The following is a 72,089-nucleotide window of genomic DNA, read 5'->3' as shown; positions in this document are numbered from 1 at the left end:
AATATGCCAGCTCAATCACTGGCGTGCGCACACACACACACACACACACGCACGCACCGCAAAATGGGATGAATTCCTCCTTTCTCTGCTTTTTGTTCTATTCAGGCCCCCTGCCCCCAATAGATTATATCATACCCACCCATATTTCGGTGAGGGCAATCTACCTTCTGAGTTCACTGAATCAAATGTTAATCTCTTCTGGAAACACTCTCACAAGCACACCCAGAAATAATGTTTAATCTGGGCACCCTGTGGCCAGTTGAGTTGACACAAAATTAGTCATAATACCTCCTGACTGCAAAATAATTGTAATACCATCAAAATCTCTACTTGACCTCTTAAATACCTTAGACCATTTAATGAGAAGTACTATAAGCAGTTAGTTATAAGGCTATGTCTATATTAGTTTTTGCTACCTGAGGACAGGCATTTCATTTCTATATCTCAGGCAGCTGGTATAGTGCTTATACACAGATACCATTTATTCAGTGGATGATAACATAATTCTAAGTATTTCATTTTGAAAACATATTGTTCAGATGTTTAGAGCATTTTTAAAGGCAGCATTTAATGGAGCATATGCTCTATGCCCTAAAAGGCATTATACTCATTTAGAGATGGGGAAATTAAAGCTCCATATGGGGCCTATCCAAGTTTGCATGCCTTGGAAGTAGCTGAGGTGAGGTTCACATGGAAGTATATGGAACTCCAGAGCCAGCTCTTGGCATAGCATCACTGCCTCTAAGCTAGATCAAGTACAAAGGGGGATTTCTAGCTCTCATCCTTGCCCAGGCAACATTTCCTCATGTGAATCCATATCAGTTCTCCTGGGTCTGGGCAGCAACTTGACCATTCTTGGCGATGAGATATTTTGGTCTAGTGACTGTCCTGAGGACATAGTCAACTAAAAAACATGCTCACAAATAAGAAGTATCTCCCTCATTGTGCTTTATTTACAAAAGATTTGGAGTTAAAATGAGACAGAGGAAGGCAGGCAGGAAATCAAGAAATCTAAAGAATGAAAAGTAGAAACATTTGTTAGAAACTGAATTCCATCTTTTTATTAGTGTATTTTAAAATATATATTATATTGAATATATTAAGTAAGTTATATTAACAATGATATATTAATTATATTAAACTAAATACATTATATTAAATATAGTAAACACATATAATGTAATATAATAATGTGTAATAAAATATTGAATTATAATACATAAAGAGAAAACAATCTCTGTATCCTCAGTCTGGTCACTTCTGCATAGAAGGGGTCAAAGATTGAGTCTCTCTAGGAGTAATTAAAAAATAGTTACTGGAATATAAATACTGGAATACTGATTGAAATAATCAAGGAAGAGAATAAAAGCCATTTATGTCCTTTCCATTATATAGGGTCTTAATCACAACTAGACTTAGCAACATTAGGATATTCTCCATTGTTAAGACGAACCAATGGGATATAGAAACTTGGTTTTTATTGTTTCAAAAATAGCGCTAATTTGACCAAGTCTTCCTAGTTTAATCTGAGTCATTCTAAAGAAGCAGAAGAGCAAGACACTAGCAGGATTTTGTTATTATGCATTTATGTTGTTAATGATTTATATATGTTTGAATACCTTGTTTTGATGGTACAAAGAGATTGGGGCAATTCGTTAGATATAAAATAGTAAAATAAAATAGGAAAAAAAGATAATAACATAGGGACATAGAAAATAAAGTTAGAAAATGCAAAGAACATATCAGGGAAAGTGTGGAAGGAGAAGCATGCTAGAATTTCCTAGATTGTTACTGAAGTTAGGACTAGAGGTTTAGCTTTCTGAGCTTTCTGGAAGCCAAAGAAGAAAAAAGAAAAGAGATTAGTTTTGAATTTTATGCTGTTCAGGAAAAACATTTCTTTAGGAGTTATTAGTATGACAACCATATCTGAGTCTTGTTCGTGCACATTCTTGAAGTTTTCTCAGTGAATGCTTATGATGGACAGTCTGCAGCCAGTGTGTTCATGTGCCCCCCAGAGGTTTTTCTCTCTTCTATGAAGATTTTCCTAAACCAAATGTTCACACTTCTGGGTACCATGGAACACAGCACAAAGGAGTCATGGCCATTATGTCCCATTTGGGTTCATATCGACAGAAACTTTTATCCTGCGATAAGAGAACCAAGGTTGTCTTGTGTCTTCATGTTGTTCTTTTACTCCTGGGATTGTAGATAATTATGAGCTATGGTCTGCCCACACCCTGTTGCAGGGATGAAGTCCTGCCTATTGATTTCCATCTTTAAACGTATGACTTTGTGAATTGAGAGTACTTCTTTCTGTTCCTTTGAGGGAACACTTTACAACTGAAATCTCTTTAAAGCTAGAAAACATAGGAAAAAGAAGCAATCTGATCCTAAAATATACAACATTTTCCTGGGGAGAAGGAAGAAGAGAGGGAAGTACGTCCCAAAGCAAAACTCTATTTTCCTAGACACGTACCAGAGAAAGATTCTTTTTTATAGGTGGGCAATTTGATTATAGGAGTTCCAGGGCATCAGGAAGCATACCCCTCCCCCCAAATCCTTTTAATTCTAAAATATTTCCTCTCATCAGTAGCTGAGGGTTCAATTATTTTCAATTAATTGATATATTATTGGTCTAAAGCATTAATGCCTTAGTAGGAAAATATTCTGTTCAACCAGAGACTTTGCTCAAAAATATCTTGGGTATAATGAGAGACTAATGACATATTAAATATATTTTGGTTGGGAAGAATTGGAAAATGATTTAGAATCCAGTTTATTGCATAATAGTTAAACCCCTAATTATAGGAAAGCTCAGCCAGGGGTCTGATTAGTATGTGATTCAATGTCAGATGTATGAATGGTGAAAATTGCTGTGTTTACTTCATATCTCTTGTAAGATCTAACTTATAAACATGTTTGGGAATTTTGGACCATCCCTAAGCATTTTTAGAGGTCTTGATAAGAAAACATTTATTTTTTATTTTTAACTAGAGGTAGAAGACAATTAAGGAAACCAATGATAGAGTATATAACCTTAAGTTATATATAAGTTAAGTATATTGTTGACCTTAAGTCAAAAGTTACTTTAAAAAATACAGATAATATATAATGTAATATACATCTTTTCTTAAAGATTACAACAAAAACAAAACCTTAAAATAGTGTGTTATGTTACATTACTTTCATTTGATCTAAAAATGACTTATTTTACCTCTCTGGTTAGGAATACCTAAGAAGTATAGTGAGTTACACATAGTAGATTCTCTTTTATGTATTCAAAATGAGGTAGGCCTACATAATTCTTTTCTGTCTCCTTTAATGGTAAGCTAAGTCATATGAAAAATCCATCCCACATGGAACATGGCTGATTAATGACAGTTCACACACACACACACACACACACACACACCCCACCCATTTCACCCAAAGATATAATCATTCGCAGGCTACCTGTGTAAGACTGAAAATTATGACCTTATGTGTGAATTATAAATGTAAATTAAACAGTGTTTTTCCACCATAAGTAATATAATAGTCTGGCTGTTGTTAATTTTGATAACTTTACTGAATGTGAATAAAACAAGATTTTAGAAGTGGAAATAGTGTGCAATTTTGAGAGAATCTAAGAAACACAATTTCTTTTTCCCTTTAGCAGGCCCACAGCCAAGCCATTGAGAGACAAACCAATGGGAAACAAATTAGCTCATGTACCTCATGTGCTCCTGGAGCTTTCCCACAGTACCCCTTGGCCAGTGCTTGGACAAGGTAATTTACCATATCTCTGAGTGTCCTACTCCCAAGGGGACATTCATCGTGCCTTCCTAGAAGCAGGTTGAGGTCTGGAGTTTCATGTTTATGGTCATCAAATATATTTTATCTAGCAGAATGAGAGGCACAGTTGTGTTTTCAGTAAACTCATCCATTACCTTGACTTCAGAGCTATTGAATTTATACTACCTGATGAAAATAACCAATTTCAAATGACAGACAAACCTGAAATATGGTTATACCATCAGAGGTCTCCCTGTGACAGGAAATAAAAATCAAATCATCTGGGCATTGTCAAGTAAAATGAGAGTTAGTAAAAAAGAAATATATAATTTTAGAGTCATCAAATGATGAAATACTGGAAGGGATATCTCTTTATTGAGGTTTGTTTTAATACCAACCGTACTGTCGTTTCAAAATCTGTGAATCTCATTAGGATGACAGTAGCCTGAAGGGCTTTTATAGAAGATTTTAAAGGCTGGTATAGGGTTTGAAGAACTTATATATAACTGTGAATATTTGAGGGAAATAGTTGATCAAAAACCTCTAAAATGTGAACCCCAAAGACCGAAATTAATAAAAGTAGTTAAGAGATTTGGTTGTGAACAAAGTGGGGAAAAATTAACTAGATAAAAAAAATATTTATTGATAAAATACCTCTTAAAGGTATGATAACATATTTTAAATCACGCTTTGTCTAAACTTCCTAAAACTGGAAATATCTAAGAATAAGAGAAATTTCCTAAAATATTAATTATAGACCACAGCACTCTTTTTAGTATTAGAACCTTTCTTTTCCCCAATCTATTCTCTAATTAGATTAGAGAATTCTCTAATTAGATATTCTCTAATTAGAGATATTCTCTAATTAGAAACCATGGCTGCCACTCTCTACTTAGAAATCTACTCTTTTTTCTTCTAATCCATTATATGTAGTTGAACTAAATATACCAAAACACATATTTACAGAAAATGATCACATTATAAGGAAAAAAGTGGAGTGGAATGTTGTGGAATGTTGTGTTTTTTTTTTTTTTTTTTCTGATACAAACCACTACTTCATGATAGGTGCAATCACTTCTTGTATTTATTTCCCTGCCTTTTCTTTCATTTTGAATTATTTTTTCTTGTGTTTTTGATGAAATTAAATTTTAATTATTGGATTGTTCATCATACATGTTTGTTCTGATCATGCTCATTATGATCTCATATAAGAGAAATTACAATGGACTTTGAAGGGTGCTAATGGGAGCTTCTGGAATAACCACTAAGGGTATTAGTGGAGGTGGAAAAAATCAGAAAGTTAAGACAGGCTCTAGATTTATGATTTATTTATGTATTTTAGAGATTCTGATCCATGGGAAGAAAGGGCAGTGAAATATAAACCTTGGTCTTGATGGAGAGAGACAAAGAGAGAGAGAGAGAGAGGGAGGGAAAGACGCAGTGGGTGAAGGTTCAAGCACCAATTAGAGATTTAAATTTAAAATTTAAATTTGAAGTAAAATATATTCATATAATTTAAAATTTAAATTTGAAGTAAAATATATTCATATAATTTTTGAGCAACATCTAACAATTTGGTAAATTTAAGTCAAATATTTGCATTAAAGAATCTGTAATGATATGCTGAATATCTGTTCTCTTCCAAGTCAAGTAAATCAAATTGGACATTAAAGGACCACCAAATAAGGAATGACACGAATGTCTATTTTTAGATGTAGGTTATTTAGAGTAGATTATTTAGAGTATTTAGAGTAGGTTATTACCACTGAATTTGTATCTTGCCATCAAGAAGACATTCTAGCAATATTGTCTCCAGCCTTGGTGTAATTGTATTAGTTGTCATTTAGTCACATTTTTGTTTTTCCTCACATGTGATTTTGTTTCAGAAAATGTCTTCCAATATAAAACATACCAAGTTACTCTTTGGATGGCAATGACAAAAAACTTGAATGGAGTGTAGCACAGTTTCGTGTAGCACCTCATCCCTGAAGTGACAATCTCGGTTTAGGTCTTCAGTCTTTCTTGCCTGGTTCATTGCAATCACTGGGCTCTTTTCCATCCAGGCATCCTCCCTCCACCTTCACTGGCTGCCATATTGATTTTTCAAAATGTAAATATGATTATGTCACTCTTGTTGAGAAAGTTTTAAAGAGATGGCTTATAACCTACAAGATAATAGAACAACTGAGATTGGCATGCTGGGCCCTTCAGGGCTCAGCTTCATCTCCCTCCACTCTCTTGGTCCTCTCCACATTGGCTTTGCTCCAAACATATCATGTCAAGCTGATTCCTTGACTGGGGCAGCTCTTTATCCTTGCTGTTCACTGAAAGCTTACTCTCCCTTCAAGTTCAAATGTTAACTTTTCCAGTTCACTGAGTAATACCATTAGGCACTCCCTTTTCTCTCTCTGGCACCTAATATGTAAACCTTTTAGACATCAGTTATTACTGTTTTGAACTTCTTGCTAATACAGCACTTTCATATACAGGCCCTTTAATAATTGCCTGCTGAAAAAAGGGCTGGTTGATAAGACAAATAGCTTCTCCATAAACATCAAGGCCATGGGATGTTTTATTGCTGTGTTCCAGCAGGCTACTGAAAACTTTTGAGATCACACACATAATATACTTGATTTCCTCATATGACCAGAAATTCTATGACCAGATCTTGTCCCACAATGGAAAGTCCTCTGAAGACCAGGTTATCTGTGGATGGTTCACTCTAGTTTGAAAACATTTTAAAACTTAAAGGAACTCCTTTATTATATGCCCAAGAGAAATCAAGCCCAGAGAGGTAAAGACAATTTCCTGGAATAACAGCTAAAATGAATGATGGGACAGAACTAAAACAAACTATCCAGATACCCAGTCAGATAATCCTTATAATAATATAGGAAGATCTTCAGCAGGCCAAGAAGTAAACCAAAATAACCCCCCAAATCCATGAATAGTACTATGTTAATAACTATATGTTATTAAATACCTACCATCACTATGTTCAAGACATCATACTAGGTGTTATGGGTACTAAAACAAATAGCCCATGGATTCTGCTCTTCAAGTATTCATGCTTCAGCTCTTACCTGTCTCCTTTCTCTCCCCTTACCATTTACTCTTCCTCTCTACCTAAGGAGACTCTCTCAGAGGCGCTTCAACTAAATCCTCTGAGTGAGTTAAGAGATGGAGGAAAAAAAACATGGGATGGGGCATTGTAGTTTAGACTCTACCTCCAAGCTTTGAGGCCCTGGTAGTGACTTCACCTTTCTGAGCATCAGTTCATAAATATAAATAGTCACAGTGATTTCTACTCTGTCTCTGCATAAGCCATTTTAAGAAGCAAATGATGGCTATGCTGTATTTCGAAGCCATTGGCTTTAGAGCCTTGATGGTTGGTTTGAATCTCTGCTCTATTACTTCTTAGGTGTGGGAATGTGTCTTCTCATGTTCAAAATGTGGTTATATTATCTGCCTTATCTTGTTAGGGTTAGCAATACTGTTTTAAATAAGTTTATTTACCTATTTTGTGACAGGGAGAGAGAGAGAGAGAGAGCAAGAGAGAGAGCATGAGCAAGTGGGGGAGGGGCAGAGAGAGAAGGAGAGAGAGAATCCCAGGCAGGCTCCACACTGTCAGCAGAGAGCCTGATGTGGGGCTGGAACTCACAAACCCTAAGACCATGACCTGAGCCAAAGTCAGATGCTTAACCTTCTGAGCCACCCAGGCATCCCTAGGGTTAGCAATGTTGTAAGTACAGATAAAGGTCTGACCTTTAAGACATTATCAATTAATGTAAGTCTTATTCTCGTTATTGTTTTCAGATATGTTTAAGGGTACTTCATCTGTCTGAAAATTCTGTAGACACTTAAGAAATTATTTCCCCCAGACACATGCAGACTAAAGCGTGCCGTTTATGAGATGACTGGCATACTAGTGGTGTTAGAATTTTTTCCATAATTGCACACCTTTGCTACAAAGATCAGCAAAGATGCTGGATACACAGCAATGGCCGGGAGCCTGAGGCTATGTGAAATGAGGGCTACTCTGGAGTAAATTGTCATGTTCAAAAAATAAAGAATGAGTCAGACCATGCCTAATTCCACAGGAAAGAGATTAGTTGCAGCAGAAAACATGTGGAGTTAATTTGGTTAGAAAGGAAATATTAACATCTTGAATTCCACAAAGACTCCTTCCCTTGGAGTTTGTTGGATGATTTACAGAGCTCGTTTATAGATCTTCATAAATGCAGTGGGTACATAATAAAAGGGCAAATCAAGGATGACTATTGTTACAGTGACTGTTTGTGTTTTTATGTACATTCAAAACCTTATCCCACATATGTAGCCTTTACTGATACAGAGCCTAGGGATTTTTGAGGGAATTAAAACAAGAAGTGATATTTACATAAAGTTCTTTCGAGTTCCATTTTGGCTAAATTTTGAAATCTGATTTTAGAATAATGTATACTTGGAATGAGTCAGAATAGTATGTTTCTACAATATGGAAGTCAGCTGCAGCTGGAATAAATGGATCTTACGCTAATTTAGGGTCCCAAATGACAGCTAATTTTTTGTCATTCAGAGCTTGAAATTTGCTTTTTGTAATAGTTCCTGAAATTACAATGAATTTTCATAGTTTTGGAGATCCTTGCTTTCATCATTTTTATTTTCTTTCATGGTTGACATAGGAAGAATGGAATATGTTTCTATCCAATTCTATCTGTAGGCTCATCCCCTAAGCCTCTGTTTTACTCTGCTTTTTACTTTTTGTTTTGGGACTTTTCTTTCTTTCAAACCTTAGACCGAAGTTGTCCTTCTTCAGGTACATCATCAGCATTTTTTAAAAAGAAACTTCTGCAGGTGATTGTAAAAGGATGCTTAAAGATACAATACTGGAACATAAATAAATTAGGACCTTAGAGATAACCAAATCAGGACCAATATGCGATAATTTAGTTCATCACTAAAACTAGTTACACACAAAAATAATTATATTTTTTTAATAATAATAAAAATAATTTTTCTTACATTTTCCAAATATTTTTCTACATTATCTGAATACCTTAGCATTCTTTTATGTAGGTCCAGGGAATTAGATTTTCTACTGGATTTCTTTGTTTTCAGGAATACAGTTTTCACTTGTAGAATGCTTCTTTGCAAACAGTTTGAAATTAATTTTGTTATAATCAAGAAATGTATCTTTTTAAAACTTTAAAAATATAGACTGATGTTATTTTTTTTCTTAAGTTCCTGAAGTTTAAGATCTAAAACTCTCAGAAAAGTGTATTTCATTTGTATTATGCAATGGTGTATGTGTGTGTGTATATATAATATATATGTATATATTTATATATATAATATGCAACTATATATTCATACTATACACATACACAAAGGTATATAAATGATTTGGAAATACTCACAATTAAAAATAAATGGTTTTAAAATTATATTTATGTCAATCACAATAATTTTGCTTTACTATGAATTCTCAAATTAAACCTTAAACAATGGTTACTTTTTATTAATGATTACGAATCAGGCAATACACAGTGTCCTTCGCACATATTCATTCTTCATAAAAACCTTATGAAGGTCTTATGAATTATCCTTATTAAAACCAAGCTCAGGGACAAAGTAATTCAAGGTCATAAAGCTTCTGAAAGGCAGAACAAGGATTACATTAACTCTTGACCTTAATCCTGACACTGTTTGTTGTTGTTGTTGTTTGTTTTGTTTTTACATGAACTGTCTTATCTTAATCAAAGGGAAGCAATTGAAAACACTTTTAGAAACTCAAAAACAGGAGCAATGTGCCCATATGGTTTATATCAATAGTACATAATGAACAGTAAATATAGCGATTCCTCATTTTAAGCAAAGATACTATTTCATGAAACAGAAATATCGGATTGGGATTAATACTTCTACAAATGGAATCACTGTTGGTATTTCTCAGATGGCCATTAGGATCTAGGTGGAAAAATGAAACCGCGTTAGGTTAATTGATACAGGAAAAGTGGTCAAGAAGCTGCAAATGAGGCCACCCAGAAATTAACGACAGCAGGAAGCTGTTGTCACCCTCATTCTGGAAGGGCACTAAGAACAGGTGGCCTTACCAGCTTCCAGAAATCATGGCTGGTTCATGGCTGCTGCAGTCATGATGGATGGGCTGTGGTCAGGAGCTGGAGCCTCAGAGGAACCAATGACAGCCAGAGACACCACAAGAGCAGAGAGAAGGGGAATATCCTGGTTTCTCCTTCATCTGCCATTCCCATCATTGGTTCCAGCTTCCCATTGCAGACCCCACTGGAAGAGTGCAAGGGCTGCCCCCTAAAATGGAGTTTCCTGTAAAATGCAGCAAAACAGAAGGGAGAATATGGATATTAGAGAAGACAGTTCAACTATCCTCCCTCCTTCTCAGCCCACCACCCTCTAACGGGATGGTTTTGGATAAATAGAACTATTACAAAACTGTTTCCTTATGTAGAAAAAAACACAACACATTACTCCTTATTTCTGCCTCACAGGATGATTTGAGAGAAGTAAATGAGATGGTGAGTTTGAATTCTTCACCTATATGAGGCCCCAAATAAATGCAAATTTTACTACGTTTGTATGCAAAAAACATAAAAATTCTTGCTCTATTGATAAATTAGCTGTAGCAACCATTTCCAATGCAATTATACACACACACACACACACACACCTGAGGTGCCTTTCCAATCCATGTGTTTGGGAAAACTTTTATTGATTTTATAGCAATTGTATAAAGATATAATTATCTCTGATTAATGCTGGAATTTAAGGTTTTGTATACATTAAGTTTTTAATTAAACAAGAAAGTAATTGAACATGGAAGCAATTAGACTGAGGTGGTTCTCATGCCTTAGCAGCCTATATAAACAAACCAAAACCTAAGCCAGCGTCAATGCACTTGAGTCCGAGACCCTGAAACTTACAAAGGGCAATTACAATCAGTGAAATAGGTTTTCCTAAACAGGACGAATGCTTCAGCTTTAGCCAATCAAATTGCTTCCTTGCTTTGCTTCAGCTTCTATATTAAAAAAACTTGTCTTTGTCTCCTATCAGCAGAATGCTCCTAACTACCTTTGGTTTGTGCTGCTGTATTCGAATCAATGTATGCTGAAATAAACTCTCAAAAATTTAAATGTGCCTCACTTTCTCTTTTACCATAAAAATATATATATATATATAACTATATATATAACTATACATATATGCATATTTTACTTTGAGACCTAACATGATATGAGGGTTCTATTTGATATAATATACTAATTTAATATTAATATTTAGGGAGAAAACTTAAAAAAAAATTTAATGTTTATTTATTTTTTGAGAGAGAGAGAGCATGAGCAGGGGCAGGGCAGAGAGAGTGGAGACATAGAATCCGAAGCAGGCTCCAGGCTCTGAGCTGTCAACACAGAACCTGACAGAGCTCAAACTCATGAACTGTGAGACCATGACCTGAGCTGAAGTCAGACACTTAACCAACTGAGCCACCCAAGCACCCTACGGGGAGAATTTTTTTAATGACATGTAAATTTTGATACCCCAACTTGATTAAGTCAAACCATCTTTGATAACATATTAATACTGCAGAAACACTTTTTGGATAATTTGTACTGGCACTATGCAGGCAATACTCAAAAATGCATAAAAGGTTGTGTTCCTTAAGTTGATAATGTCAATTTTAGTACTTAATGAGAATTTGAAAGTCTTTTTTACATAGAATCGCAAGACCTTCTAGTAATAGCAAATTTTATCCACAATGAATTATAAATACCGGTTGTACTTGAGTTAAAATCAAATGTCATAAAGTAACTTTTCTCTTTCAAACATAGTCAAATATATTTAAATGACACAACACTTTCAAAGTAAAGAAACAGCTCACAGTGCCCTTGTAATGCCTGACCGAACACCAAACCCTGACTCTTACCAAAGAGCCAAAATGTCAGTTTTGCAGCTTACTCCAGTAGAAGCTAAAGTGGTACTTTTTCACCAGAATTGTCCTGGCCGGAAGAATGTGCCTGGGGAGAGAATCCCAGAGATGGGCAAGCCAGGTAAGCAAACAACAAAAACAACTACAGCAACAACAACCACAACAACCAAGTAAAAAGAAAATACAAATTCAAGAATACTATGGTATCAGAGTAATTTATTTCTGATAGTTCTGGAGACTCGGAATCTGAGATCAAGGTGCTAGTCTGGGTAGGTTCTGATGCAAGCCCTCCTTGGGTTATAGACCTCTTGAATCCTCACATGGTGGAAGGAGTATGAGCGAGCTCTCTGGGGTCCTTTTTATAAGGGCACTAATCTCATTCACTAGGGCTCCACACTCACGGACTAATCACCTCCCAAAAGCCCCGTCTTCTATACCAACATATCGTAAGTTAAGATTTCAACACATGCATTTTGAGACGACACACATCCAGTCAATGACACAGCTGTCGTACTTGTTAACCAGCTAGAGGTGACTAATACTGATTTTAGTACCGAGAAGTGGATGTTGCTCTAACAAATGTCCAAAAATATGAAAGTGTTTTTGGAACTGGGTAATGAGTAGATGCTGGAGGAGTTTTGAAGTGTATTCTAGAAAAGGCCTGGATGATTGTGAACAGAATGTTTGTAGAAATACGGATCTTAAACACCATTCTTGGGAAGTCTTGAAAAAGTGAAGCACAGGTTATTAGAAATCTCAGGAAAGGTGATCCTTGTTCTAAATTGGCAAGAAGCTTGGCTGATTTGTGATCAAGTGCTTTGTGGACAGTAGAACTTGCAAGTCATGAAATTCGATGTTTAGCAGAGGAGTTTTTTTTTTTTTTTTTTTTCAACGTTTTTTATTTATTTTTTTGGGACAGAGAGAGACAGAGCATGAACGGGGGAGGGGCAGAGAGAGAGGGAGACACAGAATCGGAAACAGGCTCCAGGCTCCGAGCCATCAGCCCAGAGCCTGACGCGGGGCTCGAACTCACGGACCGCGAGATCGTGACCTGGCTGAAGTCGGACGCTTAACCGACTGCGCCACCCAGGCGCCCCTAGCAGAGGAGATTTTTAAGCAAAATATTGAAGGTGCAGCTTTGGTCTTCCTGATCATTTATAGTAAAATGTAAGAGAAGACACATGACTTGTGGAGGAAAAAAAATTGTGAGGCAAAAAGGAGCCAGAACTTGGAGATTTGGAAAATTCTCAACCTATAAATATTCCAAAAAATGAGAAGGCTTGTTCTGAGGGGAACACTAAGGGTGTGGCGGAAGAAACATTTGATAAAGAGATTATGTGTGTGACTCATGGACTTAATCAGCCATCTCTGCAGAAGCCAGAACTAGAGATGGGATTACACCAGTATAGTAACTGCCAGTTGGGGTTGAAGTGGACAGAAAATAAGAGACAAAGTGAAGGAAAGCTGTTAGACTTTGTAAATCCTACAGGATGGGAGCAAAGTGTTAGTTGATTGTGAACGTGCACTATTCTTCAAAAAAGGGAAGAATGGCTCCACAGGAAATCTGGAGATTGTCAATACTGCTCTCTAGATTTCAGAGGGTTGGATCATCACCTCAGTATCAACATGCCCTATGGCCTTTAATTGCAGCCTTGGGGGTGGGAGCATTCTGCAAATCCTTAGAAGTGGGGCTTCCCACAGAGCTTTGAGGGCCTGGCCCCCTAGAGACTCAGTACGGAACCACTGCTCTCTGGGGTTTCTGAAGATGGGGCCACTGTCTCAATGGTTTGAGAGAGCAAAGCATTGAGCCAAAGAGGGTTGTTCTTAAGCCTTAGGATCTTGTAGAATTTACCTTTCAAGGTTTTGTACTTACTTGGGACCTATCACCTCTTTCTTCTTTCCAATTTTTCCCTTTTGAAATGGGAAATGCCTATCCTTTGCCTGCCCCACCAGCATATTTTGGAGACACATAGCTCATCTGGTTTTACAGGTTCTCAGCTGGAAGAAAATTTTGCCTTATGATGAATCCTATGCTGAGTCTCACTCATACTTGATTTAAGTGATATTTAGAAAACAATTTGGACTTTAGACTTCAGAATTGATACTGGAATCAGTCAAGTTGTTGGGAGCTGTTAGGGTGGAATGAACATATTTTCCATGTGAGAAAGACATGAATTTTGGGGGACAGGGATAAAATGCTATGCCATAGTCCCCAAATTCATATGTTGAAGCCTCAATTTCCAGTGGGACTATATTGGGAGATTGGGCTTTCAAAAGGTAATTAAGGATAAACTTGGACATAAAGGTGGAGCCCTAATCCAAAAGGATTGTTGGTTTACGAGAAGAGGAAGAGACAGAGATCTCTTTTTCTGCCTTGAGAGGACACTGTGAGAAGGCAGCCATCTGCAAGTCAGGAAGAGAGCTCCTATCAGACTTTGAATCAGCCAGAACAATGATCTCAGACTTCCAAGCTCCAGAACTTTGACAACATAAATTTCTGTTGTTTAAGCCACCCAATCTAAGGTACTTGTTATAGCAAACTGAGCTAATACAACCTCCCCATGGTGCCAACCTGTTTTGGAACATGACACGAACAGGAGAAAAATTACATTGTTTTAAGCTAGTAAAAATTGGAATTGTTTGCTGAAGCAGTCAAACTGCTCTGACTAATTATGGTAACAGAAGAAAATATGTGGAAAGATAATAATAAAAAGACACATAGTCGCTTCCAGGAAGCTAGAATAAAACAATTATTTACTGTATGAGGCAAGATATTTAACATAGGATTTAAACATGCAGAATATTATCACTCAGTGTCTGACAAAGAAGATAGTAATTATGTTACTTCCTTGAGCTCTGTGAGACTTTCTTTCTTTCTTTCTTTCTCTTTCTTTCTTTCTTTCTTTCTTTCTCTCTTTCTTTCTTTCTTTCTCTCTTTCATTCTTTCTCCCTCCCTTCCTTCCTTTCTTTCTCTTTCTTTGTTGCTTTGTTGCTTGCTTTTTCTTTCTTTCTTTCTTTCTTTCTTTCTTTCTTTCTTTCTTTCTTTCTTTTTCTTTCTTTCCTTCTTTCTTTCTTTCTTCCCGTCTTCCTTTTTAATAAATTCTTCATCAGAATGTCCTAATCATATGAAAGCCTGAATCAGATTTAGCAATTATGGGTATAGCAAAGTACCAGCTTGTTTTTTGTTTTTTATTTTTTTAATAGATGTCAAAATAAGAAATTAAAAATAAACTCTGAACAGAAGGATATATCCCTCACAAACACATTTCTGGTTTGGGGAATGATACAAAAGTGGAAGAGTAACAATTAGCTGAAACACAGCACACAAATTATTAAATCTGAGGTCTTGGCCAATAAAGAAAGTCAATTTAAATCATGGCCACAGTCTTGAATTGGAAAGTTTCCTTTATTTCCCAAATAAAAGAGTATATTTTCAATAGTTTGTTTGAAAGAGAGAGAATATGCATGACATATTAGAGCCATTACTTATCTGTTTCCATGTTAACAGCTTGCTAGAGAAAAGCTTATTTTGTTCATCACTCCTAACAGGTGAGGCTATGCAAATGTGCCCCCAAATCTATAGCAGCAACTACAGTCTCAGATCTTAGTGGTTGCACAAATCCAAGTTTGGTAGGCAAAGTAGTGGTCTACCAAGATGTCCATACCCTAATCCTTAAAACCTGTTGAGTATGTTACCATGGCAAAAGGCAATTTGCAAATATGATTAAGTTAAGACTCTTGATATGGAAAGATTATCCAGGAGTATCTGAGCAGGTCCAATATAATCACGTCCTTATAAGAGAGAAGCAGGAGGGCCAGAGTCAAGAAAAAGATGTGATGATAGAATCAGATGCTGTGGTGATGTGACCATGAGCTAAGAAATATGGGAAGCCTCTAGAAGTTGGAAAAAGCAAGGAATGGATTATCCCCAAAGGCTTCAGAAAGAATGGAGATGGGCCAATATCTTGATTTTAGTTCTGTGAGGACCATTTAATATATATGTTTTTAAGTATATTCATTTATTTTCAGAGAGAAAGAGAGTGCAAGCAGAGGAGGGGCAGAGAGAGTGGGAGAGAGAGAATCCCAAGCAGGCTCTGTGCTGTCAGTGCAGATCCTGATATGGGGCTCAATCCCATGAACCGTGAGATCATGACCTGAGCTGAAATCAAGAGTCAGATGCTTAACTGACTGAGCCACCTAGGTGCCTCTGTGTGAACTATTTAGATGTCTCAGCTCTGGGGCTATTAGATAATTTTTTCCAAGTCATTAAATTTATGGCTATTTGTTATAGTAGCAATAGGAAACTGATACCACAAGTTTATTCTTATCAACATCACAACACAATTGCAGTTCTGACTGTTTTTCCCTTAGCGGTGATTCCGGGATTCTGAGTCTCTTCAAACTAGTAGCTAAGTAATATGAACAGATTCCGAGTTTGCTGCAGAAAGCAGGAGATGACTGACCGATTCCTTAGGAGGTTTTTATGGCCAGAATTACCTTATATAAATTTCTTCCATCTTCTACTGACTAGAATTCAGTCATATGGCTCCAATCTAACTGTGGGAGAGTCTAGAAACCTAGCTGAAACACAGAAAGAGGGCCTATTTAGCGAATACATAGAATTTTATTAACAGTCATGTATAAAACCCTTTCTTCTCAAAACCTTTTAATGACTGTGATACATCTTCTTAAATTTACCGTCGGCATGGAGGTGGTTGAAACCAATAAGAATATTGTTCCTTTGAACAAAATTTATTATTTCCTCCCTAGATTTTCATAGAATGCTTTTTATATTTTCCTCATATTTCATTTTTATCAAAGAATTATTTTAGAAGGAGTATATTTTATAGATATTTGCATAGAACACAGTAAATCCTTCAAACTGAGTTGTATTGCTACTAATATGATATATACATATTTATATCAATTGGTAGTTTTTAAAGTGGAAAAAATTTTCTTTGGTTATTTCAGATTATTACTTCTTTTTCCTGTTTTTTTGTTTGTTTGTTTCCAAATCAGGATCCCTTACATTTCTTAAAATCAAACTTTGCTCCCCTACTTTCATATAATCTTTTATCGTTGACCTTTGCCATGACTTTTCTCTGCTTCCTGCAACCATTTCTCAAATTTATCCTCAGAATCATTTAAAAATACTTTCCATAACGTGAAGTGTAGTGATTTTAAAAATATGGATGTTAAATTTACCATTAAAATTTGGCTTGGAGTGCATAGTAACTGTTTACTTGATGTCATAAGTGAACAAGCAGAACCAATAAATATTTTGTAGTGTTTATGTGAAGATAAAATTAGATAAAACTGTATGTCAGATATTTAGAGGTAAACCTCCAAACCCAGAATGACTGTTGACTCAAATATTTTGCACTTGGGAATATGACAATTGTTGAAAATGTTTCTAGGGATAGTGACTCAAAGATGAGGAAGACAATCTTCCTGTCTTTGGAGTGCATCTTTACATAATCAGAAATGACCATTTGAAGAGATAGTTACAATTTTAAGGAGATCGTATGTGCTTGGAGAGTTTTCGTTGACACACAATGTTACATTAGTTTCAGGTGTACAAAAGAATATCTTTATGCTGCATATATTCAGAACCTCAAAAATCCATGTGTTGGCGCTGAATTTACAGGCACATGGTAATGTGTCCTGGGTTTTTTCAAAACTCCAGTTGGAAACTGTACAAAAATTCGTCTCTAATAGCAGCTGAAGCACTTCAATTTGAGTAAAAACTGGTCACTTAACTTATAATTCATTGTTATAATTTGAGAACCATTCTCACATTCATTCTCCGGTTTTGTTGTTTCAACATTTGTGGGTCATTGGATTTCTTAAAACATTAAAGCAGATATCCTGTTATTTTTACTAATTATGATTTAATACAATTGGCAAACTACAAAGTCTAGTTCAGCATATCTAAAATTAGGTGACCCTCTCCCACTGATTTTAATAAATGTGCCAAATTTTTTCTCTGGAGCATATGGATAAATATTGAAGTGCGGTTTCAAAAAGAGTCATCTAATAATCACCTCTTGGGAAGAATTTTGTTTTTGAAACATCCTGTTTTTTCATATGGTATATATTATAGAACTTGAAAGCTGTATTATAATGACGATTGCCTCTTGCAACTAAGGAGAGTGTTTATACAATAAGAATGGCAGGTTTTAAAGAAAAACGTCCTGAAGCACTTAAATAAAGCAAATTTTCAATAATCTTTGCAACTTTACCTTACCCAGAATTATTTTACAGGATGACTGAAATAAAGTCAAAGCAAACATTTCTGTAATCATGTAAGTAATATCTATTCCTGTTTTATTTCCACAGATTGAACCATTTAGTCATAATGATGTATGTTGCCTAATGATTAATGATAGAAAATCAGGTTGAATCATTTCAGACCTTTTATTGTACATAATAATGACATGAATAAATTGATAAAACGAATAGCTGTTTGAGTAAGATCGATTACATTCAATCAATGTTTCACAATTTCCAAAAACGTACATATCCATTATGTCTTTTTATCTTTACCGCTACTCTATGAGTAAGATGAGAAAGAGGTAACATTTACATTTTACCCAACATTTCTATTTTACTCATGGCCAAAGAATTAAGCAACCTGGCAAAGATCATAAACAAATTAGTTATAGACTTGGGAATAGAACTACTTTTTAAAATTCTGATACATAAAATCAGTCCCATTAGTCTTTGGCAAATGAAACCTAGAGAATTATATAAAGATACATAAGGTCCTTTTCTAAACGAATGGTGGTCCTGTCATATTTATCGTCAAGCAATATTCTCAATTTATCTTGTTATTCTGATTTCATTGTTACTGTCTCGTTATGAGATAAAGTCATCTTTCAACTGAACTCCTCACAACTAAGTTTTTTAAATGTTTATTTATTTATTTTGAGAGAGAGAGAGAGAGAGAAGGGAGGCAGGGAGGGGCAGAGAGTGAGGGAGACAAGAGAATCCCAAACAGGCTCTGCACTAACAGTGGGGAGCTCGCGGGGGCTCAAACTCACAAACCGTGAGATTGTGACCTGAGCTGAAATGAAGAGTCAGATGCTTAAGTGACTGAGCCACCCAGGTGCCCCTCCTCACAACTAAGTTTTGTGTCAGACCCAAAGAGTTTCAAATGAGTTCCAATTGAGTTAAACGTTTTTTTATGCCTGTATATTCCACATTGTAGAAATTACCAAATCATTTTTTCCTATGTGTGTGTACCATTTTGTACAGCAATGCATGAGAAATACAGTTGTTTCACATTCTTACTCACACATGCTGTTGGTAAGGTTTTACATTTTAGTCATTTTAATTGGGTTTTTATTGTTATCTTATTTAAATTTTGATTTGCATTTTTCAGATGCATAATGATGTTGAGCACCTTCACACATCCTTATTTGCTACTGGTGAGTTATCTTTTGTGAACCATCTTTTAAAATCTTTTGTACACTTTTAAATAACTGGGTGAGTTTCCTTCACACTGAATTGTTGAATTTTAAGGACTCTTTATATATTTTAGACATAAGCGTTTTGTCAAATATATTTCACAAATATTGAAAATATTTTATCGTTGTTTATGGTTTGTTTTTTCACTTTGTAATAGCATCTTACAGAGGACAGAGGTCTTCAGTTTTGATGAATTCTAATTTATCTTTTTTTAAGTTGTATTCTTTTATGGTTTTGCTTTTTATGTCCTCCCTGAAATGGTTAGAAGATGTGACCACAAAGCAAAACCTCTAAATATTACATAAATACTTAAATTGCCAAATATTTGAGTCTGGGTTTCTTGGTATAGATTAAAAGAAAAAAGATATGTACAGTAGCAACTATTTGTTCTGGCAATAAGCTAATCCTTTCTTGAGTAAAACCATTTTCACAAACAATTTATACTGCGATGAAGGTCTTTGTTTATTTATATAGGGAGTGTTTATTTTTCTAGGAAAGTGAACTTTCCTCTTTTCTCACTTGTGTCATGAAGAACTTGAAGCTTTCTTGAGTGGTGGAAACATATTGATGCTTTTTTAATCAGCTCAGACTCAAGCATTGTACTGTAAATTGCACATGCAAGCTAACCCTCTTAAGGAATGTGACGCTCAACAGAGAGCAACATCCAAGTCAGAAAAATGCCAGGAGCGCAATATGTTTCACCACTGCACCCACACAAACTGCTGGGGTGATGGCTACTGAGTGGGGCACAAGGTAACAGAATCTCCCAGATTTTAATGCTTTATTAGAATGGGATGAAGACAATCCACATTCAACAATAACAGTGTGCTCTCATGATATCTATCTTGTCCAAATCTCCAGAAACTTGACTACATTTCATATATGTGAGTGTTTTTCTGAAGTGAAACTGACTCCAAATCCTTCCTGTTTAGAAGCATTACAGTGAATACAGCTCTTTTTAAAATAAATTAACAATAACATTTCTTCAGTATGCTGGCTTCTCCCATAGCACTTTGTTTGTCTGTTTGTTTGTTTTCTGTTAATTTGTTTCTGTAGAGTATGGTTGGACCACCAAATGGATCCAATATGGCTAACATTTGCAAAACTGAAAATAATGGTTAAGCCCGTTTCATAGCCTAAAAGAGAAACAAGTTTCTTAAGGGAATTTATTTTTAGTGGTTTTGTTCTCTTCCATGTATGTGAGAAGTAATCCATAGAAAATTAAGGCCCTTCTTGCTTCCAATAGTGGGTAAGAATTTTATATATGGTCCCATATTGGATGATTAGTATGAAATTTGGTACGATCTGGCAATTTGTTGGGATATGGGAATTCTATAATAATGGAGTATTTAGAGTGACCATAAATTATCACATCTAACTGATGTTAAAGAATGGTCTGTTTTAGGGGCACCTAGGTGGCTCAGTTGGTTGAGCATCCAACTCTTGATTTCAGCTCAGGTCATGATCTCATGGTTTGTGGAATTGAGCCCTGCGTTGGGCTATGTGCTGTCAGAGTGAATCCTCTCTCTCCCTTTCTCTCTGCCCCTCTTTCACTCATTCTCGCGCGCTCTCTCTCTCAAAATAAACATTAAAAAATTGTCTATTTTCTTTAAATAGTTTTCTATAAAATGGTGGGGCAACCATGGATTCTTATAGGATGACTTTGAAACAGGGGTTTTTACTGACATATCTAATGACCATTCTGGCTTGGCCACCAATAGACTTGGATTTAAAGAGGGATAAATTTCTGGAAGATTCTTTCTATATGAATTTCAGGGCCATACACTAAGAAACACAAAATTGGTACCCATAATAAAATTGATTAGCAATGGATCCATTCTGATCTCTACATTGCTTCCCCCCTCCCCTTTATATTTTGCTATTGCCAAATGCAATCAATATGCAATATTAGTTGTGGAGCCTAATCATATTCTAGAAAATTCACACTGATGAAGTATGCTTTTCCTTTCCTATGCAGAACCAAGAGCTTATAGAAAAAAGCAGTCTTTAAAATTCTGCCCTAACTTTTTGTTTTCAGTAATTCCCTCATTCACTCATGGTAGACAAATTTTTGCTTCTATATTCCTATCATTTAGTTCTCCTGGTGGTTCTTTGGCTTCTTAGCCTTCGTTTTTAAATGTTGGTATTTCCTAGGCACAATAAAGAAAACAGTTACCTTAATTATCTAGTAAGTTCACTTTCCATTTTGCAAAGTATTTGAAATATTTACCATTGCTATAAAATAATTCAATTACAAAATTAATCTTTGTTTATTTAAAATTCTGATACAGTAAATGATGTATACACGAAATATTAACTACCTCTATTTTCCATACCCTGAGTACAGAAGTGTTCACATTCCTAAATACTACAGTTTATTGCCCTACAGATCATTAAACAAATGTCTCATATAAAAATAAATAAGTAAATAAATAAACTATTTCAGTGTACCTTTTCTAATAAACTGTCTAAGTTCCTGTTCCTCAAATGCTCTTTGAACCAGCATCACCATATTACTGGTTCTTTCGTTAATGAATTAGTTATTATTAATTAGCTATTAAATCATTGATATGAGCTGATTTCATACTTGCATGACAATAATGTTTTCAACTTTTTAAAATTATGTTTTAACAGTATCATCAGAAATGCATACATGTATGCACCAAAAGGTATGTGCATGAAGCTCATAGCAGAATTATTTGTAATAACCTACCAATTGGGAATATTCTATATGTTGTTGTATATGTAGGAGGAGGATCTTTTTGAAAGAAATCTTCAAGTTTCACTGGTGTTCCCCCTACCCAGTCATTAAAGTGTGAAGTATTCACTTCCTTGGCTTCTATGACCATAGATTACTTTGGTCTGTCTCTCTCCCTCTCTCTCTCTCTCTCTCTCTCTCTCTCTCTCTATATATATATATATATATATATATATATTCATTATAGTGTATAGTCTTCTGTTTCTGACCTGTTTTGCTTACTACAGCAGATGTGAGATTCACCCTTGTTGTCACATGTAGCAATAATTGCAGAAAATTTCATAATATATGTTTTATATTCTTTCTTCTTTAGAAGGATATTTGGGACTTTATTTGTAATAACTAGCAGCTGGAAAGCATCACAAAGACAACCTTTGGGTTATTGTTTCTACTGATTATACATCAACTGCATGCCCCCCCCCTTGAAGATATTTAGTTGCATTGAAATGGGACAAAAATTCTAGAATGGCCTGATGTATAGAAATCAAACATGGGTACACACTGGGTCATAGGGAACATATGTTGTCAATTTCTCTTTTTCTTGCACATAGTCTTTGCTTAATTGATTAATTTTGGTTAATTCAATTTACCTTTAAAAATTTTTTTTTGAATTTACCTTTTTGTAAATTAACTATGCTTTTGAATGTTTGAGTAACAACTTTTTCTGTTTCTAAAAATCAAATTAAACTTGTCCTCTGTCCTTAGATAAAAATAAGAAAGCTCCTCCTAAGATGCGTTAATTTTACCTTCCCACATCCTTGATATGAAGTCTTGACAGTTTGTTTTTACTTCTGTACTCCCAGAACAAGACATTTAGAAAGATTTTACTTCATTCATTTTTCCATTTGGCAGAAGGATTTGGTCAAGAGAGTTAAAAAAAAAAAGTGACACTGCCCTCAAGTCTCCCTGGATGTATGTGGGGTTTCTCTTTCTGTCTCAGACTCTGCGACCATTTCAGCCAAGATGTTCTCTTTCGTTCTTGCCCCAGGCCCCTCCCCCTGAAGTCCAACAGCATCAGCAGGATGCAGCAGGCCTTTGGTACCAAATATGATATGCAAGAAGATGTTAGTTACCTTCAGGAAACCAGTGAATTACAGAGACAAGTTCACTTCTATGGCCACTTGGATGAAAACTTCCGTTTGGTTTTCTCAAAAATAAGTCAGACTTGATATGCTGAAAGAATACCTATGATCTTGTCTGACTTCACTCATATCTGGTCCATTTCTAGTGTTCCCTCTTTCAGAGAGGACACCATCAAATTATGCAAGGTAGAAATTTTGATCTCCTTCTTCCTCTTGCCCTATATCCAAACCACTACCATGATCTGTTGAATTTTAATTTCTAACCCATGAATTCTTCATGAGTTGTAGATTGGCCTTAAAGGAATGAAAATTAGTTATTTGGGGGGGGCAACAAAACATTTTCCTTTTTTTTGGTTCAAATATATATATATGTATATTTTATATATATATAAATATATATTATATATAAATATATTTATATATAAATATATAAATATTATATATAATATATATATTTATATATTATTTTATATATATATATATATATATATATATATTTTTTTTTTTTTTTTTTTTTTTCCCTGTAACCCGATAGAGCTGATTTGGTCATTGCAGTATTCTTTGACCTACTCCCCTTTCTTAAGACATTAATATTCCAGCAGCAGTCATAGCCCTTCATTTCAAGGGAAAGAAGTTAATCTTACAATCTTAAATGCAAATTTTGGAAGTCACTTATCCTTGTATGGGCATTAGAACCACTTGGTCAATTAAAGCTTAAATCCTGTCAGAAAACTAATATTTCTATAGCTTCTCTGAAATAAAACTGCCAAATTATTTTTGGCTTCACGATGGTTTTTTGTGTGTGCATATTACTAAAAATAAGGTCAAAGATTTAAGAGTTTGGGTTTCATTTTAAATGAGGCTTAAATGGAAGAAACACAATATCTTTACTAAATAGCTACAGAAACAACTGGGCCATCACTGTTAAATTAGTTTGAAAACTAGGTTTGAATTTACATATTTGGGAAATCAAAACTCATGGAAATACTAGCTGCCAGATCTGTGACAAGTCCATGTTCCTGTTCTTTTCTGTTTTCCTTTTCAGATAGGCTTACAAAGTAAGTGCTAAATTGAAGGGAAGGACAGTAACATGGTAAATTAATAAAAACGATATCAGAATATTCTTATCACAACAGGAAACTTTTTGCTTTCTTAATGCCTTTAATTTTCAATAATTTACTCCCTAAATTGAGCCTCTCCTTTTTTTTTTTTTTTTTTTTGCCTAAAGTCATAGTTTGTAACTCTTCTGTGCATTTTGTCTATTTTGTCTTTCTTTACATTTCTTCTAAGCAGAAATAATCAACATATCTAGAAGGCCTGCCTTCTAAGAATATTAGGTCTGAAATGAAAACAAATTTAGTTAATTTTCCTAGCTCTGCTTAACTTTGAGACAAATTTGAAACTTTCCGACTGTGGTAAATTCTAGACCTCTGTCCTCTAGACTTTTGAATGGACTCCAGAAGGAAAAGCCAAGCTTTCCTTCTAGTTTACATATCAGTATAATGAGCTTAGTCGATAAGGTCTCTGAAAATACTTCCAGAGTCATCGAACCCACTGGATTTCCTAAGCATTCTGGCTTTGTAACTTTCTTGGTTACAGTACATTTTCAATCCTGTGGATTTGTAGTGTTGGCGAGTTAAGTCCATGATCGTGTTTTCTCCCTCGTCCGAAAGACTGGAACATACTTAATAAATGTGTACTTTTCCTTTTTTCCCCCTAAAACTAGGAGATGTTTGTAGAGTAATGTTAAGCCATTTACTTTCCATAAAGATTTGTGTTTTCTAAAAAGGAAAATCATGGTTAAACAGGCCTCATTGTCCTGGAATTTATTTAAACTCACAAGCCTGTTATTTAAAGATAATTCTCATGCTTCATAGAGCTATATCAATTCACTGGAAAAAAAGGGAGGACTTTGTTATTGATGCTTTCCAAAACCAAAATAATGTTTATATATTTGGGCACAACTAATTCTGAAAATGAATAGGAACCAAAATGTGAACTGTACTTTTTCAGGGAATGTGTATATATATGAAATATATAATATATATAACATATACACACATATATATTATGTACATACAGATATTTGTATGTATATACATAATATGCATATATACACATATATGTTTATATATATACTATGTATGACATTAAAATTGTCTAAAATAAATTATATATAAATTGTATATGTCATATACTATACATAATATATATACATATATATGTACATACAGATATATGCACGTATATACATAATATGCACATATACATATATACGTATATATAAACATATTATATATGACATTAAAATTGTCTAAAATAAATGAAAATCTGTTATTTGCGTTTTATTGCTATTAGCAAATAAGAACATGGCTTAACATTTTCAAGATATACCTTCCAAAGCTGTTATAACAATTTCGCATAACTGTATTCACATGACTATCAAGGATTCTACAGTGTTACTAACTGCATTGAAGCTTTAACTTGTACCTAAAATAACACAGAATCAGAAAAATACAAATAAGTTTTTTCTTTTCATTTCCTTTCACAGTATTGTTGGACATAAAAGTAATTTTATAAATTTTAATGTTTAGACCCTTTAACATCCATTGACATTTCCACTTTAGTCTTCAAATTCCATGTTCTTATAACGCTCACATTTTGTTTTTTAACGTTTATTTATTTTTGAGACAGAGAGAGACAGAGCATGAACGGGGGAGGGGCAGAGAGAGAGGGAGACACAGAATCGGAAGCAGGCTCCAGGCTCCGAGCCGTCAGCCCAGAGCCCGACGCGGGGCTCGAACTCACGGACCGCGAGATCGTGACCCGAGCCGAAGTCGGACGCTCAACCGACTGAGCCACCCAGGCGCCCCAACGCTCACATTTTAAAGTAGGAAAAGGCTGGCTAAACTCAGCAGCTACTACAATGTCACGCGTGCGGTTGAAGACACTCAGTTACCCAAGTTAAGAAACTTATATGTAGCTTCCAGTTATACTACTCGCATCATTAACAGATCCTAAGACGCAAACACACTGCATGCTTTCCAATCACTTGAACTAGTTGATTTTTTCATTAGTAAGATGCCAATGGGCACCCTATCTGCCAACTCCACATCTCTGGAAAATATCTGTGCGAGGCCAACTTTACCTCACAAAATTTTAACAAGAAATCACAGAACTTGGCTGCTTTGAAGGACCTCAGTGCTCTCTGGTGTCTTTTGTGGATGTTCTTTTTTGGACATTTTTTTTTTTTTTTTAAGGCAGAACATGGCTATAAATAATTAAATTTGAAAAATGTATTAAGAAATGTTTAGTAGAGTACTCATAAATTTCAGAAGGTAGGAATATCCTACCACCAAGTTGCAGATACAAGGGCTGCAAAGGAATCTAAAATTGTGCCTTATTTCTTAAAAAAAAAGATACTAGAGGAGCTCAACATAAGGTTTTCCCCCTGCATTTAGAAGCCTGAAATCAGAGTAATTGCTATCACCAGCCCACACGTAAGATCAAGGGACAGGTTTTGAAGTAATGGCAACATGTAACAGGCTATATCCCCCTCTCTGGCCGAGATACTTTTGGAGAGTGGTTTACCAGTTTAACAATGTAAGATAAGCTGATCTTGACAATTTCAGTATCATTTCTTCTAGTGACATTAGTTGCTCTTTCTACTCCAATTCCTTCTAGATGCCCATTTATGTAAGGAACACTGCTTTTGTTTAAACAAAAGAGATTTTCTTAGGAGGAGAATTTACACTACCTGCCCTAACCCCATTCTCCCTCATGTAGCTTTGTGCTCAGGAAAAATATGGTCCTTCTGTTTTAATTAATCAAATATCTTCCTTGTTAAATTGTGTTTATTTATTTTTGAGATCGAGAGAGCACAAGTGGGGGAGGGGCAGAGAGAGAGACACAGAATCTGAAGCAGGCTCCAGGTTCCAAGCTGTCAGCACAGAGACTGACATGGGGCTCAAACCCACAAACCATGAGATCATGACCTGAGCCAAAATCAGATGTTTAACTGACTGAGCCACCTAGGTGCTGCTAATTCATGAAATATCTTGATAGAAATGATTACTGCTGTTTTGCTGTTTACTCGCAGCATAAAACTATACTCGTCCCAACCAAAAGATTCTTAACAATCAGTCATCTACAGCCCACACTTTTAGACACGCTGTGTTACTACTGTGTGACTATCTTCATGCTTCTCTCTTTCCTCTTAGTAATAGAACCTCAAAGTATTAGCCAGGGCACATGTTCACCCCTCTTAAGACTGTATTTACCAGACTTTTTTTGCATATTTGTATGATGATATGACTAAATTCTGTCTGATGGCTTAATAAACATGATATATGAAATTGGGGTGTCATATCTGTAAAAGATAGCTTCTTACTCTCTATTTTTTCATTCCTTTTTTCTGCTGGTGGGAGGCCATCCTTGAAGAGGTAGACAAATATTGCATATTAAGGGGGGTGACATGACAACCAACATGAAGAAACTATGATCCTTAGATGATGTAGTGACAGAGAAGTGTCTGTTGATCTAGCTAAGATTAGCCTCTATTGTAACATATGTAAAGCAATCTCTTTAGTTGTGAAAAATTCAAATAAAAACGAATGCATAGAGACATCCACTTGTGTACCACCCAGAATCAGCAAAATTTAACCTATTATTAAAAAAAAATTAATGTTTATCTATTTTTGGAGGAGAGAGAGACAGAGCGTAGCAGGGGAGGGGCAGCGAGAGGGAGACACAGAATCTGAAGCAGGCTCCAGGCTCTGAGCTGTCAGCACAGAGCCCGATGGGGGCTCGAACTCAGGAACCGTGAGATCATGACCTGAGCCGAAGTCGGACGCTTAACCAACTGAGCCATGCAGATGCCCCAAAATTTAACCTATTATTAAATAAAAGAAAACACTAAATAATTTATCTTTCTTTCTTAGAAGTAATTGCTGTTTTGAATTTGGTGTGTGTCTTTCCATTTGTGTTTTTGTAAGTGTGTTACAAACATGTATCCACCAAAAACATAGTATTTTTGTTGCATTCCGAAAAAGTCTTATATGAAGGATATCATATTATACAATGGACTGTACAACTCTCTTTTTCTTCACACACTAGTGTGCTTCATTCATTTACTTCTATTATGCTTATGTATGTATTTTAATCTCTTTTATTAACACTTTGTGTGTGTGTGTTTACTTCCCTTGATTTCCCGTGCTTTTCACAAATACTGCCTCACCCCCTTCTGGTGATTTATTGATATGATTTTTATTCTCTTCTGCATCTATTCTTTACTGATTTTCAAGTCACATCATCTGTATCTATTTTTTCAGAGATTATTGTATTTGTTTTTAATTTTTTTAAGTTTATTTATTTATTTTGAGAGAGACAGAGACAACGTGAGTGGGAGAGGGGCAGAGAGGGAGGGAGAGAGAGAATATCGAACAGACTCCCAGCACTATCAGCACAGAGCCCCATGTGGAGCTCGAACCCACGAAACCGTGAGATCATGACCTGAGCGGATGCTTAACTGACTGAGCCACCCAGGCGCCCCTTTCAGAGATTACTTTAAAAATACATGCATTATCGGGGCACCTGGGTGGCTCAGTCGGTTAAGCGTCTCACTTTGGCCCAGGTCACGATCTCAGTGTTCATGAGTTTGAGCTCCGGGACAGGTGCTGACAGCTCGGAGCTTGGAGCCTGCCTCAGATTCTGTGTCTCCCTCTCTCTCTGCCCCTCCCTAGCTGACGCTCACACTCTCTCTCTCTCTCTCTCTCTCTGTCAAAAATAAATAAACTTAAAGAAAATACATGCATTATTAATAAACTCGAAGATAGATAAAAAATCTGTATTCCACTCTTTTTTGTTTGCATTTCATTTTCTGTTCTACTCTTAAATAACGCGACAGTTCAAACAATTAAGTGTATGTTTATGTTTTTTAGATCTACCTTATTCATCTTGTTTTTATTATAAATAGTTAATTCAGGGGCGCCTGGGTGGCTCAGTCGGTTAAGTGGCCGACTTCGGCTCAGGTCACGATCTCGCGGTCCGTGAGTTCGAGCCCCGCATCGGGCTCTGTGCTGACAGCTCAGAGCCTGGAGCCCGTTTCAGATTCTGTGTCTCCCTTTCTCTGACCCTCCCCCGTTCATGCTGTGTCTCTCTCTGTCTCAAAAATAAATAAACGTTAAAAAAAAAAAACATTAAAAAAAAAATACTTAATTCAATTCACCAAAAGACTCGATTGATCTCTTTCTTCACCATTAATACCTGCGATATCTTTCTTAGTTCAGCTCCCTTTTTGCCTAAAGATACACGTTAGCACTTCTTTCAGTAGCTTAGAGGTACTCAGGGTGCAGCTTCAGGAGGGTGAGTAAAATGTTTATTATGCAGTTTCTCCCCTAAAATACCCACACTTACACACATGCACAAATGGAAAGTAAAATATCTCATGTGTCGTATATAGTCTCCATAAATGTTTAAAATAGCCCTGAAATCAAACATCTCTCAGGAAATCTAAATGACCAGCTTTTAATATTAATTTTTATTGAATAATTGTAAATGTATGGAGAGAGACAATTTCAGAGGATTGAATTCATACGGCGAATTTAACACAAGTAACATAGAAAAGAACTCTTGTTGGGGTGCCTGGGTGGTTCATTTGGGTAAGTGTCCGACTTCTGTTCAGGTCTTAATCTCGAGGGGTGTGAGTTTGAGCCCTGCATTGGGCTCTGTGCTGACAGCTCAGAGCCTGGAGCCTGCTTGGGATTCTGTGTCTCCCTTTCTTTCTCTCTGTCCCTCCCCTGCTCATGCTCTGGCCTTCAAAAATAATAAACAGACATTAAAAAAAATAAAGAAAAGAACTATTATTAAGTGTGTTTAAAACCATAAAATAGATCTCTACTAAGAGGTCCACAATGGAAGATGGAGAAAGAAAGCTAAAACAAATGAATTCAAAAGAATTTTGTGTGTGTGTTTGATTTCTTAAACATCAAGTTAAAATAATATTAAAAATAGTATCTAATGGAAATCCTCCACACAACAATTTTATTCTTTTGACTGTACCATCATTTTATTTTATTATTATTTTTTACATTTTTTAATGTTTGTTTATTTTTGAGACAGAGAGAGACAGAGCACAACTGGGGGAAGGGCAGAGAGAGAGAGGGAGACACAGAATCTGAAACAAGCTCCAGGCTCTGAGCTGTCAGCACAGAACCCGATGTGGGGCTTGAACCCACGAACCATGAGATCATGACCTGAGGCGAAGTCGGACGCTTAACCCACTGAGCCACCCAGGCACCCCCCATCATTTTATTTTAATATAAATTCTTATCCTCTAAATTAATCCCCACTCTACCTATGTCTGAAATGAAGCAATGTGTGTTGCATAATTATTTTTATTTAATTATTTGTATCATAAACACTTTCTTGTTAATCTGCTTTGCATCCAATTGGATTGAAATTACTGTTTCTAGTAAAAATTATTTAAAAAATTTGTTTATGTTCAGTGGCAATCAATGTCCCTTTCAGCTTTAAGGTTGCAATCAAAAGAGAGGATATAATGTTATGATGAATAATCAAACAAAGATAGTTTGTTGTCCAAGCATCAATAGCCACATTTTATAAAGCGCATGCCCAGGTAGATATATACTGTCCCATGTGTCTATTTATATTATCTAGCCTGGTCAGTTCACTCATTTTCAAAAATATAAACATTCAGAGGTTGTTCCATGAATAATGTTTCGTTTTGTCTTTGTTTAAATCAAGTAGTTGTCTTAGGTGGAAATCTGGGATTCATCCTTACTATTCTCTTCTTAGCATTGGTGTCTGAATGGTCATAGGTCCTGTCCACTTTAGAATGCACGTTAAAGCATGTTTTAAGAAATAAATCTAGTATGGACAGCACACAGTGTAATGTGATTAAATATATCATAAGATATTAACAGTTTTCTTATGCACCATGGCATGAAAAAGGGTTCTAAAGCGCTAGACGTTTTCCATATGGTGATTCCTGAAGCCAGAAACACTGTAATTTTAGTTATTAAGAGATGGAGTGAGACAGGGGGAAGGAACACAGCTGGGAGACTGTATGTGGTGGCAGTGACATGAATTTTGCCAATGCATTTTTCTCCAACTTTGGATTTCCCAGGGTGAGGAGAATGTTTTTTGTAACATTTTCAAGGAAAAAGGCATTTTCTCTTAGAACGTTTTGTTGGTAGCTCCTTCAAAATGGAAATAAATTAATCTAATAGACCAGTAGACAGGATAGAGAAAGTTTATATGGAACAGAAGTTCTTAGTTTAATCTTCAAATGTCAAATGAAGATGAAGGAATGGAGTGTTTAAACAGACATTTTCAGTTATATGGCAAAGAGTACTATGTGCTCACTGTCCTACTTCCTCTTCCTGGGCCTGGAAAGACTACAATCCCCAGGCTGCAGTAAATGTTGGTGTCATGTGACTAAGTTTTGATCCATGTTGTGTAGATGATGTCGATGGCATATTTTTATAAAAAAATAAGTCCTGCTCTAAGTCTTTTTTTCCTATCACATAGTAACTTTAGAGGCCACCTGCACCAAATGACATAGCTAAAACATGGACGCAGCCTGGTTCGTGAGTCACTGCTTGAAAAGGAGAGGTGCTCAGCAAAGCTCAGAGATGCACACGCCCATACTGGGCTGGGGCACGAGTGAGAAATCCACTTTTATCACAGTGAGCCGACGAGATGTTGAAATGTATCTTTTTATCCTGTCCTGACTAATTCAGAACACTGCAGTAAAATATATCCTGTCCTGACTAATACAGAAAATAAAAATTAAAAAAAAAAACACCCTAAAATATGTGGTAATAGTGAAGAGCTAAGTGCAGGAGGTGAGGACTCAGGTGTTAGAGGCTAGAAAGCTGGCGATCACTATTATCGAGTGGGAAAACATTTAGCAAGTCTAAGATATACAGTTGCTGAACCGACTGAGCCACCCAGGCGCCCCAGATATTTGTTTATTTTTAAAGTTCATTTATTTTGAGAAAGAGAGAGATAGAGCATGCACGAGTGGGGGAGAGGTACAGAGAGAGGCAGAGAGAATGACTCCCACAGGCCTTGCATTGTCAGTGCAGAGCACGACATAGGGCTCCAACTCAAAAACTATGAGATCGTGACCTGAGTCAAAGAGTCAGGACTTGGACGCTTAACCGAATGAGCCACCCAGGTGCCCCTCTTCCTGATACTTGAGGAAAGAATTGTGGGTATGGTTTCTGGCACAGTGAACTTACTGGAAGTAAGTAGAGCAGAAGCCTTCTAAGATTTGACAAAAATATACTAACAAGGAAACCTGGCTTTAACATCTAAACTAAGACGTGGGTGGGGCGCCTGGGTGGCTCAGTGGGTTAAGCCTCTGACTTCGGCTCAAGTCGTGATCTCACAGTTCGTGAGTTCGAGCCCCTTGTCGGGCTCTGTGCTGACAGCTCGGAGCCTGGAGCCTGCTTTGGATTCTGTGTCTCCCTCTCCCTCTCCCCCTCCCCCGCTCAGGCTCTGTCTCTCTCTCTCAAAAATACATAAACATTAAAAAATAATAATAAAGGGGTGCCTGGGTGGCTCAGTCGGTTAAGCCTCCGACTTGAGCTCAGGTCACGATCTCACGGTCCGTGAGTTCGAGCCCCGCGTCGGGCTCTGGGCTGATGGCTCAGAGCCTGGAACCTGCTTCCGATTCTGTGTCTCCCTCTCTCTCTGACCCTCCCCCGTTCATGCTCTGTCTCTCTCTGTTTCAAAAATAAATAAACGTTAAAAAAAAAATAATAATAATAAAATAAAATAAAAAATAAAATAAGACGTGGGTTTCCATTATCAAGAGGCAGGCATCTACTAAAGAATTCTCATTTCATATGGAGACAAGTAGACTCATAAGCAGGGAGTAACTTCTTAGAACCTGGAGTCTGGGAAGACATGTATAAGAGAGTTGTTTCCCTAGAATAAAGGAGGAATATCCCTCAATCCCTAAGTAAAGTGCTTTCACAATAGCTACCCAGTGAGATTTCAGTGTTTCTATCAGCCCATGACTGCTTCATGTCTGATTGCACATGTTCATTGCAGGCATTCTTTCCTAGTATCAGATTTGCAGGAGCAGACAACTTGTCATTGCATTTTCTAGGTCATTGGTCCTAGGTCATTGGTCTGCCACAACCAGACTTGTGAAAGACGACTGATGGTCCTGGTCTTTAGACACATGCACTGACGAAATAGGACTAAATAGAACTGACTCCTTGAGAGGTGGCACGTATGTCCAGTACATGGGGAAAAACAGAAGAGGTCGGGGACCATAATAATGAACTCTTGGAGAGATCATACTGGGTTTTCACCACATCCTATACCTGAATCTGACCAATGGAATGGAGACAGTCTCATCCTAACATTGCCTCTCCTACAATTCATTAGTATGGTCACCAAACTGTAGCCCAATTCTGTACCCAGACCTTAAAAATATTTTACATGACCCTGAAGTCCTACAATGTGTTTGGAGCCTTGTGTTCCAAATGGCCGAACTACAAGATTATTGGAACATTGGTAGCTGTTGTGCATATTTAGTATTTGTTACACAGAGATAAATAGATATACATGTGTGTGTGCGCGTCTCTCTCTCTCTTTCTCTCTCTCTCTCTATATATATAATTTATATAAATAATATAAATATTATATATCATATATATTCACATATACATGTTACTTTGTAATATAAAGACATCCCTATTAATTCTGTATTAAGAAGTATTTCTTACAGCAAGTAATTCTATTGGGAGAATTGGGAGAGTTGGGAGAATACAAAATATTCTTGTAGACAATACTTCTAAAATACTACTGAACAGTGAGAACCTGTAGGAAGGTGATCCTGTTGAGTTATTTCTCTGTAAAATGCACATAACAAGGTGTAATTTTCCTGTCTTTTGGAAGACTAGCATGGATGTGTGCAAAACACCCAGCACAAAGCCCGACATATGGGAATGATTGATAACTGTTAAGTGTTAGTGGTAATGCCATTTTACTTTCAGAATGGAGAGAAATTATGAAGAATATGCTGTACAAACAGTGCAAATATCCCGTCGAAAGGGATATGACGCTCAATTGCTCCTCACATCTGACCCTCACAAAATGTGTCATTTGACAATTCTCTTTCCAAAACTTGTGCGTTTAAATGATAGAAAAGAAAGAACCCATAGCATAAAGGGGAAGTGACAAAATACATGTTCAGTGGTTTTGAACACAATGTGATATTTTGTTTCCCACTCGTACTACCTAGGGGCTCCCACTCCCTCGGGTCCACTTGCAGGGCTCAGGTATATTTCAGGCTGGAGTGGATGGAAGGAGAAGAGCAAAGTCATACATTAGGCACCTGCTCTGTTGACTGAAAATCTACTTGGACCTCTAGCATGTGCTCTCTGTTGTATAATTAAGACAGCTTCATGTGCCATATCTTAAAATATAAACTGATTCATACCCAAATTTTTACAACATGTAGTTATTTAAGAAATTGTCTTGGGGCTGAGTCATTGGGCTGTTATCTTTTCATTGCCCACTTTTTTCCCATCATTTTTCCCTCTCTGATTTACACTGTGCTCCTTTTCTGCCGTTATATCTATCACTTTAACCGTTTATCATAAAAAATGTTTCTTAATGTAAATTTTGATTAATCTGTTGGCAGTATGCCACCTGGATCCACAAATAGAATTTTGAAAATCAAGACATCAAATTAGACTGATTGAGACAGATTTCCTTTTAGAATTCTGTAGATGAGAAGGGAAATTATTAAAACATGAGTTTGAAAATAATAGATATCAAACTCTTGCAAAACAACATTTTTGTCAGCTAATAGTAAATGAATGAGAAACATATGGATTAAGTTTCCATCAAAAACACACACATTTATAAATTCAAGGGAAATTTGTTTGGCAGAAGCTTTTTTTATTTTGCCAATTTCAAAATATTTGAAAATAATTTGAATGTTTATTTCAAACATAAAAAGTCATAGGATATTCATTATTGCAAACTCAAAAAGAAGAAAAAACTATAAAGTGACTTCTACAAAAATAAGCTTATACAGTTGTAATTTTGATAGCCCCTTGGATTATTTCAAATGTAATTACCTGAAGGGAAAGAACATCATGTTCTGCAAACCAGAAGCGTGTTGGAAAACTCAGGGAAATATCAAGAACCCAAGACATGAATCTATGCTGCTTACTCTCAAATAGAAAAAGGGCAGAATCTTTCCAAATAACTTAAAAATACATTTCATATTACTAATAGCATTTATCGAATTTAATATAAGAGGATAAAATGTACTGTGTATCGTTGGTTTCAAATACTAATTAGCCAATTTGACATTAGCTCTTATAACATTAAACAAGACTTAATTGGAATTTGATTAGAAATAGTGGCAAAAATGCAAGGTGATCATGTTAGTCAGGACTTTTTTGGTTTAGTAGTAGAAACCCTACTTTATTTTAGATAAAAACATTTAATTTTTTTTTAGCAGAAAAGGAGTGCATTGGGTCATACAATTGGGGGGTCCAGATCTTGGGCTGAATTTTGTTAAAGCAGGGACCAGGGGCTCACTTCCTGATTCTTATTTCCCCTCTCCATGTTGGTTTCTCAGGCAGTGTTTACAAAATGTCTGTGAAAAACCCCTAGCTCCTGGGTCCCTAACATAATAGCATTAGGGGAAAACAAACTCCTCTTTTCGAAAAGTTTTGTCAAAGAACCTAAAGAAGTGCAATGATCCTGTGTGATGTATTCGTCTGTTCCCATGCCTCACTCATGGAAGAAACCCTGGCAGCCTAGGAATCAATGTCATCCAAAGCAGATAGACTGAGGGCAGAGGCCTTAGTTTCTTAGTAAGTAGGGCTGATAGTTCCAAAAACAAAAGAGAAGGAATATTGAATAAGGCACCTCAGAGATTCACAGGAAAGAACACTTGATTTTCTTCCAATACTACCTACAATTTCTATAAAGTTGTTGGTATTATTCATTATTCTGATACAATATACTAGATGAGTTGTTTTTTCTAAAATATGACAAAATGAACAATTTAACATTCCCTGTTTGGTTAATTGCATTTTCCTCCAAAACACTCTAATGCGTTTTAATTGAACAGGGCTAGGGAAAGTGAACTCTTCCCTCTTGGAACTTTCTTAGACTATTTTTGTTTTTCTTTCAGATTGTTTTCTGATTCTCTCCTCTTCCTCATCAATCTTCAGTGAGGCTGGGGTGGGAAGCCTGACCCTAAGTGGTGGCTCTCCTAGGACACCTTGACTTCAGAAAGGCTGGGACTGAAGCAAACAGGCAGGGGTCTCAAAGAAGGAAGATATGGATAGGGTGACAAGTCAGTTCTGCTTAGAATTGAAGAGATATCTCTCTTTGGTTTTCTTTTTTGAACTACACTCGTCATCAGAGTGGTAAGAATTAAGAGCCTTGGTCAGTCGGTTGGGGACAGGCACAGGGGAAAGGAGTCTAGGAAATAATCTGGTCAGTCTCTAAAATATGTGAAGTGGGTTGTAGAATCTCAGGCTGTGCAATGAGATAAAAAACTAACTGCATAGGGTTTTGGACACAGCCCTGGCTAGTGATAAAATATATCCTTTGTGTAAAATCTATTCACTCTGTAATCAGAACACGGCTGGTTGAGGATTCTAAGATTGTGCTTGTCATTTTTGTATCTTCTTTGATGACAGGAATACTGGTCATAGAGGTCACCCTCTACGTGGTTTCAAAAAGGAAAGATCTTCATGAATAGGCCTAGACTATACCAGAAAGGGAATGAGGCTGGGTTTCTGTGTCCCTACGTTCTATGAGTGTTATTAATAAAACAGATATTCTAAATTCTTTCTTCACTTGCAGCAAGGAGCTACCTCATCTTGGAATATTAGTGCCTTTTAGGTCTTGAGTATTTGCATGTACTTCAGAAATTAAGCCACAGGGAAATGATAAGGAAAAACTGAAGCACAATTCAAATCCTTAATAACCAGAGAAGCATTAAAATCATTGCTACTATAATCTGGTTAAGGGCTTATCTTGGTATCATTTGAAAACTAATGATCTAAATCATGTACTTGGGAAAAAAAGAGAAACAATATTTTTTTAAGGAAAGGGAGTAAGAAAGAAAGAAAGAAAGAAAGAAAGGAAGAAAGAAATAAAGAAAGAAAAAAAAGAAAACCCTTAAGTGTAAAGAGTGTTTTGTTTTAAGTATAGAAAAATCAGGGCGTATATTAGCTATTTGCTTTGTGGTTTCTTGAACACCTTCAAAAGGAATATTTTTCATGGACAGAAAAAAATTAGGTGTGATTAAAAAAATAAAGTCTCAAGGATGTTTTCAGATATTTTTTGTCAGATTTTTTAAGAATTTTATTTGGATAATGTTAAGCAATATAATCCTTGTGCTTGTGTTACATTCCATTGTAACAAACCAGGTGGACAATGTCTTTGTTAGTGGGCCTTAATCGACACATGTTTATGCTTTCATTTGTACCACTCATAGAGTGAAGCAGTATTTTTGTAATTCCTATTTTATGATGTAAATAACTCAGGAAATATTTACTTTGCCTAATAGGTGTAGTACGATAATGTTTATTAGCCTTTGAATCGTCTTTGCCACCTTCACTTCACGGAAGTCTTGCGTGTAGAAATATGTCAACACTTAAGCACGAACTACTCATTAGTGTAACATTTATTTTTCTAGTACAATACACAGACACATCATGAGGCAAACAAGGACAACAATACTTGCTAACATTTCTCCAACACTCTTTCAGGTAACAGTCATTATTCTAAGTGTTTTACCTGTGTGAACACACTTAATCCTTAAGGCAACTTAATGGAGTAGCGAATTATTATCCAAATTTCACTATGAACACTCTGAGCACAAAAAGGTTAAGTAACGCCTGAAGGTCATGCGACCAAATAAAATCCCACCACTTTCTTTTCTACGTTTAATTTTCTAAAGCAGTTTTGAACATGCATTAAAAGGATGCTTAAGGGGGGCATAGGTGGCTCCACAGGTTAAGCGTCCGACTTTGGCTCCGGTCACGATCTCACGGTTCAGGGGTTCGAGCCTTGTGTTGGGCTCTGTGCTGAGAGCGCGGAACCTGGATCCTGCTTTGGATTCTGTGTCTCCCTCTCTCTCTGCCCTTCCCCCGCTCATGCTATGTCTCTCTCTTAAACATCAACATGAAAAAAATTTAAAAAAAATGCTTGAGTCCATGAAATGAATTATTAACAACAATCTTTGTAATTAATGTATGTTAAGAAATCATGTGACACAAAATATACCAAAATGGCTTTAAGAGCAATAACTTCCTAAAATTGAGAAAAACAAGGAACAAAAACATAATACTAAATATTCTCAAAATGTATACATAAATTGTTTGTCAAGCTTAACGTTGGAATAACATCATTTGATAAAGAACTCAATCATTCAACAGACCTTTATTAGACACCTCCCTTCTTGCTGTTTTTGCGTAAAACTTGCATACGGAGGCACAGTGTATCCTTTTAGACAGAGAGACAATTCCCTCTAAGTAGCTGGAATGATTACATTCAATTTTTTTCTTTTTTTGTCTCCCTCTGTCCTTTCATATTTATGTAGTATATTTTTTCTGATATAACTCAAGTAATACAAAGTTCCCTGGTGGGTTATTAAAATGCCTAGCTCCTTTGTAATAGTAAAGATTTACTTGCTTTAAAGACAGGGCTTATCCTGCTTCCTTGTTCAGACTTGCTTCAGAGAGGAAGCCAACAATCGAGGTAAAAAGTCAAGAGGCTGATATTTTTTTTCTCTTTTTCTGCTTTATAATTTTACTTGTTTCCCTTTTTGGCAACACAGGTTTCTGTCCCCATAAAGATCAAGGGACAGGGAGGGACAGGAGGGGCTACTGTTATACTCCTTTGGGCCTAAAAATATTTTGAGGCTGATGCCTTTTCTTCCGTGGACCCTTTCTTGTCTTCTATTCCTCACCCTCGGGTGATGTTCCCTTCTCTGTTCTTTGTTTGCTTCTTTTTCAGCCCCTGCGCATTGGCAACATTTCTAGTTTTTCTTTACCTAAGCCTGTTTGTCCCTTTGGGCAAACCTCTTGAACACACACACACACGCACACACACACCTTTTTGGCATTGATAAAGGTTCATCTTCAGTAACTATCCTGCCTTCATCTCACATTTTAAATTTTTTAGGCAGAGCCCAACATCAGTTGACCTTGTCTACCAGTTGTAAGAAACACTTCTCAAGTTCCCGGAGTTATCCTTTTGAGATACTTTTTCTAGGTTCGAAGTAAGGGACGGTATACTCACTCCTTCCCCTTTCCTCTCTCAATAATCACATTAAACATATATATCATTTGCTTTCCACCAGTCTAGGGGTCAAAAATGGTCACCTCACCCCTCCTGCTGTAGGCAGAAGCTTCTAAGGATTTCTCTCAAAATCAGACTCTCTCAAGTAGAAGTGAAGGGGAAAATTGTTACCAGGTTTTAGCAAACAGATTTGTAAATTTGACATAGAGTCTATGAAGGCCTTTGGAATGTGATATCGTCTTTTCGTATTTCAGCCAAGTATTTTAGTACCATGTTGTGTGTGTGTGTGTGTGTGTGTGTGTGTGTGTGTTTGTGTGTGTGTGTAATTTTGGTGGCCAAATATCCTGAAGTCCTGCTCTGGTCAGGATTTGGTCTGAGCCCTAGGTCAATCACATTAGCGGACCCCACACCTTGGCTGGGAGCAGCACCTCACATAATCAACATCTGCCTCCCTGAGAAGTGCAGCAAATATAGCAGTAGTATTAATTAGCTTTAAAGTGAGTTCATCGTATATCAATAAGTAGATGAGAAAGAGTGGATGAAACAAATCCAACAGTAAAATGACACCAACGTTTAGCTCTGATAATATCTTCTGAAATGTGACCATACAGACTAGCTACATAAATTCAAACCAAGCAAAACTCAGTTCCATTTCCTAGAATGGCATTACTGATTTATATATATGTGTGTGTTTATCTATTATCTATTATCTATTATCTATCTATTATCTATCTATCTATCTATCTATCTATCTATCTACCTATTATCTCTTATCTATCTATCTATCTATCTATCTATCTATCTATTTTTATCTATCTGTCTATCTATCTATCTATCATCTATCTATCATCTATATACATGTATTCCTGAAAATAAGGAGTTGAAAGACACTTTGTCAAGCACACACAGCGTTAGCCAGAGTCTTCAAGTCCCTTTCAATTAAAGGACTCGAATCCCAGCTCAAACAACTCACTCTAATAGAACAAAAATAATTCATTGCTGAGCAGCGCGGGTGTAGCTCTCCACACAGGGCCAGTGGCAGCAGCTCAACTGGTGTAATTTGGACCCTTCTGTTCTCCCTGTCACTCATCCTTTCTTGTCTGCAACTCCTTATGAGTTGACTTCCTTATCTTCTCCGTCAGAGCATCTTCTGCACAGCACCAAAACCCTAAGGCAAGAAGTGGCTCTGATAAGAAGTCCTAGGAGGAAGCTATGGGTGTAGGGACTCTAATCGACTGGGCACCGGCATGCACCTATGAATGCTGGAGAAACTCCAAGCAGTGGAGACCAGGAGAGGAGTTTGTTGAGGAAAGTGGAGGCACCAAGAATGGATTTGCAAGGGCTTCCATGATGGCATGCTACCAACCGAGTAGCTTAAAAACCAGAAATGTATTGCCTTATGATTCTGATGTCCAGAAGTCTGAAATCGAGATGTCAACAGGGTTGCTTCCTTCTGAGGTTCTGATAAAAAGGTCTGTTCCAGGCTTCTTTCCTTGGCTTATGGGATGGCCAGTTTTCTCCCTGTATCTCTTCGCACTGTCTGTCTTCTATGTTTGCCTCTCGTTGTGGTCAAATTTTCCCTAAGGACACTGATCATATCAGATTAGGGTCTACCCTAATAAACTCATTTTAACTTTTATTTCTGTAAAGACCCTATCTCCAAATAAGGTCACATTCCATGGTACCAGGGGTTAGGGCTCCAACATATATATTTTTTTTTTTTTTGAGGAGGATCACAATTCAACCTGTAACACACTGTTCCTTAAACCGGGGAAGGGTCAGAATTAACCTTGAGGAGACAAATTTCAACTACCATACTATACACACATATGCTCTATGGCAACTATATCAATCAAAACATTTAAGGAGATTGCTATCATTCTTCTTTCTCTTTTTGTCTCTTCAAATGTGTAGACAAACTTAGGTTTTCCTTATATTTGTACTTGTAAAATATATATCTAGTCTTCTTATATTTGTGTATATTTTTATTGCTTCTAGTCCCAAGAAATCCTGCTGTTTGGTGATTTTTTTGTATGTATGGCCTGATAATTTTGTTTCATTTTACTTTAAATGCCTTCTTTCAGTCTTTTAGAAGAAAAACTATAACTAAAAGTAATTGTTCATTATAATTATTTGTATGTGAAAATAATGTTACAAAATCCATTTAAATCAAAACTTGTATAAATAAAATAGCAATATGCATTTCTTCCCTATATCCATCTAAACATTACTCCAGAGTTTCTAACTTAGACAGGATTTAACATCTCAGTTGAAATATACAATTACTTCAATAAAATCAATGAGATTTGTTTCACAAAAATCTTACCACACATATTGAATAGTCTATTGCATAAGTTAGTATGTGTCATTATTTCTTACTACTTCATTAACTGTAAAGTCCAGATCTTTGTCAGTCACAAAAGTTGAGTTTTGCTTTACTATTAATAGAATGAATGAAAGAAAAGCCAAGTCATCCATCAAATACAAGAAAATAGTATCCTTATCTTTCTTTTCCCTAAAAGAAAAAGACAGAAGGCAATTAAGAGATAATACAGAAACACACACACACATACACACACATGTTTAGAATCTATTTTCCATTAAAGCAAATCATTGTTTATTCTGATGTTCTGATATGTTTTTATAGCATTTTTGAAGCATGATTGACAAAATTGCAAAATATTTGAAGTATACATCATGATAGTTTTATATACAAATACATTGTGAAAGGATTCCACTATCTAGTTAATTAATACATATTTTTATTTGTTCGCTTTTCTGGGTTTTTATGAGCAAGGAAATCTAACAAACAATATGGGTTGGCTTGATATTCAACCACTTTAGAATAAATACATGATGTAATTTAAATATAATATGAAGTGGTTTGTTTTTATTTATTTATTTATTTATTTATTTATTTTTATTTATTTTTAATTTTTTTAAAATTTATTTATTTTTTAATATATGAAATTTACTGTCAAATTGGTTTCCATACAACACCCAGTGCTCATCCCAAAAGGTGCCCTCCTCAATACCCATCACCCACCCTGCCCTCCCTCCCACCCCCCATCAACCCTCAGTTTGTTCTCAGTTTTTAACAGTCTCTTATGCTTTGGCTCTCTCCCACTCTAACCTCTTTTTTTTTTTTCCCTTCCCCTCCCCCATGGGTTTCTGTTACGTTTCTCAGGATCCACATAAGAGTGAAACCATATGGTATCTGTCTTTCTCTGTATGGCTTATTTCACTTAGCATCACACTCTCCAGTTCCATCCACGTTGCTACAAAAGGCCATATTTCATTTTTTCTCATTGCCACGTAGTATTCCATTGTGTATATAAACCACAATTTCTTTATCCATTCATCAGTTGATGGACATTTAGGCTCTTTCCATAATTTGGCTATTGTTGAGAGTGCTGCTATAAACATTGGGGTACAAGTGCCCCTATGCATCAGTACTCCTGTATCCCTTGGATAAATTCCTAGCAGTGCTATTGCTGGGTCATAGGGTAGGTCTATTTTTAATTTTCTGAGGAACCTCCACACTGCTTTCCAGAGCGGCTGCACCAATTTGCATTCCCACCAACAGTGCAAGAGGGTTCCCGTCTCTCCACATCCTCTCCAGCATCTATAGTCTCCTGATTTCTTCATTTTGGCCACTCTGACTGGTGTGAGGTGATATCTGAGTGTGGTTTTGATTTGTATTTCCCTGATGAGGAGCGATGTTGAACATCTTTTCATGTGCCTGTTGGCCATCCGGATGTCTTCTTTAGAGAAGTGTCTATTCATGTTTTCTGCCCATTTCTTCACTGGGTTATTTGTTTTTCGGGTGTGGAGTTTGATGAGCTCTTTATAGATTTTGGATACTAGCCCTTTGTCCAATGTGTCATTTGCAAATATCTTTTCCCATTCCGTTGGTTGCCTTTTAGTTTTGTTGGTTGTTTCCTTTGCTGTGCAGAAGCTTTTTATCTTCATAAGGTCCCAGTAATTCACTTTTGCTTTTAATTCCCTTGCCTTTGGGGATGTGCTGAGTAAGAGATTGCTACGGCTGAGGTCAGAGAGGTCTTTTCCTGCTTTCTCCTCTAAGGTTTTGATGGTTTCCTGTCTCACATTCAGGTCCTTTATCCATTTTGAGTTTATTTTTGTGAATGGTGTGAGAAAGTGGTCTAGTTTCAACCTTCTGCATGTTGCTGTCCAGTTCTCCCAGCACCATTTGTTAAAGAGACTGTCTTTTTTCCATTGGATGTTCTTTCCTGCTTTGTCAAAAATGAGTTGGCCATACGTTTGTGGGTCTAGTTCTGGGGTTTCTATTCGATTCCATTGGTCTATGTGTCTGTTTTTATGCCAATACCATGCTGTCTTGATGATGACAGCTTTGTAGTAGAGGCTAAAGTCTGGGATTGTGATGCCTCCTGCTTTGGTCTTCTTCTTCAAAATTACTTTGGCTATTCGGGGCCTTTTGTGGTTCCATATGAATTTTAGGATTGCTTGTTCTAGTTTTGAGAAGAATGCTGGTGCAATTTTGATTGGGATTGCATTGAATGTGTAGATAGCTTTGGGTAGTATTGACATTTTGACAATATTTATTCTTCCAATCCATGAGCAGGGAATGTCTTTCCATTTCTTTATATCTTCTTCAATTACCTGCATAAGCTTTCTATAGTTTTCAGCATACAGATCTTTTACATCTTTGGTTAGATTTATTCCTAGGTATTTTATGCTTCTTGGTGCAATTGTGAATGGGATCAGTTTCTTTATTTGTCTTTCTGTTGCTTCATTGTTAGTGTATAAGAATGCAACTGATTTCTGTACATTGATTTTGTATCCTGCAACTTTGCTGAATTCATGTATCAGTTCTAGCAGACTTTTGGTGGAGTCTATCGGATTTTGCATGTATAATATCATGTCATCTGCAAAAAGCGAAAGCTTGACTTCATCTTTGCCAATTTTGATGCCTTTGATTTCCTTTTGTTGTCTGATTGCTGATGCTAGAACTTCCAGCACTATATTAAACAACAGTGGTGAGAGTGGGCATCCCTGTCGTGTTCCTGATCTCAGGGAAAAAGCTCTCAGTTTTTCCCCATTGAGGATGATGTTAGCTGTGGGCTTTTCATAAATGGCTTTTATGATCTTTAAGTATGTTCCTTCTATCCCGACTTTCTCAAGGGTTTTTATTAAGAAAGGGTGCTGGATTTTGTCAAAGGCCTTTTCTGCATCGATTGACAGGATCATATGGTTCTTCTCTTTTTTTTTGTTAATGTGATGTATCACGTTGATCGATTTGCGAATGTTGAACCAGCCCTGCATCCCAGGAATGAATCCCACTTGATCATGGTGAATAATTCTTTTTATATGCTGTTGAATTCGATTTGCTAGTATCTTATTGAGAATTTTTGCATCCATATTCATCAGGGATATTGGCCTGTAGTTCTCTTTTTTTACTGGGTGTCTGTCTGGTTTAGGAATCAAAGTAATACTGGCTTCATAGAATGAGTCTGGAAGTTTTCCTTCCCTTTGTATTTTTTGGAATAGCTTGAGAAGGATAGGTATTATCTCTGCTTTAAACGTCTGGTAGAACTCCCCTGGGAAGCCATCTGGTCCTGGACTCTTATTTGTTGGGAGATTTTTGATAACCGATTCAATTTCTTCACTGGTTATGGGTCTGTTCAAGCTTTCTATTTCCTCCTGATTGAGTTTTGGAAGAGTGTGGGTGTTTAGGAATTTGTCCATTTCTTCAAGGTTGTCCAATTTGTTGGCATATAATTTTTCATAGTATTCCCTGATAATTGTTTGTATCTCTGAGGGATTGGTTGTAATAATTCCATTTTCATTCATGATTTTATCTATTTGGGTCATCTCCCTTTTCTTTTTGAGAAGCCTGGCTAGAGGTTTGTCAATTTTGTTTATTTTTTCAAAAAACCAACTCTTGGTTTCGTTGATCTGCTCTACCGTTTTTTTAGATTCTATATTGTTTATTTCTGCTCTGATCTTTATGATTTCTCTTCTTCTGCTGGGTTTAGGCTGCCTTTGCTGTTCTGCTTCTATTTCCTTTAGGTGTGCTGTTAGATTTTGTATTTGGGATTTTTCTTGTTTCTTGAGATAGGCCTGGATTGCAATGTATTTTCCTCTCAGGACTGCCTTCGCTGCGTCCCAAAGAGTTTGGAGTGTTGTATTTTCATTTTCGTTTGTTTCCATATATTTTTTAATTTCTTCTCTAATTGCCTGGTTGACCCACTCATTCGTTAGTAGGGTGTTCTTTAACCTCCATGCTTTTGGAGGTTTTCCAGACTTTTTCCTGTGGTTGATTTCAAGCTTCATAGCATTGTGGTCTGAAAGTATGCATGGTATAATTTCAATTCTTGTAAACTTATGAAGGGCTGTTTTGTGACCCAGTATATGATCTATCTTGGAGAATGTTCCATGTGCACTCGAGAAGAAAGTATATTCTGTTGCTTTGGGATGCAGAGTTCTAAATATATCTGTCAAGTCCATCTGATCCAATGTATCATTCAGGGCCCTTGTTTCTTTATTGACTGTGTGTCTAGATGATCTATCCATTTCTGTAAGTGGGGTGTTAAAGTCCCCTGCAATGACCACATTCTTATCAATAAGGTTGCTTATGTTTATGAGTAACTGTTTTATATATCTGGGGGCTCCGGTATTTGGCGCATAGACATTTATAATTGTTAGCTCTTCCTGATGGATAGACCCTGTAATTATTATATAATGCCCTTCTTCATCTCTTGTTACAGCCTTTAATTTAAAGTCTAGTTTGTCTGATATAAGTATGGCTACTCCAGCTTTCTTTTGGCTTCCAGTAGCATGATAAATAGTTCTCCATCCCCTCACTCTCAATCTAAAGGTGTCCTCAGATCTCAAATGAGTCTCTTGTAGACAGCAAATAGATGGGTCTTGTTTTTTTATCCATTCTGATACCCTATGTCTTTTGGTTGGCGCATTTAATCCATTTACATTCAGTGTTATTATAGAAAGATACGGGTTTAGAGTCATTGTGATGTCTGTATGTTTTATGCTTGTAGTGATGTCTCTGGTACTTTGTCTCACAGGATCCCCCTTAGGATCTCTTGTAGGGCTGGTTTCATGGTGACAAATTCCTTCAGTTTTTGTTTGTTTGGGAAGACCTTTATCTCTCCTTCTATTCTAAATGACAGACTTGCTGGATAAAGGATTCTCGGCTGCATATTTTTTCTGTTTAGCACACTGAAGATATCGTGCCAAGCCTTTCTGGCCTGCCAAGTTTCAAAGGAGAGATCAGTCATGAGTCTTATAGGTCTCCCTTTATATGTGAGGGCACGTTTATCCCTTGCTGCTTTCAGAATTTTCTCTTTATCCTTGTATTTTGCCAGTTTCACTATGATATGTCGTGCAGAAGATCGATTCAAGTTACGTCTGAAGGGAGTTCTCTGTGCCTCTTGGATTTCAATGCCTTTTTCCTTCCCCAGTTCAGGGAAGTTCTCAGCTATAATTTCTTCAAGTACCCCTTCAGCACCTTTCCCTCTCTCTTCCTCCTCTGGGATACCAATTATGCGTATATTATTTCTTTTTAGTGTATCACTTAGTTCTCTAATTTTCCCCTCATACTCCTGGATTTTTTTATCTCTCTTTCTTTCAGCTTCCTCTTTCTCCATAACTTTATCTTCTAGTTCACCTATTCTCTCCTCTGCCTCTTCAATCCGAGCCGTCGTGGTTTCCATTTTGTTTTGCATTTCGTTTAAAGCGTTTTTCAGCTCCTCGTGACTGTTCCTTAGTCCCTTGATCTCTGTAGCAAGAGATTCTCTGCTGTCCTGTATACTGTTTTCAAGCCCAGCGATTAATTTTATGACTATTATTCTAAATTCACTTTCTGTTATATTATTTAAATCCTTTTTGATCAGTTCATTAGCTGTTGTTATTTCCTGGAGATTCTTCTGAGGGGAATTCTTCCATTTGGTCATTTTGGATAGTCCCTGGAGCGGTGAGGACCTGCAGGGCACTTCCCCCATGCTGTGGTGTATAACTGGAGTTGGTGGGCGGGGCCGCAGTCCGACCTGATGTCTGCCCCCAGCCCACCGCTGGGGCCACAGTCAGACTGGTGAGTGCCTTCTCTTCCCCTCTCCTAGGGGCGGGATTCACTGTGGGGTGGCGTGGCCCGTCTGGTCTACTTGCACACTGCCAGGCTTGTGGTGCTGGGGAGCTGGCGTATTAGCTGGGATGGGTAGGCAAGGTGCACAGGGCGGGAGGGGCAGGCTTAGCTCGCTTCTCCTTAGGTGATCCACTTCAGGAGGGGCCCTGTGGCAGCGGGAGGGAGTCAGATCCGCTGCCGGAGGTTTGGCTCCGCAGAAGCACAGAGTTGGGTGTTTGCGCGGAGCGAGCAAGTTCCCTGGCAGGAACTGGTTCTCTTTGGGATTTTGGCTGGGGGATGGGCGGGGGAGATGGCGCTGGCGAGCGCCTTTGTTCCCCGCCAAGCTGAGCTCTGCCGTCCGTCCGGGGGCTCAGCAGCTCTCCCTCCCTTTGTCCTCCAGCCTTCCCGCTTTCTGAGCAGAGCTGTTAACTTCTGACCTCCCAGACGCTAAGTCACCCTTGCTGTCAGAACACAGTCCGTCTGGCCCCTCCGCTTTTGCCAGCCCGACTCGGGGGCTCTGCTTGGCCGGCGAGCCGCCCCTCCGCCCCGGCTCCCTCCCGCCAGTCCGTGGAGCGCGCACCGCCTCGCCGCCCTTCCTACCCTCTTCCGTGGGCCTCTCGTCTGCGCTTGGCTCCGGAGACTCCGTTCTGCTAATCCTCTGGCGGTTTTCTGGGTTCTTTAGGCAGGTGTAGGTGGAATCTAAGTGATCAGCAGGACGCGCGGTGAGCCCAGCGTCCTCCTACGCCGCCATCTTCCGGAACTCTCATGAAGTGGTTTGTTTTTAAATTTAATAGTTGTATGTCCATAATTTTTTTTTTGTTATTGGAAACTTTCTTCCCAAATAATACACTTTGGAACAAAGTTCCTTCTGGAGCTGATATAAATTTTTAATGCCAAAAGATATGCCCCCACATCATGCTGTGATGTTCATCTTCCAGATGTTCACATTATCCCTCTTTACACAAAACAGCCCCTAATGAATAACTATGTCAGAGATTTGAAAAGCAAATATCCAGATTTTGGTACTTTCTATCAATAGATTTATACAGATTGAAATGGATGCCTCCAAACTCCCTTCCTACTCCCAAGATTCTAGAATCCCCCTTGGTTTATTTATTTTTGAGAGACAGAGAGACAGAGGATGAGAAGGGGAGAGGCAGTGAGAGGGGGAGACACAGAATACGAAGAAGGCTCCAAGCTCTGAGCTGTCAACACAGAGTCCAACGCGGGTCTCGAACCCACAAACTGAGATCATGACCTGAGCCGAAGTCTGATGTGTAACCAACTGAGCCACCCAGGTGCCCCTAGAATCCTCCTTGTTTGAACTATATGGTTAAAGACTACACGAAGGCAACAGTGTTGTGATCCCGTAATTAGCATCATTGTCACATCTGGCATTAGTCATTGTTAGCTTCAAGATGTCTGATGTTATGATATAGCAATTTAAATGTAGCTAGACTTCATTTTCTGGAGTCAGTTTTATCATTTTAATATGGAAGCATACTATGTTGTATGAAATATAAAAAAAAGCATAACCCACCTCTTTGGGGAAGACACAAAGGTAGGAGATTAAGTCTGCTTCTGAAACACTTCATCAGTTTACTAAACGTAACATATTAAAAACCTATGAACCTAGATTTCGCAGAGATCTGACTGAGCACCAGTTTCCAGCCACATTATCTTCTGGACTCTCTCATTTTGGGGCAAGACAACAGACATTCTACAGGCTAGAGCTCCCTTCTATACAATAGGAATTATAATAACTACTCACATTGTGATGCAAAAAAAAAAATTGAATGCAATGGGAGAAAGATACCTGGCTTATGACAGTTTCCTAAATGATTATTTTTCCTTTACATTTGCATTAATAGAAAAAAAACTTAAAAGAAAAATTATCTAATAATTAAAAAAAAACTTATTAGAAGTGCTTGTATACACTTCTATTTACTATGCCACTCTTTAAATGATGTTTTGGGGTGCCTGGGTGGCCTAGTTGGCTAACTGTTTGACTCTTGGTTTTGGCTCACAGTTCATGAGTTTGAGCCCCGCATCCAGCTCTGTGCTGACAGTGTGCCTGCTTGAGATTGTCTCCCCTTCTTTCTCTGCCCTTCCTGCATATTTTCATGCTCTCTTTCAAAATAAAGAAATAAAAACTTTAAAAAAATGATGTTTTGATTTTTAATCACAAACATAAAAGCTTGTAGAACTCATAGATACAATGGAAGAATGGGAAAAGGATAAGATGTATAAAAATAATTAATAATTAAGAACCAATTAATTAATAATTAATTAATAATCAATTGCACTGCATGCTGACAAAAATTAAATTTAAAAGAAATATATTTACTACAACACAAAATTTAGTGTTGCTATGGTTCTATTTTTTTTAACGTTTATTTATTATTGAGAGATGGAGAGACAGAGCGTGAGGAGGGGAGGGGTAGAGAGAGGGGGAGACACAGAATCAGAAGCAGGCTCCAGGCTCTGAGCTGTCAGCACAAAACCCGATGCAGGGCTGGAACTCACAAACTGTGAGATCATGACCTGAACCACGGTTGGTCGCCCAACCAACTGAACCACCCAGGCACCCCGCTATGGTTCTATTTGAATTAATTACTAAAGAAATATATGGCCTTGATCTAAGGGTTACTGACATTCTCAATTTATCACAGAAGAACTGACATAGATCATTGACAAATAATTTGATACATTTCCTGTATATGTTCTTTGTCTTTGGATTTACCATTTAGCATTTGAAAATGTTTGTGGAAAACATATGAAATGTGTCTATACATTTGCCCAAACTTGAATTGTGGAAAATTTCAAGAAAAACATATGTAAGAAATGTTTTAATATTTTCTAAAACATAGAGTACTGAATGACATAGTTCATATTATTACTATATTTAATATCTATGAGGCTACATTACTAAGTATATAATTACATTGCATACACTGCTTTTATACAAATAAATAGTTCTTAGCTGCTTAACAATCTGAACTTGTGTATAAGAATGAATAGTTATTTTGAAATATTTTTCCCCTATCTTACTGATTTTGTGGTAAATTCTTGAAACATACATTATTAAGAAATGTCTATGCAAAAAGTACTTCACAGTGAGAATTAAAATGTGCAGGGACATCTTGGCCATTACAATAGTCAAGGCAGAAATTGACTTCAGACACTGATTTTGGTAGTTAGTACAGAAAAGGATAACCAGAATAAAAATCATCTTCTTCTCCCTAATAATAAGTCTATTTGATAACTGAAATTTACAGGCAAATAACTTTCCCTACTTAACATAATTGAGATTCTATTCATCTCTCATTGTAAAAGTGAGAGAGATCCTGAAAGCTAATAAGAACTTTTAAAGAATAAAAATCAATTTAATTCCTGTGCTTGCAAAGATGGAGGTATTCAAGATTACTAAAAAATGTGATATTACTCTTTCAGCTATAAGTAATATCTGTGAAACACAAATGCTGTAATTGGAAATACATGTGAAATGAATTGGAAATACATAATGAATGATTAAAAAAAGAATCAATTAGATGGCTGAGTTTATATCAACTACTATAATTTACTATATTAACTTTATGAAGTAGAAAATCAGTATGATTAAATTATTAAAAATCCATTTCTACACATAAATATATCTTTAATATCTTACCCTTCCTGGTTTAGTTCAAAAAATGGTTAGTAATTTGTATGAGTTGCTTTTTTCAGTTCAACCCCTATGAAGAAAGATTTCATGATAAATGACCAGACTGGGCCAAATTATATATTATATAACCAAGTATTTTATTTTTGAATGACACCAAAAGACATGTAATTAAAATGGGACACAAAATTGGCCATAGCACCCATCCCTGGAGAATCTTGTTTATATTTTTTTCATCCAAAGATGAATTCTCTCTTTGGTTTACTATTTCTTAAGCCAGTTCTCTAATCACGTCAAAATATTTTTCATGATCTTGTGATTTTTCTGTAAAATCACTTGTGTATGCACACCTCACACACACACACACACACACACACACACACAGAGATACTCCTTTGTTCACACTTTTTTGCTGTCTTAAAAAATATACAGACAAACTACCATAAGTTTTCCATGACTATCTGGCAGTGATTTATATTTACTTAAGATCTTTTTTCAGTTTTTTTAGTAGCGTTTCAAGGGGTTTCTTGGTAGGACCTCAGAGCTATCACACAGCAGTTTCTACTAATTAAAAAAAAAAAAGAAAAGAAGGATAAGGTTCTGTTTTAGTCCCTTCAATCTACTATAACAAAATACCACAGACTGGGGGTGGGGGGAGCTTATAAACAATAGAAATTGAGTCCTGGAGGCTGGAAGTCTGAGAACAGGATACCAGCATGGTCAGATGAGGGTTAGGGAACTCTGTGGGAACCCTTTGCAAAAGTGCTAATCCCATTCACGAAGATTCCATCCTCATGACCTCGTCTCCCTAAGTCACCAGCTCCTAACGGCATAGTCATGGGCATTAGGATTCCAGCATGTGAATTCTTGGGGGACACAAGTGTTCAGACCAGAGAAGATATATAGATAGAGGAAGACTGATAGCTTTTTAGATAGATAATAAGGGTGGGAAGAGGGATCCCAGGAAGGCTGTCTACGGGAACTGACTCTTGAAAGACATGTTGGAGGATGTAGAGGGGCTCACCAGATAAACAGCAACTTGAGCAACATTATGGAACCTAAGGCATGTCGAGAAAAGTGCATTTTTTTTTGTTTTTTTAGCGATTAGGATCTAAGGTCTATTTGGGATGAGTAGCTGGAAATATAGGCTAGCTAACAAAGTTATTTGTTTATTTAAAATGCCATCTTTACAAGCATTTTTCGAACTTTTAAAATTGAGGATTGCACTTTTCTTTGTGATTCAAGACTTCTCTGTATATAGTTAAGTCTTCAGAGATGGACAAGACAGTTCTTGCTCTGCATGGTCCTTATGGTTCTATAGGTCAGAAATCCAATACAGACATGGCTCACTGGGCTAATATCCAACCTAGTTACTAGGTGTTGACAGGACTGCATTTCCTTCTGGAAGCTCTAGGAGGAGAATATCTTTCCTGGCCTTTTCCAGTTTCTAGAGACCACTCACATTCCTTGGCTTATGGCACCTGCTTCCATCTTTGAAGCCATCAGGGGATCAAGTTGTTCTCATACTACCATCTCTCTGGATCTGCAACAACAGGAAGACTTGGAGAGCTTTGGTGCTTATAAAAACTCATGATTACATTGGGTCTACCTGGATAATAATCTGTTTGTCTCAAGTTTTTAAAAACTTAATCACATTTAAAAAATCCCTTTTGTCATGGAAGGTAACCTACTTATCAATTCCTGGAACTAGAATATGGACATCTCTGGTGACCCATTATTCTTTCTAGTACAGTCCACTTTTTAGTCCCCTAAAATTTACATCTGTCCCCCACATAAATTTCACTCAGAGGACCCAAAGTCCTCAACAGTCTAACTCATTAGACTACCAACTAAATGTCCCAAATTTTATTTAAGTCTCATCAGTTCAAAAGTTCCAAATGTCATCATCTGAATGATGTAAATAAGGAATGGGTGAGGTTCTGGGTTTAATCTATCCTGGAGTACAATTCCTTTGCATCTGTGGATCTGTGAAAGTAAAGAAACACATTATCTGCTCCTGAAATACAATGGTAGGACAGGCATAGGATAATAGTTGAAGACAGGAGAAATTTAAAATAAGGAGAAAATTGGGGTGCTGAGTGGCTCAGTCAGTTAAGCATCTGACTCTTGATCTCAGCTCAGGTCATGATCTCACGGTTCATGAGATTGAATCCCATGTGGAGCTCTGTGCTGACAGTGCAAAGTCTGCTTGGGATTCTCTCTCTCTCCCTCTCTCTCTGCTCTTCTCCTGCTCAGGCTCTGTCTCTCTCTCGAAAATAAATAACATTAAAATTTTTTTAAAAAAGTAGTTACAAACAGAGAGGGAGGGAGGCAAACCATAAGAGACTCTTAAATACAGAGAACAAACTGAGGGTTGATGGGAGGTGGGTGAGAGGGGAAAGTGGATGATGGGCATTGAGGAGCGCATTGTTGGGATGAGCACTGGGTGTTGTATGTAAGCCAATTTGACAATAAAATATATTAAAAAATAAAAATATAATTTTTTTGGAAAGTTTATGTATTTACTTCTGAGAGAGACCATACATGTATGCAAGCAGGGGAGGGACAGAGATAGAGGGAGAGAGAGAATCCCAAGCAGGCTCTGGGCAATCAGTGCAGAGCCTGACACAGGGCTCGATCTCACAAACCATGAGATCATGACCTGGGTCAAAATCAAGATTGGATTTTTAACAGACTGAGCAGGCACCCCTCAAGTTATCTTAATACAATTAGATATCCAAATATAGGAATTTTAGGCATACCTAACATTTCTTACGGTGTTTTCTTATGGTAGCCACTCAATTCCATTTGTGAATGATATTGCAAAACATGACAGAAGAATGGTTTAAGGAGGGAAGTTTCCTTTATGAAGTAAAATTTTTAGAAAGTCAGAATACTTTACTAACATCAAGACGCTATGCATGTTTTAAATAATAACTTGTCATTACTTTCAAATTTATAAGTGTGGCTGTAAGTAAAATATAAAGTATACATAAAATATTTTAGCTTATAAATCCTTTTATTTTTTTTTTTTTTTAATTTTTTTTTCAATGCTTTTTTATTTATTTTTGGGACAGAGAGAGACAGAGCATGAACGGGGGAGGGGCAGAGAGAGAGGGAGACACAGAATCGGAAACAGGCTCCAGGCTCCGAGCCATCAGCCCAGAGCCTGACGCGGGGCTCGAACTCATGGACCGCGAGATCGTGACCTGGCTGAAGTCGGACACTTAACCGACTGCGCCACCCAGGCGCCCCATAAATCCTTTTAAAACATATCATCTCATTTGATCTTTATACATTCACACAAATACTCTTACACAGAAGAGGAAAATGGAGTCACATGTAGATTTCAGTTGTATTTGCTGATGTGTGCACTGTCAAGAAAGATGTTAGGAGCAAAACAAAAACATAAATCCAAGACAAAGGATTCTAAAAACCTATGTTTTTCCCACTCTTCTGCATGTACTCCTTTCATGTAGATTTTAGAATAAATTGGTACCATTTGTGCCATTACATTGAGTTCTTGAGAAATGGGGATGGTACAGGAAGGAATAATTAATTTTAGAGACTTCACTTTTGGTTTAATCAGTGAAAATATGGTAATGTTGTATTTGTCGTAGAAAGCAATTATTTTCATGAGAAAGGAGGTCACATCATGAAGAGTTGAGTTAACTCACTGTAGCAAAAGAGCATTGACTAATTTCATTTTTCTAAACGTTCAATACACTTTGATTATTACTATAATGCCTTAGATTGAGTGTTTTTTGAAGTTGTTATCAAAGCACATTATTAATTGTAGGCTGTGCTACAATTAGTAGCAATTTAGTATACAATGTATACTAAAGGTAGTCCCAAAAGTTAGAAAGAAGTCATAGTATTGAAAAGTAAATTATGGAAAATAGGTAATTAAATGGGTGAATGAGCAATCTTGGTTCAGGGGCTCATTACTATTTGAGAAATAGCAAAGGAAAAAGTTTGACATTCCAACATACCAATTAGAATACGTATCATGAAATATTGAAAACTAGAAATCAGAGGAGAAATAATTGATAATGCTCATTCAAATACTTAACAGAGGTTTAGAGAAACTCCAAATTTCTGCTTTCTTTTTCTTTTAGCAGAAGAGTCCAGCTAATGAGGATAAATATATATTAGGGCCCCATTATTTGATCCTGTGATTGATTGTAACCATGTGAGTTATTAAACTCATGGACGCAAAGCCAACCCCTTGCAATTTTACTTCTTCTAAATAAATACATTTGCATTAACTTCCATAAAATCATCTCTCATTAATTTTTCTTTTTTTCTGAATCAACTTACTGCCTACAAGCAACAGAAATTGTCTCTGGTTAACTTCTGCAGCAAAGTTCTTTCTTAGAATCACATGAAGAAGTGCACAGAATTGGTATGAGGGTGGGGAACCAGATTCATAAAATGGTCAGGAATCAAAAGAATCTAGGTCAGACCCTTGTTTTATATTGTTGTACAAGGACCTTTTCCACAAGATTTTCAATGCTGGCAGCACTGGCATTATGAATAAGTTCTTGCTCATAGTGTCTTGTTCCCTGTTTCAGAGTCAAAGTTCTAGGTAGGAACATCGAATTGGCCAAGCCTATCAGGAGGTGAGGAAAGTAAATAGATTTCCAGTGTGGGTAACACTCTAGATCTGGATATTGAACCTGAAGCCTAGCTTGAAGACATTCTTTCCTCCAAATGCTGCTATATGTAAACATGTTAAGCAGTTTATCACTGTCTTCATTAACTATTGATTTAAAACCACAACAGCAACAACTGAGCAGAACAAGGTCAAGTATAAAGTCCTGGGACTTGTCCTTTAAAGTCACTATCAGATGATATCATGAAAGGCTCTGATGGATGCGTTTTGGAAATACAGATCTGTAATATTTTGTGTAGGTGTTCTAAGCTGTTGGAAAGGTGTCAATATTCTTACAGGGCTTTAAAATATAGACATTCATTTCTTTCTATAGAGAACAGAAAACCTCCCTCAGTATCTGCATGATTTATGTGGTGAGAGAAATGGTTTGGTTTTAGGTCTTTTACTCTTCAAATGTATCCATTTATCTGAGTGGTTGAGGTCTTAGGATATCGCCACATACCATCCCAAGCTATGCAGTGTACAATTTATAATAGTACATATTATATACATTATGGCATGCAATACTGTACCTGTATTATGTGGTTAGGGGAAGGGCTGTCTTTTCATCAAATTAATATTTCTTTGGTCCTCAACCTCCTTGAGAGCTTCTTGGGTGAAATCCGAAACTGGCTCCTGTACCCAGAAGGCAGAAAGAGACCAAAGAAAGAGGCAAGGCCATCCCAGATCACTAGATGGCAGGTTTAATAAGCAATAGAACTTACACTTGAGACTTATCTTGGGGGGCTGTAAGACAAGTAGATTTCTACACCTGCCTGTGAGAATCTTAAATATTTTTATAGAGGCCTTAACTGGGTTCAGTCACATATTCCGTCTAGGACTTCTTGTCGCTACGTCCTGTGTCCTTGGGGCAGCCTCTGAAGGGTGGGGAAGGCAAGTGGAATGCACATTCCAAGGACAGGGGAAGGGGTTCAGCTCATGGGTCAACTGGAGGTCGCATCCTCTCAATGACTTCTTCTAACATTTTATGAAACCCCCAGAGTACTGAGGATTTTTCCCTTAATTTAGGGCCAGGCAGATACTGTAAATTAAACAGAATTAAATACATATGATTATTCTTCACCTCTAAAAAGAAATACTTTCATTTTCATTCTGTTTTATTTTATTTCTATTTATTTACTTTAAAATGTTTATTTATTTTGAGAGAGAGAGGGAGTGCATGCATACTAGCAGAGGGAGGGGCAGAGAGAGGACAAAGAGAATCCAAAGTAGTTTCCATGCTATGAGCATGGAGCCCAACTCAGACTCAACCCCTCGACTGTGAGATCATGACCAAGCAAAAATCAAGAGTTGGACACTCAACCAACTGAGGCACCCAGGTGTCCCAAGAAATGGTCTCATTTTTAAAATCTGTTTTATCTTGTTTTTGATAAAGATGTAGATGTCTACAAAGAAATATTTCTTTATTCTTTAAAACTACAGGTATAGTGATAAACATCCAGTGACGCTCATGTTCAGAAGTGGAGAATATTAGAGAGTGGTAGGGACTGTGTTAAACAGAAGGCCGCATTCCTTTCTTGTTGGAAAGCCATCATAGATATCTAGCCAATTATCACGCAGGCACGTAAGCCCAGTGTTGCCAGGTATTTTCAATTTTTTTCAACAGAAGCCAGAAATCTGGATTTTTATGTGAAATTTCCCAGTTTTAAATGTTGGTAACATTTTTTTTTAAAAAAAGAAAGAAACAGTTTAGGAGCCAAATAAAACATATCTGTGAGCCAGGTTCAGCTTGCAAGTTGCCAGTTTGCAACCTCTTCTAGAAATGTAGAGCTGGAGCCTAACTACAATAGCGATCTGCCCAGTAATTGTTGTTCCCTGGGGACTTGTGGCTCTTAATAGAAACTGAACCTTGATATACCTATCTTGGCAGTCTGCCCACTTCTATCCAAATTCCGATGGTGGCAAGCCAATGTACTTCCTCAGGGGCTCTCACCACATTGACTTTAACCATTAACTTTCCTACCAGACCATGAATTTCTTAAGAGAAGAAAGTCTTTGTTCATGAGCAAATTGTATAGTGGCTGAGGTATGTTAATTACCATGAACAAGCCTCACATTATCAATGGTTCTTCTATAGTAGCATTTCCAACATTTCTTTCCCTTTGCTCTAAGAGACGACCTTCCTGAAACACTGACTTACTTTTTTTTTTTAATGTAAAGAATGAAAGATAATTATTGATCTTTTGGTTAAGCAGTCTTTCTCATTAACTCAGAGGAAGAATTAATTCTTTACTGTTAAAGGCATAGAGTTGATATGATGTTTCAGGATCAGTAAATAGTTACTGAGTATATACTGTATGCCCCAAAGTTTCAGATGCAGAAGTAGCATGCCCACTGTGAGGAACAAATGCCTGCCCCCAAACCCCCATGAATAAAGGAAAAAGTGCCTGTCAAAATTGTCACAGAAGTGTCCACATAAAGGTCTTAGGTCCAGATCTTGGGTAAGAGTGGCATGGGCACCCCATGTAAAGGATTTTTGTGTTTTGGGTCCAAGGCTAAGCTGTGCTCCACTGGGTCCCCTCTGAGGGTTCTCAGAGACAGGACTCAATGTGCACCCATAATTCCCATTCCCCAGATCTCCCCACTCCTGACACTTCTGTAAATCCCAATGTGGACCTTGGACCACACACGTATTTTAAAATAAAATTGAAAGAAGAAATTAATAAATGCCAAAAGTTAGTTGTGCAAGATAGGTGTTTGGGTGCTCACATCTGGAATTATAATTTTAGACCAGTTTCCTTTCACGAACTCAATTCTTAAGTTAATGTAATAATAATAACTATGTTTATAGAGTGGAGACTTTATGTGTTAGCTATTATTCATGTGCTACTTTGTTAAAGCCTCACCAAAGATGGTCAAGGGATGATTATACATGCTGTATGCTTTACATCTGTTACCTTTTTATTATTCACTAAAAAAATTAAGAAGAAATACATTATTATTACACTTAACATTAGAGGAAAATGAACTTTAAAGAGGCTTAAATGTTTTGCTTAAATTTATATTGTTGGTTAAGTAACCAAGCTTGGATTTGAACCCTAACCCATGAAATGTCACAAGTTTTCTATTACACTTACAAAGTCTCTTTTATTGGGGTCTAAAACAGTTTTACCCCGTGGTTTCTTTACTAGTCTCTTCTTTACTAGACTTTACTAGTCTCCCAATTGTCTCATGCCTTATGTATAAATTAGGAAAAATTTTGGCCACAAAAAACATACAGTCTAACAGTGGATTAAGCATATATTGTAATTTGGTTTTGTCAGAAGCAAACTGGGGAAAGAGGTTAGCATCAGAACTTTTTAGAGGAAATATTTTCAGAAATATCATCCTAGGGGATGTGAAGGAAGCAAGACTCTGGAAGGATAGTTGGGCTAAGGTTTCTTTATAACAAGACCCCAGCCATGCTAAGGTGAGTGCCAAAGATAAGATGGCTCTTAGAGATGGTTATCTTGTGTTGAGGTGTTTGCACCGCACATCAACCAGTCATTGAATATGAGTCCCCCCAGAAAAGGATATATCATCAGGTCAGGAGGCATTCTTTAGCTGAAACAATTCTGGAAAAGGTATTGACAGCAGAGAGATGACAATCCATAACTTTCCTAGTGGCTGAGAGATTAAATCCTTTAATCCTGAAGGGGCGGTGTATGTGTGTGTGGGGGCGGGGGGAGCGGTAATCTAGGCAGCCCATCAGCATATTTGCCACAAATGAACATTGTGATTTTTCTCTCATATGAGAAGACTAGGCATCTATGGTTGTTGTGGTTTTGGTTCAGCCATTTAATAATGTTAGGACTTCGGCATGCTTCTCTTAGTCTTTTCTTGGTCCTTTTCTCGATCTGTTCCTCTTGGTCTTTCTTCATGATGGCACGATGGCAACTCCAACCCTAGCCTTCAAGATAAGGAAAAGGGAGAAGTGGATGGTACCAATGGTCATGGTCTCCTTGATCAGAAAACTTAAAGTCCTCCAGCTGACTTCCTTTAATTCTTAGAGTCCAGAATTGGTCAGAGAGCAAAGAAAATTGGCAAACTTAATAGTTCTTTGAAAAACAGAATTATCTTGTTTGACTTAGATTCATTTTCTGAAGCTGGGAATATTGTTGTCTGATGAGGTCTATTAATAAGAGAGAGGATGGGATTAGTGTGCTGTAAACAAAAACCAGTATTTTCCACAGGTCCTTTTATTCTTAATCTGTAACCATATTGATCCTTCAGAAATGTACACTTTATGGCCATACATGGGGCATGTGAACAATTGGGTGAGGAGAAGGATAAGATGAGGCTTGGAAAACAACTAATGCTTTGCTCAACTCAATCCCTTGGGATCTATAGAGTATAAAGAAGATGAAGAATAAAGCGAGGATGGAAAAGATCCCGGGATAATATACTGAAGTTAGGGGAAAATCAACCTTATATGTAGTAAGTACCACAAAGAATGACTGAAGGAATCCAGTTCTATCTAATGAGAACTAGACTGTGCTTTCATTTATATCAATATCTGTTTGCACCATCAAAAACATTTAGCTTCTTATTAGCTGTTTCTCAATGTTTATTGGCATTGATATTGGACAAGAGTACATCTGTGGTAAATTAGCTGAGGAAGGCTTGCAAATGGGGTCATAGAGTCCTAGTAATTCAGGGTTGGAAAGACTTTGGAAATCATTTAATGCAAACTCATCATTTTACACACAGGGAACTGAGATTGAGAAGGGGCAAGTTGCCCAAAATAAATATAGGTATGAACTTTTGAAAAATCCTTTCTTTTTTAAATTTTCCATTAAGCAACAGCTATGGGTTTTGCTGGTCTTGAGCTTCTCTGTGGACAAATTTGAGCAAAATGTGATTGTCACACACACACACACACACACACACACACACAAATTGAAAACGCTTCATTTGTATTCAGGGAAAATAAATGTATTATAGTTTAAGTAATTTATATAAGATTGAAGTCTTATATAAAGAGCCAAAGAAATCAAACGTTAGAAGTACCACCTTTTGACAAAGTAATTATTTAGTTAATAATTGATATAATCACTGAATTCACAGAACAATTAACATGTTTCTGAATCAGCAAAATAAAACAGACATTTAAGCAAACATCTATTTAACTTGGTGATGTCCCAACATCCCAAATCTAAACATAGATTTCAATGACAAAAGTTTGTTTAGTGGGAAAACCTATCCAAAGAGAAACAATTTGTTTCATGTGTAGTGGGGAAATATCCATCTGCTCTTAGGTTAATACAGAAAGCCAAGAGTTTTGTAAAAATTTCCACTGGTTGGTTGTTGCTTGTAATCCAAGGGAAGTGACTTTTTGAAAAAACATTCAGTAGGGGTGGATCAATTACTTTTAAAAGTGCTACTTTGGCAAAAATCTGCATAAGGTTTGGGTAGTTCAATTAGTGAGCAACATTTTTCTGTCACTGGATGTGCTACATTTGGGAGTATAAACAGAGTTTCAGCACAAGTGAATTGGCATAGGTAAATCTTACAATCTAAATAGCAAAGCCACTTATAATAGTGACTATTGTCATATGGACACTTAAGATGTGTGATGCTTTTGGGGCTCTTGGGTAGCTGAGTCGGTTAAGTGTCCACCTCTTGATTTCGGCTCAGGTCATGATCTCACGGGTTCGTGAGATCAAGCCCTGCCTCAGGCTTTGCACTGTCATTGCAGGAGACTGCTTGGGATTCTCTCTCTCCCCATCTCTCTACCCCTCCTCCCTGCTCTCTCTCTCTCTCTGTCTCTCTCTCTTTCAAAATAAATAAATTAATTAAATAAAAGATGTGTGATGCTTTTTAAGATTTATTTTTAGCTTACATCAATTAGCAAACCATCCAAATTATTACTTTCCATCTCCATTCCATTCATCATTTCAAAAATATGTATTTTTTAAAGTTCTTTATTTATTTTGAGAGAGACAGAGAGTGTGAAAGCTGGAGGGGCAGAGGGAGAGAGAGAGAAAATCCCAAGTAGCCTCCATGCTCAGTGCTGAGCCCAAGGCAGGGCTCGATCTCACAACTGTGAGATCATGACCAGAGCCAAAATCAAGAGTCCAGTGTTTAACTTATAATAATAGAGTTGGGTTAGATGAGTGATAAGTATTAAGAAGGGCACTTGTGATGAGTACTGGGTATTGTATCTAAATGATGAATCACTGAATTCTATTTCTGAAACCAATATTGTACTGTATATTAACTAACTAAAAAAAAAGTCAGATGCTTAATAGTCTGAGCCACCCAGGCACTCTCTTTTTTTAAGTTTAAAAAATATGTATTAATTCTGATTGAGGTTTACATCATAGAAATTTATGTCTAAGGTGGGACTTTGAAGAGATTGTTAGTTAAACTTCCTCATTTTACAAACAAGGAACCAAGGACAGATAGAGTAAATGACTTTGCCACGATCATAGAACTAGTTAGTGACAAGTTTCCAGATTCTTTCATTATCTTGTGTTAGTCTGTGAAGAAAGACTGGAGACTCCCTTAGTCTCTAGATCTTAGTGTATAAAATTATAGGGCGCCTGGGTGGCTCAGTTGGTTAAGCGGCTGACTTCGGCTCAGGTCACGATCTCGCGGTCCATGAGTTCGAGCCCGCGTCGGGCTCTGTGCTGACTGCTCAGAGCCTGGAGCCTGTTTCAGATTCTGTGTCTCCCTCTCTCTCTGACCCTCCCCCATTCATGCTCTGTCTCTCTCTGTCTCAAAAATAAATAAACGTTAAAAAAAATTAAAAAAAATAAAATTAGACTATTCATTGAACCAATATAGTTTTTATTTTAATTTTTCGGAACAGGATAGGGTAGGAGGGACAGATTAAGGGACAGTTGTTAAGAATTGACATATAAAAGGGAAAAAAATGCTGTGAAGTACAGGGGTTTAGTGTACTTACCAGAAGGGCAAATATCATATTTCAATAGACCTTAAGGAGTGAATTACATGAAACACACTTCAATAGTTGAAGTTTGTGTAGCCTATTTTGAATGAAGAAGGCATTTCAGTATATGTGTACTCCATATCGTATATATCTAATATCTTCAGGGGGAGAAAGACTACGGTAGTAATCTGAATAGGACAGATTTTGTTTACAACCTCTAGCACTTAGAAACAAAATATAATTCAGTGATATGCAAAGATTTCTTGTGACTTCTGAGAGAAAATGATGTATTGATATATTTATAATCAATGCATTCTATCACATATAGTTGGATTATATTTTAATATTCTGCTCTTAGTAATTCCAATTTCACTTCTAAATGCACTTAGAGGTGAATTAATCATAATAGAAATTAACCATTCATTCAAATAAACATGTTTCCCCTCTTGTAATTTGCAACTAGAATTCATTTTTAATCATAAAGTCATTGTGGAAATCTTCTATATCTTTAAATTAGGACTTTAAATACAGGATATTAGTGATATTTGTGGCTGATTAATCATTGTTTTATGGTGAAGTATAATGTAGACTTGCTCTAACCAAATGTGACAGGTAAGAAACATTAGCAACAAAATTATTTTAAATATAATATCTCATGATATTTATTAAGTATGGAGTCTATTAAACTGATAGGTAGAACTCTGTGAAATTATTGGTTACAAAAAATAACTCTTCGAATCATAAAAGAACTAGAAAGTTACATTTATTATAATTTTCTTGTCCCTTTCCTTCTTTGCAAATTAGACAAAGCTTAGCATGATTCATTTTTCTTCCGAGATAAAAGTTTAAATCAATAATCTTCCAATTGTTGTAAATAATAACAATTCTAAAAAAAATGCCTTCAAATGTTAAATAAAACTGAGGCTCCAGAGCTGAATATGTCAATGTCAGGAAGAAGGACTGTTAGGATCAGTCATGAATTTCTGGCTAGAAAACAAATAATGTTGCTGTATATAAGTAACTATCATTTGTTTTTTAGTGCAAACCTAGAAATATACATTCTTAACAGTTATAATTTTTTCTTGTTTCATTACAAAACAACTAGATCAAAACATTAAAAAAAAAAAAAGAACAGAGACAAACCAAGAAACAGACTCTTTTTTTGAGACAGAGAGAGAGAGAGGGAGAGAGTTGGGGGAAGGGCACAGGGAGAGGGAGAGAGAGAATCCCAAGCAGGCTCCATGCCTAATGCGGACCTGAGCCAAAATCAAGTTAGTTGCTTAACTGACTGAGCCAACACAGCACCCCCTAAAACAGATTCTTAACTATGTAGAACAAGCTGATGGTTACCAGAGGTAACCTACCAGAGGGTAGGTGAGTTGGGGGGAATGGGTGAAATAGGTGATGGGAATTAAGGGGTGTACTTGTCGTGATGAACACTGGATGTTGTATGAAAGTGTTGAATCATTGTATTGTACACCTGAAACTAACATTACACTGTATGTTAACTAACTGGGGAATTTAAAGAAAACTTAAAACAAAACAAAACACTCCAGTGCCATTCTATGCTGTTTTTCTATTAAATCCCTTCCAGGGTTGTGCCTTCTATCGTAACATGAAGGATCACAATGGAGAGTGGGTTTTTTGTTTTTTTTTTTATCTCTTACGTTTGTTTAAGATTGGTCTCCACTATCAGTAGAATAAGATACAGCTATCTGGCCCCCATCCTTGACACCAAAATAAATCCTTTTATGTTAAAATAGTTACAAGTTAATTCTCCAATATTATAGTTAAAACCTTGATATTATTTTAATCTACGTTTAGTCATGAAAACTGATGTTTCAGAAGACTTGAAGCCAGCTGGACGTGTAAGAGCAGTATGACCATGTAACAAACCCTGTGCCAACATCAAAGCCAGCCGAGATGTTGGATATTGCCGCTTGGAAAATAGCTTACAAGTTCTCTCTCTATACCACTCAAAGAAAGGTAGAGCAATAAAAAAATTTGACAATAACATAAAGATTGAATGAGTGAACCCCTTAATGTAATAATTTACATGCCTGAAATAATTTAATTTTTTCTAGACTTATTTATTTTTGATAGATAGAGAGAGACAGAGCACAAGTGGGGTAGGGGCAGAGAGAGAAGGAGACACAGAATCCGAAGCAGGCTCCAGGCTCCGAGCTGTCAGCACAGAGCCCCACGCGGGGCTGGAACTCACAAACCATGAGATAATGACCTGAGCCCTGGTGGGTTGCTTAACCGACTGAGCCACCCAGGCGCCCCCTGAAAAAATTTATTTAAAAGAACACCTAATGTAAATGCATTTCCACCCAAGGTCTTAAGATGCATTTTTAAAAATTCTGTGTATATGATAAAAACAACTTATGCATACTACACATTTGCACGATTTTTTGGTAATATTTAAGTAAGTTACCAATCTTTAATCTTTCAGTAACTAGTTTGAGAATCACTATATTTGCACTATATCTTTCCTGGAAAGATCAAAGAATTGGAAATGTCCCTGTTCTGTGAAGGTTTAGCTGTGGAATGAAAACTATAAAGAAGCTTATTCCTTATAAATAGGTGATCCGACAATTTCCTATAAAACAACCTAGACTCAAACATAAACATGTTTGGATAATTTATTAAACACCCTGACATATTTGTGCTCTATGCTTTCTACCTTTGTGGTCCTGGTAAAATTCAGATACTATTGGAGGTTGTTGTTGAATGAATATGGCAACATCTGAGTAGCATAGCTACAGCACAACACTAAAATGGAATTAATGAAATATCTTATTTATTAGTAGACATTTATGGTATATTTAGTTTCATGGTTCTTTTTTCCGTTCTCCTCACATCTATACTTGACTCTCCCTTTAAAAAACTCCCAGTTCCATAGAAGATAAGATTAAAAATATAAAGATGAAAAAAATGGAGAAAAATGAATGGAAGAAATATAAATCCAAAGGTGAGCTTTACGCTGTAAAGCAAATAAAAACTTAAAAGTACATAAGGAAAAATAACATTGCCATGCAAATCAGGGCGATGGTTAAGTGGCACCTTCCTCCTGGATGTCGGTGCCGCATTCACTGGGGAAAACTCATGAGTAGCTTATTTATTTCAGAGCGACACAAGGTCTAGCAGGGAAGGCTATCAGTCCTCGGAGAAGAGTCCTGGCCTCATGACTGTGGGGCTGCTGAGCTGCAAGATTTCAGAACTTGACCTCTCCATTAGCCACTTGATAGGACAGAAACTTTGCTCCTGTCGTATCTTGCCAGCCCATTCTCTGGATTAGGATCCATGCCTTTCGGATGATTAAGAATTGAACGCCTTAATCACAGTGTCAAATTTGGTTTATATGAAGGTTTGTGAGACAGCAACTGTTTTTTCTGACAGGCCAAGGGGAAGGGCTCAGTCTTGGATGAATTAAACCTTGCCCATCAGACATGAATAAGCATTATTCCACATGAATATAAAGATCATTAATTATACATGGATATCTCAAATAAATGATCTTGCTGTTTAGTCTCTCTTATCACTTCACTGAATTATTAATGTGGCTGCTTATTAATATCTAGTTTACGTTTCTGGAAGGTACTATGACTCAAATATGAGAAGTTAACTTCCTTCCTTCCTTCCTTCCTTCCCTCTTCTTCCTTCCTTCCTCTTTCTTTCTTTCTTTCTTTCTTTCTTTCTTTCTTTCTTTCTTTCTTTCTTTCTTTCTTTCTCTCTCTCTCTCTCTCTCTCTCTCTCTCTCTCTCTCTCTCTCTCTCTCTTTCTTTCTTTCTTTCTTTCTTTCTTTCTTTCTCCTTTCTCCAGATTATAAAATCAGGAAAAGGTCATTTAAATTAATTTACCTGAAGAGTCCTTGTGTTTAAGAAAATGTTCGACTTGTAGCAAATTTCCTTTAAAATTGAATTCCTTTTAGGGGCGCCTGGGTGGCGCAGTCGGTTAAGCGTCCGACTTCAGCCAGGTCACGATCTCGCGGTCCGTGAGTTCGAGCCCCGCGTCAGGCTCTGGGCTGATGGCTCGGAGCCTGGAGCCTGTTTCCCATTCTGTGTCTCCCTCTCTCTCTGCCCCTCCCCCGTTCATGCTCTGTCTCTCTCTGTCCCAAAAATAAATAAAAAATGTTGAAAAAAAAAAAAAATTTAAAAAAAAAAAAAAAAAAAAGAAATGAATTCCTTTTAAAGGAGACTTATTTGTCTGTATGTACAAGAGTCAGATACTAGCCATTTATCAAATTTTTTCTCTCTTTTAGATGCCCAGTGTGATTCCACTATCCAGCCAGTTGTGGTCACATGACTGAGCTCATCTAATAGAATGTGGACCTACATCCTTGGTTCACAAGAAGCTACTTCCCACCACCAATTCCCTCTCTTTACCCAAGCCTGCTAATCATATGTCAATATTCAGTGTGTTCTCAGGATTTGCAAACTATGTGTTGAAATGATAGTTTCCTTCAACCTAGAGCCCTGAATGATTTTGTGGCACACCCCATCCCCCCACCAACTGCTGATAAAAACTTACACTAGCGAAACTTAAACCGATGTCCAAATAAAAACCCTGTAATTTTGGGTTTATCTGTATGGCAGCTGAATACACCCATTCTAACTTCAGAGGTAGAGGCCCAGAAAAGATATATAGTCTGTAGACCATACTTCAACAAAACATTAAAAATTAAAATATTTAAAAATTATGTATTTAGGGGGACAACTTTCTGGTAGTGAACTGATCATTAAATTTAAAACCATAATGGTATTCTATGCTTTTTTATGTCTTAGGAACTAGGAGTGGTTTTAACATTTTGAAGGGTTGTTTTAAAAACTAAAGAAAAAAATCAAAGGAGAATATGTGATAGAGACTATTATGTGCCTCAGAAAATTTATCTGGTCCTTTACACAAAAAGTTTGCTGACCCTTATATTAAAGTGTAGCAGGGCGAGGGTGGGGGTGCGCGCCTGGGTGGCTCAGTTGGTTGAGCATCTGACTCTTGATTTTGGCACAGGTCATGATCAAGGAATCAAGCCCCTTGTCAGGCTCCACACTGAACCTCTTAAGATTCTCTCTCTCTCTCTCTCTCTCCCTCTCTCTCTGCCTCTCTCCTGCTTGCGTGTGCATGCACTCTCTCTCAAATAAATAAATAGATAAATGGAAAAATAAAATAAAGCGTAGTGGGAGGATTTTAGTGATTTGATTTGGAGGATGTGTGGATCAAAGGGTGTTTGGAGGTACAGATTGAAAGTTGCTTTTGTTATTACAAACATAAGATGTTTGTAATAAGCTTCTCAGATAGCTTGTGGTTATTCATGCTTTGGTTTTACAGGTAGATAATGGATAACTTATTACCTATTCTGTCCAATTTTAGTCAAGAGAAGCAACCGTTTCTCATCATATTCTATTTTTGGAGGGACAGTGGCCAGGTGGCAAATCTAAGTTTGAGTGTAATAAGCAAGTACTAAGATTGATGAATAAGAATTTCAACATTTCTAGAGGTGATGAGATTAAAACAATAGGCATCATAAAGTTAACAAAAAGAGTAGATATTTAATTTATGAAGTAACAGAAAACATGGGAGTTATCAAAGGTGTAGTTTACCATAAAAATTAATTACAAGATTTCTCAATGACCACTCCATGCATTAATAATAATAATGCTTTTATTCAGTATTATGATCAGAAAGCAACAACTTTAACTTTTCCCTTCTACTTCTGAAAGGTTAAAATGGGGTTTACGATAAGCAATTCAATTTGCAGCATGAAGAATATGAATAGTTTCCTTAATAGTTCTGGATAATAAAGTTTAGCTAAATCTGGGAAACATAACACAGCTGGTATTGACTCATCATTTTCCCCCTTGCAAATGCCCTTTGAACTAATGTATTTTTTATTAAACTGAGATATAATTTACTTATTATTAGTTTTTGGTGTACAGCATAATGATATATGTATATATTGCAAATGATTATCATGATAATTTAGTTAACATCCGTCGCCGTCACTTAAGTTTTAGGAACTAAAACTTCAGGGAAAACATTATTACCATAAAAATTTTTTTTTCACAAAAGATTGCCTAATCCCTCTTTCATCAGATTAAAGAGTGTCCATGGCACAGAACCCTAGTACCATTTTTTTAAAAAGACTAAAAACCTCACAGAGCTCTTTCTAAAATAATTCATTTAATATGACGTAGATTTGCAAAATGAACTACATCCTAGTGTTCTAGTTTGCAGAAATTATACTCAAATTTTCAAGTTGACCAACAGAGAAAGAAGGAGAGGGAACAGAAAAGAAAGGAGAGCAGTGGGGGAGAGAAAAAGAGAGAAGGAGAAAGAGAGGCAGGGAGAGAGAGAGAGACAGAGAAACAGAGACAGAGAGATGGAGACATAGAGATAGAGATAGAGAGAGATAGAGATAGAGATACAGATACAGATAGAAATAAGAAATAACAGTTTTACTTTGAAATAAGGAAGAAAACAGATGGTAGATGTGAATGATCCTGGAAAGTCATGGGATCTCACAGCAGAAAGAAAATACTTTAAACATAAGAATTATTAATGACTCGACCTAGTTCTGGCTTCTGTCAAAGAAAAAATCACCAAAAATTTGAATTATAGTTTATTAATTTGTTTAGAAGTTTTCTAACCTTAAATTTCTAATTATATATATATAATTATATTATGTATAATATATTATATATATTTCATATATATATTTCACATATATATATGAAAATCCTTTTTTAAACATTTGACTCCTCCTTTAAATTACAATGTCAAAATACGTTTAATAGTTATATATTATGAATCATTTAGAAATCATATTATAGTGGGTCAACTATTTAGGTTGGGCTCCATTGGGAAAATCTTCTTATCTCAGCTATATTTCCTCACATGTAATGTGAGGCTGTTGGATTATTTATAAGCAATTTATCTAGGGTGATTGGGAAAAGATAGCTGTATGTATCTCTCTTTCATCAATCCAGTATTCTAGACTAAACAAGTTTTCTTGTTTAGGGCAGTGACTTAAGAATGAGCAACCCCAGTCAAGCAAGAGTTTCAGAACAGAAATGAACACATACCCCGCAAGCTTCAGCAGGCACCACACTGACTATTCTATCGTTGACCAAAGAAAGTCACATGACTAACACCAGAATCAAAGTGGAAGGGCATTTCAAGGACATAGTCCAAAATGCTTGCGTAAGGGAGACGCATTAACTGGGGGAGCTTGAATACTTCATATTCTTATTTCTACATATACCCTTTTCTCTGAATCACCAACCACCATGTCTACCCAACACCGCCTCTGTTGAAATGATTTTTAAAAAATATTTCAAATCACGTTCATTGAGGCATAATTTATATACAACAAAATCCATCCATATTGAGTATACAGTGCTTGAGTTTGGAAAAATATATACACTCATATTGCTACTATCCCAATCAAGTTATAGCTAGAACATTTCCATCATTTCAGAAGGTCTATTCATTTTTCTTTGCAGTAAAAGACAAATACCCTAGATTAGTCAAACTTGGTATTTATTTTCCTTTTATATAGACTTTATTATTTAGAAATTTAAGTTCACAGTATAATTGAGCAGAAAGTAGAAAGTCGCCATACATCCCTTGATCTCAAACATGAACAGCCTTCCCCACTATCATGTATATTACAATTGATAAACCTACTTGGACACATCATTATCACCTATGGTTTACATTAGAGTTTGTTCTTTGGGTTTTACATTCTATAGGTTTTGACTAATGTATAAGGAGATGTATCCATCATTATGGTATCATAGAGACTAGTTTCACTGCCCTAAAAATCCTTTGTGTTCCATCTCATTATCTTTCTTTCCCCTACAGATTCATCACAACCATTGAACTTTTTCTCCAATTTTGCCTTTTCCACAATGTCATATAGTTGGAATCCTACAGTCTATAGCCTTTTTAGATTGGCTTCTTTTGCTGAGTAATATGCGTTTAAGAAACGCATGTATTTTCATGGCTTGATAACTCATTTCTTTTCTGTGCAATTTATTTACCACAGTTTATTTATTCATTCACCCACTGAAGGACATTTTGGTTGCTTCCAAGCTTTAGCAATAACACATAAAGCTGCTGTAAACACCCACATGCAGGTTTTGTGTGCCTTTGATATGATTTTTATTATTAAATATTGGTTTTTCTCTTCTAGAATTAGAATGGAATCAATTACTCATTTTGTGCCACTTTGTGTCTGGCTTCTTTTGCTCAGCATAGTTTTTTTCAGTTTCATACATGAATCAATTGTACATATCAGTAGTTTGTTCTTTTCTGTAATTAATATTCCATTGTATGAATATGTGAAATATATACAACTTGTTTATCTCTTCAGCTATTTTTAAAAAATGTATGTACTTAGTTTGAGAGAGACAGAGACAACACGAGTTGGGGAGGCACAGCGAGGGGGGGTGGAGAGAGAATACCAAACAGTCTCCACACTGCCAGCTCAGAGCCCGATGTGGCGCCCCAGTCTATGAAACTGTGAGATCATAACCTGAGCTGAAGCCAAGAGTCAGATGCTTAACTGACTAAGCCACCCAGGTGCTCCTCTCTTCAGTATTGATGGAGGAATAATTTCCAGTTTGAAGATATTAAGGATAAGGATGCTATAAACATTTTTGTTCAGGGCTTTTGATGGGTGCACTTTTATTTCTCTTAAGTAAATGCCTCAAAAGGGATTTTGCATCATATTTTATGTGTATTTTTTAACTCTATTAAAAACTGTCAAAGTGTTTTCTAAAGTGAATGTATGATTTTCCACTTCCAACAGAAATATATAAGATTTCACTTAACATAACACTCTCCAGTTCCATCCATGTTGCTACAAAGGGCCATATTTCATTCTTTCTCATTGCCATGTAGTACTCCATTGTGTATATAAACCACAATTTCTTTATCCATTCATCAGTTGATGGACATTTAGGCTCTTTCCATAATTTGGCTAGAGAAAGACAGATACCATATGTTTTCACTCTTAGGTGGATCCTGAGAAACTTAACAGAAACCCATGGGAGAGGGGAAGGAAAAAAAAAAAAAAGGAGGTTAGAGTGGGAGAGAGCCAAAGCATAAGAGACTCTTAAAAACTGAGAACAAACTGAGGGTTGATAGGGGGTGGGAGGGAGGGGAGGGTGGGTGATGGGTACTGAGGAGGGCACCTTTTGGGATGATCCCTAGGTGTTTTATGGAAACCAATGTGACAATAAACTTCATATATTGAAAAAAAAAAAGAAGTATATAGGATTTTCAGTTGCTAAACATCCTCTCTCACAGAAAAGACTTATGATCTATTTACCTACAGTTGATCTTCTTTAAATCAGCCATTCTAGTTTTTGTCCGTGGTATCTTTTTATG

The 72,089-nt window shown here is 36.7% G+C and overlaps 1 long non-coding RNA gene across 1 annotated transcript; it reads left to right on the top strand.

Moving 5' to 3' along the window:
• The first annotated feature begins 17,996 nt into the window (after positions 1-17,996).
• Positions 17,997-67,404, top strand: LOC131511458 (uncharacterized). The gene is made up of 3 exons (XR_009261537.1): positions 17,997-18,039; positions 19,119-19,164; positions 66,961-67,404. It is a non-coding gene; the product is annotated as an uncharacterized LOC131511458 (long non-coding RNA).
• Positions 67,405-72,089: the final 4,685 nt, after the last annotated feature.

This window comes from Neofelis nebulosa, chromosome 5, assembly GCF_028018385.1.
Source record: "Neofelis nebulosa isolate mNeoNeb1 chromosome 5, mNeoNeb1.pri, whole genome shotgun sequence".
Taxonomy (NCBI): domain Eukaryota; kingdom Metazoa; phylum Chordata; class Mammalia; order Carnivora; family Felidae; genus Neofelis; species Neofelis nebulosa.
The sequence above is the reverse complement of the archived record's forward strand: the minus strand, read 5'-3'. Positions and strand labels throughout refer to the sequence as shown.